Source organism: Cryptomeria japonica, chromosome 8 (assembly GCF_030272615.1).
Source record: "Cryptomeria japonica chromosome 8, Sugi_1.0, whole genome shotgun sequence".
Taxonomy (NCBI): domain Eukaryota; kingdom Viridiplantae; phylum Streptophyta; class Pinopsida; order Cupressales; family Cupressaceae; genus Cryptomeria; species Cryptomeria japonica.
In genome coordinates, this window is record NC_081412.1 from 107601742 (window position 1) to 107673830 (window position 72089).

At 34.6% G+C, this 72089-nt stretch overlaps 2 protein-coding genes across 2 annotated transcripts; both read right to left on the reverse strand.

Moving 5' to 3' along the window:
• Positions 1 to 12900: 12900 nt before the first annotated feature.
• On the reverse strand, positions 12901 to 23298 carry LOC131062446 (RNA-binding protein CP31B, chloroplastic). The gene is made up of 4 exons (XM_057996112.1): positions 22730 to 23298; positions 22526 to 22627; positions 13500 to 13805; positions 12901 to 13342 (listed from the first exon to the last, which is right to left on the reverse strand). Exons 1-4 carry the CDS (start codon positions 23165 to 23167, stop codon positions 13235 to 13237), a joined length of 954 nt encoding a protein of 317 aa, XP_057852095.1. The 5' UTR covers positions 23168 to 23298; the 3' UTR covers positions 12901 to 13234.
• Positions 23299 to 36776: 13478 nt separating this feature from the next.
• LOC131062432 (uncharacterized) lies at positions 36777 to 39545 on the reverse strand. Its single transcript, XM_057996093.2, has 4 exons — positions 39121 to 39545; positions 38398 to 38471; positions 37526 to 37728; positions 36777 to 37332 (listed from the first exon to the last, which is right to left on the reverse strand). The coding sequence occupies exons 1-4, from the start codon at positions 39195 to 39197 to the stop codon at positions 37177 to 37179; spliced, it is 510 nt and encodes a 169-aa protein (XP_057852076.1). The 5' UTR covers positions 39198 to 39545; the 3' UTR covers positions 36777 to 37176.
• Positions 39546 to 72089: the final 32544 nt, after the last annotated feature.

Here is a 72089-nt window from a genome sequence, read left to right on the forward strand (position 1 = left end):
CTGAAGTTCGCCCTGTTAGGAGCCTAGCCTATTAAATCTTTACAAAAAGTCCTGTTAAGAATTGATCCTGTTAGGAATCACCCGATTAAGGGATTGACTACAAATGCCTTGTTAGAAGCAATACCTTCTAAGGAGTAACCTCGGTAGAGGATTTGAAAATCCAATCTAATGGACCACCTTGTTAGAGGATTTGAATAGCACCAAGCTTGTTAGAGCTTACTTGGTTAGGGGATTTCAATTCTGTTGTAATTGTTAGAAAACAACAGGAGTTTGTTGATCTGTCTGAATAGCACTACACTTGCTTGATCAGATCCATTTCATGCTCCTATCTGCCTTTACTCAAACTACAGATACATCATCCGGTTCGGCAACCACACACTCAACTAAACTGTGTCTATCTCTTTGCCAACTCTATAAAACTAAACAACTTCATCGACCTTCAATACAAATCAATCAGGTCAGTAACACAACAAAAACCTAACTCTCATCGAGATTACAAACAAATTCGGTTCAAGTATGACCGTTGGATTACATAGCAATCTCTGCACATCAATCAAGAAAACCTTGATCGCTCCTTGATCACCGCTTCATTGAACTTAGTAACTCATCACGCGCTTTGCATTAGATGCAATACATTTTCTTATTCCCTAAACAAAAACTGTTACAAGAACTCGCCAAAATCTCTTGGAATTGTCTTCATACAATAATCATGCGCGTCATCATCATTATCGCTCATCATCATATCATAAACCAATATAACCAATTCACCAAACTTAATTGGGTAGGGTTTATCAAAAACAACGGGTAGCATTTACCGGTTACAACAATAGATAAGGTTTACACCGGTTATCGATTCACTCCACAAATTCTTCCTACCGGTTATAGTAATAATATTACAACAATATCAACAATATCATTACCGGTTTAATTGATATCAATGACAACATAACATATCATTAATGCAATCTTCATGCAAATGCCAACACCCACTTCTTCTATTATTTAAATAAATCTTTATTTATTTAATTAATTCATTAGCCTTTTCTACCCATGACACATGTCATTCATCTCTTAATTCCTACACTACCTACCCTCTCATCATTTTATTATTTTCTCTACCTACCCTTTAATCCTAGCTGAGCATCTATCTTTTACACCTCTTAATCTTATCCCTCCATTTCTTACAGTTTCTTCTATATAAGAGGATACTCACCTACGCATTCTAATCTCCTAAGCATTCTACGCTTTCAAACTTTATGAGGAAAGGCTTAGAAGAGGATAAATGAATTAATTAAATAAATAAAGATTTATTTAATTAATAGAAGAATTAGGCTTAAATTATTAAATAAATAAAAATATTTATTTAATTAGACAGGACAATTTTAGGTGTCTACACTTTCTATGATTCGATTTTGTCAGTCAGTATTCCGTGTCATTGGCACAATTTATGGATTCCATCTTTATCTTCTTCTTCAACATGCGATAGGAAGTGGGTCACAATTTTTTCATTCTACGCTTTCTTCTTTATGCCACACAAGATCCTCTTCCATTAGATCCAACTAATCAAGAGAAAAGCTACACATTTTTTAAACTAAGAAAAGCCAAAAACTTTCAACATTTTCTGTAATGGTGTGGAAAGATATATCTATTTCATATCTTCAAACTTTTGTAACACTGGTCGTCAAATGTATCTAAAATACAAGTGGGTCTTGATCTTCCTTCCCAGTTGTTCTCTGTCATTGATCTTTGCACTGAAATTTATGTGTTGTAAGAGCTGCTGAGCATTTACACTAAATTTGATTAGGTATTTGATTGACAACATTTTCTTGAAAAAGTTTCTCCACTTCTTGTCTTAGAGTGTGGTTTGGTTGAGATAAATGTTGTGGAACAATCACCTTTTATTGTTGCTTAACCTTAGTTAATTAGATGTCATTATATTAAATATTATATATATTGTTTTATACAGTGTAAATTCATTTTAAAATAATAGTATACTTGTATTTATTAATTATTTTATATTATATTTTACAATAGAACCTATTAGATATAAATATAGTATAATATATAATTAATATACAATATATTTTTTATATAGTAAAATCAAATTGTATCATGAATGCATATTATATAATTTAAATTAAAAAATTATATTTAAAATAATATTATAAGCCTGCTATTTTGATTGATTCAATATAACCCCTCTTGAGACTATTATGTTTTGTATGGAGATTTTAAACCCTACTTTCATCATTAGTCACCTTCAGACATAATAGGCCTTGTATCTATCCCTCTCTCCTCCCTCTCTTTCTCTCTTTAGTTCTCTATCTCCTCTCCCTCTCTTTTTGTCTCTCCCTCCTTCTATCTTTAATTCTCCATCTCCCTCTCCCTCTCTGTCCCTCCTTTATTCTCTCTCTATTTCTACCTCTCTCTTATATCTATCTTCTTACCCCCCTTGCAACTCTGTCTCTCTCTGCCTCTCTTTTCTACAAATATATCTTCTTACCTCCCATTGTGCCTCTCTTTATTCCTTCTCTATCTTTCCACTATATCCACCTCTCTATCTCTCCCTCTTTCTATCCCTCTCTCCCTATCACTCCCTATTTTTATATCTTTCTACTTCTCCTATATCCATGCTCTATTCATATACCTCCCTTCCTCCCTCCCTCCAACTCTCTCTATCTCTATCTCAATATCTCTCTCTTACACACACACACTCATTATTTCTCTCTATATGTCTATATCTATATCTCTCTTTCACTTACTCTCACTCTATGACTTATCTCCATCATCTCCTTTATCTCTAACTCTTTCCCATATATATATCCCCATATCTCCATCTCCCTCTCTATCACTCTCTCTCTTATTCACTCTTTCTCTTTGGGTCCATCTCTCCTACTCTCTCTCTATATCCCTCTCTACCTCTATATATCACTTTAGGTATATCTTTATCTTTCTATTTCTTTATCTACCCCCCCCATCTCTATTTTCCCACCTCCCTCTTCCTCTATCATTCCCTCTCTCCCCCACTCTCTACCACCCCCTCTATGTTTCCCTGGCTACATCTATCTCTCTATCTTCATTTCTATCCCTATCATTCCCTTTATCTTTATCTCTCTACTCTCTCCTCTCTATTTCTCTCCCACCATATCTATTTATGTACGTATATATCTATCCTCCTCTCTATATTTTCCTCATATCTCTCTCACTCATATGCACAGACACTCCTTAAATTTATTCCCCTCTCTCTCTCTCTCTCTCTCTCTCTCTCTCTCTCTCTCTCTCTCTCTCTCTCTCTCTCTCTCTCTCTCTCTCTCTCTCTCTCTCTCTCTCTCCATTTCTATTTTCATCTCTATCTTCCTCTCAATCTCTCCCCCACTATCTCTATTTTTCTATCTTTACTTGTATCTCTCTCTAGATATCTCTCACTCTTTCCATCCCTATCGATCCCTCTTTCTAGATCTCTCTAATTCTCTATCCTCTCGTTATTTCTCTACCTCCCTCTCTATCTATGTATATTTATCTTTGTCTCCCTCTCACAACAAGTTAAATAATCTCAAATAAATTAAGAAATATCTTCTTTATATTATCATTAAGCATTAGAAAATAATAACTCATTATGCAAAAATATCTAATATAAAAGGAAAAAAATATGGCAATATCTAATTTCAACATACTCTCAAGAATTATTTGAGAAAAATGGGGAAAGTTATTCACATGACTTAGTTTGTTTTAAGTGTTGACAAGAAATTCGATCATTATTTTTAGTGTGGTTTCAATTGTTTTGTTCAATTAAATTTATTCCTTCACATTTTTTTAATGTTTTTAATTTTTAAAATAAATCTCCATCTTCCTCTCTCTATCTATTCAACTCTCTTTCTCCCTCTCCCCCTCCCTCTCCCTCTATATTTGTATCTCTCTCTCTCTCTCTCTCTCTCTCTCTCTCTCTCTCTCTCTCTCTCCTATTTTCTTTTCTCTTTGATTGTAATTCAAATGCCTATTAGTTGTTATTCATTGAAGTATTCTATTTTTTTAGTTTGTCAGATAGAGTACTCATTACAAAGGAGCTTGTACTAAAAAGTGGCACCCATCTTCTTATTTCCATCCTTCTTTTGAATGTATATAATTTACTTTCATTTTGGTTTTTTTAATTGACATATGGGGACTATTATGGTGAAAATTACATACCTTGCATTGTTTTCCTTTATTTTTGGCTTATTCTAAGTTTATTATTCCTTATGCAACGAGTGTACAAATGACATGATTTATTTTTGTTGGAAGTATGTGCTGTTGTGGTTGTCATTCATGTCAAACTTGTTATTCCAGATTGGTTTGGAATGTCTGTGGTGTAGAGTTGTCTTGCTATGTTGATGTTGCCATTGTTCTATTGGTTGTTCCAAAAGTGTTCCAAGTCTAGAAAGTGTTGTTGATGTTGTTTATTATGGTTATCTTTGTTGGATATAGTTTTGGTATCATGGATATGATAGTTTTGGGGTCCGAAAATATCTTTGTGTTCTTTGGGTGTTGTGGCATTGTTCATTGCTGGTCGTGATATTCCATGTTAGACCTATTCTTAGGTTCAGATATGATTTGTGGGAGATTGTTTGATATGTTATGGGTCTCATCGTATCGTGTGGAGATCTAGATTTAAGTTATTTGCATTTGAGAGTTTGTTTTGACAGTTAATTGCTTATATGGATGAATAGTGTGTGGATATTTTGTTGGTTTGTTTCTGTGATTACAGATTGGTGAATTGATCTTTGGAAGATATTTTTTGGTCCCCTCTTTCTCCTAGAGTGGATCAGTGTGTGTGTTTTGGGTTTGGGAAATATATTTTGGCTTAGGCTGACTTGGTTCAAGCTTTGATGATCTATCTTGCATATACGGATGAGTGTGATTGAGTTAAGAGTGTGATGATGAGGTGTGGAGTGTAGATGTGTGATGCAAAGATAATCAGTGAGGTTTGATGAAAAGCAGTGAAGAAGAGTTGTGTTCGAATGATATGCAAGTTGTGTTGAGACTGTGATAGAGATTTGAGATAGAGTGTTGGTAGTTGAGGTCTGATTTGTGTGTGCTAATGTTGGTCACTTGACGTAGAGGTCAATGACAACTTCAGGATTAGGAGATCATTCTTTTCATATCATTTTTGTATCTTGCCCTATTGCAGTTAGCTTTAGGTTTGCAAGTTCTCTTTTGTATCGTGCCCCATGAGCAGTTAGCCTTGGTTTGCAAGTTCATAGCAGTGAGCTCTTTTTGTAATCTAATATACATAGTGGATATATTTTTGTGGGCAGGTACTCACCATGGTTTTTCCCTGTTTGGGTTTTCCACATAGAAAGTCTTGGTGTTCATGTGTTGAATGTGTGTTATTGTTTAATTGTTCATGTGCTATATTAATTTTTGCTTTGGACTGATTCACTCCCCCCCCCCCTCTCAGTCTTGTCTTGGGTTCAACACTTTTAAAAGATGGCACATAACTTGAGTCTTACTTTATCCCATTCATACTAATTCTTAGGCATCAATCTTAATACTCAATTGATCCATTCCTCATGTAGGTTCAAGCCACATAATTCAAATTGATGCATAGATTTTAAATCTACATTCATATGTCTAACTCTAATTCTAAGAATGACCCTATTCACATTTCATTATTATACTTCCAACACGTATATAAAATAATTACAAAATAATAGTTTAAAGTTGTAATCAAAATAATAAATATTGATGTATTAACCACTAAATTCAATTAAATAATTTATTTCAATTTTAAATCAAATTAATTGAATTATATTACTCATTATATTTCATGTCTAAAGTTATAGTAAAAATATTTATATTTAATTATTATTTTTTTAAGATTTTATAACAAATCTACATAATCATTTTAACTATTTTATATAGAAACGTAATCCTTAGATTAAAGCATCTTTTAATTGAAAAATTATTCTCTTAAAATCACTTACACATAATATTTTTGTTATTTTTTACTTGATCTTGTCTCTTATTTATTACACCTTAAAAAATTTAAGCCTCGATAAATAATTTTTGAAATGGTCTTTGGCTTATTTTGCACATTATTGACTTATCTAAATTTAAATCCACTAGAGACCGAAATTTTGATATGAAAGTAAAAGTGTAGATTTGGTCTCAATAAATTAATAGATTTGGTAAAGAGAAGCTATCAAAGCTTTGAATAAATTAATAGAATTAGGTAAAGGAATATGCTTATAAAACAAATAAAACCAAATAAGAATCTTCTTGCTACCTGCGGGCAAAGGAATATGTTTATTAAAAATATTGTAAAGAATTTTTCAGCTTATAGTTTTTTCATTTATGGAGTATGGTTCTACCTAACAATATAAGTGCATTTAGGTTTAGCTTTTAAGAATTTTAATTTGAGGGATGTTTTGGTAGGAAATTTAAGAAGAATTCATTTTAATAAAAGATTTATCTTTTTTATTTAAAGTAATAAGAAAGTTAATTAAATATCTATTTAAAGTGGAATAGGATCATATTTCTTGTGATAAAGTTTCACAAAACTTGACTTGATTGTTTTTTTATGAGATGGTGTATATGTCATCAAATGGAGAAATTGAGCAAGCTTGAGGAATGAATGAAAGGTTGAACAACCAAGGCATGTAATAGTGAACCCTTAGTGGGTGACGTTACAAAATACCATTAGGGCATATATTTGATATCAGGGCATCTTAGAACCCATGAACATCTCTTGCATGGGTCCTAAGATGCCCTATATTATGTATTAGGGTAATTTTTGCATATATTTGAAATTAGGGCATCTTAGGACCCATGAACATCTCTTGCATGGGAAGTTATCTTCATTATACATTACATCATTTTAATCATTAGAAGGTTTGGATCTTATCAAGTGGTATTAGAGTTACAATTGGGGCAAAGGTGGACAAAAACCCTAGTTTTTGAACGCTCAACTATATTCAACAATGTGATTTTTTCTACAATTTTTTTATAAAAGTTGGAGAATCCTATAAAGAAGCTAGAATCTGAAATTCAAGTTTTTATCAACAACATTTTGTAGATATTGCAATTTTATAAGTGTTTAAAGATTCACTTTTTAGGCTACAAATCTAGGATTTTTTATGATATTTTTATATTTATGAAAAATTTGTCAAAATCAATTAAGTGTCTATTAGTTTTGTTTTGATTTGAGGCCAACTATATTATGAATGGGCTTCATCAAATTTTGGTTCAACTAAATTTGGTAAAATGGTAATCCATTTGAAAGAATTTTTTCTTAAACCCTATTTTCAATGGAGGTTCCTACTTTTGATGAAAGTGGAGATGCATTAGATTGGTGGTACAAATATAAGATATCTTATGGTAACAATATTTCACAAATGGTAAATTTTGGTTTGCTTTTAAGAGGTGAAGCTAATCAATGGTATGTGCCACTGCATAAGGATATTTCTTCTTTGGATGAGCTAGGAAAAGCTTTCTTAGATAGATGGTTTCCAAAATATGATGACAAGAACATGAAGAAGAGGAGGATGAAGAGAGAACAAAAAAAGATGGAGAATGATAGAATTCAAAAGAAGAAAGGAAGGATACAAGTATATGAACTTAAGCTCCAATGAAGAAAGATTCAATTCTTCAATTTCATGGATGCATTAAAAAGGAAAAGGTTATTTCTTCCATAAATTGTAGCAACGGGCATAAATTCATCAACATGGAATTATCCAAGAAGTTGCATGTATAAGAAAAGAACATCAAGGAAAGTCAAATATCAAGTAATTCAAAGTTTTTTGTTGGTGTATTCTATAAAAGAGAGTCAAGCTATTTTTAGGTTAAGCTCACTTAGGGATTCTTTGAGCTAATTTCAATTCCCTAATTATAGATTGGGTTTTCATTTATTTTTTTGTAAAGCAAGATTTCTTCCCTTTTTTCAATCATTTTGTACTCTAAAAAATATAATAAATCTTTCCTTTGCAACTCTCATTTGTGGAATCTTTTCTTGTTTGATGTTTGATCTTGCAAGTGTTCTTGTGTTGCAAACTTCAACAAGGTATCAAATAATGGATTTGAAAGAACCCTTCTCAATCTCTGAGGGGTTTTTTTTCTCAAAAAGCAATATAGAATCATCAAATTTGGCATCTACATTTCTCTTTTTTATCGGATCTAGAGGTGAAAATTTCTTTAGTGCACTTTGGAGCAAAACAATTCTTGCCATTATGTTCATAGCAGCCAAAAACCTATAGATCAACTATGAGTTCATCAAAATCTAAGTCGATTTTTTGGGTATTCTAGTGAGGGCACAAGATTCAAGGTGACTCCGACCTTAAGTGAAAAATAATTGCATCCTAGAGAAAACATATGTTTGCCATAACATCCAAAGTGGTCAAAAACCTAAGAGTCAACTATCCATTCCTCAAAATCAGAGTAGTTGAGTTTTTTGACTTTTTTTGCAAGGTATATTTTACAAAAAACTTGTGTATGACAATATGGATCTATATCGATGCTGACACAGTCGCTTAGAAAATATTCTATCACCACCCAAAGAACTTTTCAGTGTCAGTTGCAAAGAGAATATTTGGTCTATCAAAATATTCTATCTAGGTTCCCTTTTTTGGCCCTTTTAACTTGTTTTTGTAAATCGACCATCACTTTTTCATACGTTGTTTAGGTTGTGTGAACAAAATACTATCAAAAAGTAGGTTCCAAGCCCAATCTAGTAGTGTATGAATTTATCTAGTATTTTGTTGTTAGCTTTTTATATTCTTAGTCAAAGTCAAATCTTCACATTTTGCTTTTGAACTCATAACTTTTCACCACAATTTCCTATTTTTTGTGATTCTGATCACTTTAGAAAGGTGATTTATAATGATTCAAGTATATTCATGCACTTTTTCTAGAATCTTCTCTAGGTACATTTTATTTCAACTTTTGTGTTTTCACATTCTAGTCATTTACTTGGATGTTTTGGCACTTGCAAAGGATTTGTTTGCATGAGATGTCATCATTTGATTTGATTTAAATGCATGAAGGTGATTGCGGTTTTGATTTTCTGGTTGTTGCTCACCCTTAAGTTGTCATCCTAGAAAAGGGTAATTATGAGTCTTGGTGAAAGTGTATCTAACACATCTCTGGTGGCTTGATTTTTTGCCTATCTATATGGACTCATACCTAAACCAACCAAATTGAGAAGATTAACTTGGAGAAACATCAATGACCATATTGTGGGATTTATTTATTCTCATGTTGATCTTTACACTATGTGCGATGTATCAAACATTGATTATCTCCACACACTTTGGACTTGTCAATGGTTGACCTATGGAGACCCTCATATCTCTCCATTTCTAGAGGATCTTACAATAGATTGTCTCACTCCCCTTGCACATACAGATTGTATACCCTATGATAACGGTACCTTCAATATGCTTGATTATATCGCATCTTTAATATTTTGATGGATCAAAGGCCTATCTCTTATTCCTCACTCCTCACATTTAGTACCAATAAATGTTTCTATTAGGTTGACTTTCAAGTTTATAAGAGATTTTTCTTCAATGGAAATTGATATACGCTCTAACATTAAAGTTAGATTCACGTAAATATGATCTTATGCATATTTGAATAACATATAAAAAATGGATTTGTTGAAAAGGCTTTAAAAAGTTTCAAGTGAATGCAATTGGTAGGTGTAAAACCAAATTCCACAACCTTTGTTAGCATCCTCCCTACATGTGCCATAACAGAAGCTTTGGCACAAGGAGGGTACACACATCTATAAAAGCATAATTGAAGGGGGAATTTTGTCAGATGTTATAGTTGGAAATGCTCTGGTAGACATGTATGCAAAATGCGGAATCATAGACAAAGTTGTTGGGATAAGGTGTCTCAACCTTAGAGTCTTGACATTGGTTATTTAATAATTGATTTAGTATAATTTTGTTAATTTCCTAAGTTGCCATTCACTTTGTGGCTCCTCTTGGTGAGGTGGGATCCTACATGGCAATGATGAGATGGCATAATCCTTTTTAAAAAAATTGGTGTGCACTTGAAAGATTGTACATTTTGGTAAGGTGTTATATATTTCCAATTTGGAGTGGAAGTTGATTTGACAATTTCCAAAGTTGACTAAAAAGTCTTGGTTTGCATTTTCTATTATGGATTGGAGTTGTATTTGAGCAGCTAATATTTGTGGTGGAGTTCACTTTTGACAAGTGGTGTGAGGTAAGGAAAGAACATATTCTTGGTTGTGGGAGTTCTATGTTGAACTTGCATTGCATTTGGCAAGATAACCGTTTTGGATGAGATAGGTGTTAGTGCTTTGGAAAGTTGCTATGTGCAACATGTCATGACAATGGTAATTATATTATTTATGACAACTTACTTCTTAAGCTTTGAAGTTGGTTTTGGAAACCATGGGAGCCTTCCTCTTTGTGTTGAGCTCTATAAATATGTGGTGCCTTGGCTTATTTTATACGAGGGTTCAAGATTTTGAGATTGTATTGTAACTATTTTTGTTGTTGATTAATACAATTGAGCTAAGTGTTTGGAGTGAATTTTTTTTCGAAAGGGTTTTCCCATTTTTTATGTTGTGTTGAGTTTATTCTATTTTGAATATCTATTTTTTATTCAAAAGCAATGTTGATTAGGGCGCCGACCCTTTAACATAGTTATAGACTATCTAAAACAAAGTCTGCTGGCAATACAACACAACGACATATGGGAGAAAGCCCCAAACAAACAACTATCAAACCTTCAACAATCCAAACCCAACTCAAGGGGGGGAATGGACGCCTGAGCCTTGACAAGGAGGGGTTTCGAGTGGTGGGGAGGACTTCCCCTTCCGCCTATGACAAACAACTGTCTAGGTGATACTATCATTGGGACCATCAAAAGAGTGATCAAGCGGTGATGATCCCGCTTGGAAACCATCAATAGAGCCAATATTATGCTACTACAGGACAACGACCTGCCATAGCGAAGCAACAGGGGGTTGTAGTGGAACAACAACAGGTTGCTGTAAAGGAATGGCACCAGGAGCAAAACCAGTAGGTGAAGAGCGGAGTTGCAAGTTAGTGGCGATGATAGGTGAGTCCACGAGGGCGGAGACAGTGGAATCAACCGCAACATCGACAGTAGTAAGAAGCACCTCAACCTCTCGGGAGAAGTCATCCAAATAAGATCAACAACATAGACAATCAAATGACCAACAACAGCGTCTTTCCACCAAGTAGCAACACCTTCGTGGCGTGAAATGGAGCAGTCTGAAGCAAGGTGACCCATAGAGAAACATTTTTGATAGAGAAAGGGGAGGCCCTCAGCCTCTAGCGATTGAGTCCAAGGTCAATCCCCTACCATGAGAACCACATCTCCTCGAAAAGGTGAGGAGATGTCAATATCAACTGAGATGTGAGCAAAGATAGTGTGGTCCATTGAAGACATAGCATCATCAACCTTTAAGAAATGACCAATAAAGTTGCTAATAGCCTCATAGCAAGAATGTTCCCAAAAATGAAGAGGGAGATGAACTCAAACTAGATGCACATTGAGCAATTCAGTGAGAGGGTTGAACGAAGTTGTCCAAGGCTTGCAAAAGAGGGAATGCACTCCCCAAGCCCACAACTTGCCCAAAACCAAATCTCGATCATCCGGTGATGTAAAAGAAGCAATGAAAAAACCTCTAGCACAAGGAAAAAACTCAATATTGTGAGCCACCAATGGCTTCCAAGAGTCACTTACCCAACAGTGGAGGTTCGGTAGTGAAGGCCAAAGCTTAAAGAATTTGCACACTAAAGAACAACATTAGTAGAACCCAATGTTGTCCACCACATCCTGTCCACAAACCACCATAAGGGAGGATTTGGCACTAAGAAGGGGACAAACCCCCTTAGAAGATTGGGCAGTAGATTTGGCAACACAAGCAAAGTTACGCCCACCAACAACAGAAGGTTTGGGCGGAGAGTCAACACCAGCAAGACCCCCTTGAAGGGAGTCCATAGGCGAGGGAGGGCACGAACCAACCACAACCCCCACAGCAATTGAGTGCACACAAGCGGGGGGGAACCATCAGCAAGCGTCAAGGGCACAAGCGAACCAGCACCAACCAGATCTCTAACAAACCCCACACAATAAGGAAGAGGGAGGAAATTGGTTGAAGAGGGCACGCCAGGTAGGAAGGAAGAATGTACAGAGCCTTTGGCAGCTGCAACAACACCGCACATCACCACGACAAAGGCAAACTGCAAAGAGGATGCGGAAGGGTTTGCACCATGGCCGCCACTAGTGCACACCTCCACCCTAGATGTCGCTGGCAAAAGGCGCAATGGCAGAGGGTGAGAAGCAGCGACAATAGTCGAGTTGCGGCAAGCAAGAGACCATTTTCAAATTTGTATTAATGTTTATTTAGATGTGCATCTAAATCTGTAATTGTAAAAGGGTTTAGAAATTTTTGCATTCACTCTCCTGATAGTTCAATGTAGGAAGTTGTATTCCACTACCTGGTTTCCATTCAAAGGCACATGAATTGTTTAATAGAATGCCTCAAAGAGATGTCATCTCATGGAATGCGATAATCACAAGATATGTACAAACAGATTTTGCAAGGATGCTCTCAAAATCTTTAAACTGATGAAACAATTGGGAACACATCCTAACATTGTAAGCTTAGCTTGGTTCCAGAATATCTCGTCTTTGGTTTCACTTGATCTCAATAACTCTGCTTTCAGTGATTCCATCCCTTCCAATTTTCTACAGGAGTTTATGCATGGAGTAAATAAAATTATACCTTCAAATATTTTACAATTCAGGTGGGTATATAAAAATATATCCTACAATCTATTATGTATATGCAATTATATATCCTACAAAATATGACTGTCTCTAACACGTCTCTATATCTATACGATTGGTTCTTCCATGCCATTTTAACAAAATCTATTAAAAACTGCATATGGGATACATTGGCTCATGTTGAAATCTTTGAACTTTTAATGGAAGCTAGCCTTTCTCTCACTATTTACAGGCCATATGGATAATCATTTTTCTGAAATGGGGCATTTTAGACAATAAATATTGTCAATACAAATGAGAGCTTGACTTTATTCTCATCCTTGTCATTTGACTTAGTGGCAGCTAGAAAGCTTTAATGGTAATCTCTAATTCTATCAGCCGTGTGCCATCAGCTTCACCCAAGTCTAGTAAGAAATTCATTAAACTATTAAAATGCCAATCTTCTTATCAGTATAGTGGTGGACTAAGGATTTGCAGGGTTATCTCCATTTGAAAGTTCGCCATTGGAAGTCTTCTTGGTTGCAGCCCACTTTCTAACCATTCTTACTTGAACAGGTCGGCCCTCCAAATCCTACATAATAAACAAATTAGGCAATAAAAAGGTGAAAAATTGCCAGTAATGTTTCTGTTCTTAATCATGGTAATACCCAAATTATTTTCTTTCAAGAACGAAGAAAGAACTAGAATTCACACCGAAATTGTCTTTTAGGGTTACTGTAATAGATTACCTTTCCATTCAACGAAGCTATGGCAACATCTGCATCATTCTTAGAAAGAAATGAAACAAAACCATATCCATGTGACTTTCCACTTTGTGGTTCATATATAACTTTTGCACCCAACACATTTGAACAAGACTCGAAAAATTTTCCAAGACTTCGAGAGTTCACTGTCCATGCAAGATTACCCACATAAACTCTGTGGGGACTATCTACATAGGTCCTTTGTTTCCAATCCCTCGAACGTCTATTGGGAAACAACCTTCTTGATTGAATCTTTTGGAAGTTTACTGTAATAGAACGTGCACCCATTTCCTGCATAAACAAAGCTAATTTATGTCAAAAATGCCAACTCGGCTTATCCAGTATCATTCAACAAATAATGTTGATTGCCAGAGCCTTCAAAAATCTAAAATCTAATTTTGTTAACCAAAACATGAACAGACATAATGCATATGAAGATCAGCACAGATGAGTGTTTTGATGGGTTAAGATCTTGATCAGCTATTTCTGGAATGATTGTGTGTAAATTTTTTGCATCATAATTGTTATCAGAATTGATGGGTTCAGATCTGTTTTAATCAATACAAAGGGTACTTAACTACTATCACTCAAGAGTGTACGAGAATGTCTTGTGATCATATATTGTGGTTTCACAAATATGCAAGCGCATTGGGTTGTGAGAGCTTCATATTAATTTCTAGTTCATTTTTTATGTCCAAACTCATCCACCTGTTGTTTTCTGGCTCATTGCCATAGTCATCATGATCCCATTTCTCAATTCTGGTAACACATTCTTTGGTGTAAAATTCATTAAATGAGCTTCATACAGATTGCTAGATTCCACAAGTAGAATGACAACTCTGTGAGATTTTCTTTTTCTTTTTTTGCTTGAAGCTCAGTTCAAAATTAAAATTCAATGTATCTGGTATCACAGTCAAGCCATGTGCATGCACTGAGACTCTGAGTCTCTGGCTTTGCTGCTACGATGCAAAAGGTTGTTGTTGTGTTTTAAAAGAGTCAAACTTTCGACCTCCACCACACAAATTTAATGTCTCAAAAACCTGTTTTACTGCTAGGCAAGGTAGAGCTAGAAATAAATTTCCTATAAAACCTAGTTTTAATGACCAAACAACAAGGTAATTTTCTTCCTTCATCAAACAGTAGAAGAGACAATAAAGTCTTTTCCCATTTATCACATAAATGTTAGGCATTATTTTTCAGTATCGAGAGCTCTTCCACTCTTCCCATCCATAGAATTTCTAACATGCTTCAGTAGCACTAGTGATCAGAAGCAAATTTGAAATATTGAAAAAAAACATTTTCATATTTTTTTTTCTAGTTTTTCTACATGTTAGTAATTGGCGTTTTTGAAGGCTAATGTTAGGCATTATTTTTCAGTATCGAGAGCTCTTCCACTCTTCCCATCCATAGAATTTCTAACATGCTTCAGTAGCACTAGTGATCAGAAGCAAATTTGAAACATTGAAAAAAAACATTTTCATATTTTTTTTTCTAGTTTTTCTACATGTTAGTAATTGGCGTTTTTGAAGGCCTTCAGGGCATTTTCAGCCCTTGAAACTTTGGCCTGTCCTTTAGAACGTTGCTGTAGGCAAGTTCTTTCAGGACTTTGCCTCCACCTCTTGGAGACCTTTCCAACAAGTTAAACGGCTCGCAATTTTGAATCTTGAGTAGAAAGTTATGTCTAGTTAAAGTTAGGATAAAATTTCATATAGTTTTTTGAAAATTTTGTAGTTTTAGATTTTATTATGTAAATAAACAAATATGACTGTTGGGTTTCGATTCTCAAGGGGTTTTGGTGACCCTTGGAATCTCATGAACTGTTATATGTTGGATTTTCAAATTGAATGGGTTACTTTTTGGCTTGCTTCAATTTTGTGTTAACCTTGTTCATGTGAACAAATCCACAATACCGCAGGTTCTCACTCAGGTGTTGTCATCCGAATCCATAATTCGGATCAGTGGTATCAGAGCAAGTTCACTCCTGTATGTCATATCACACGTGATCAACATATCAAAGATTGGGGTTGAAAACAAGAAATCCTTCAAACTACCTTCCTTTGAGATGCACACGATCACAGATGGCTAAGTTGGAGACCAACGATGACATTAAAGCATTGGTTGCAGATGCATTAACAAAACAATGTGAAGAAATGATGGAGCAGTTCAAGCAAATGCTGGAAAGTCATGGGTCACAAGCAAACCCACCATTCATAGGGTATACACTATTCAAGGTGCAAGTGAATTTCGATATACCCACGTTTCAAGGAAAGATTGATGAAGATGTTGTTGATGATTGGGTTTCAAAACTGGAAAGGTATTTCTTTGTCAACCAGTTCTCAGATGAAGAAAAAATAACTTTCGCTCTTCTCAAAGCTGAAATCATGTGAAAGATTCGTGGGAAGCAAAGTTAGCATCCAAGGCAGCAAAAACTAGCAGTACTTTTATTTTTTATCAAAAACCCACATGGGGAGAATTCATGGAGTACATAAAGGAAGAATATTTTCCTGTAGATACATATGAACAGAAATATATGCAATGGCAATTGCTTCGACAGAAAAAGGACCAAACTGTTCAGGAACATACTAATACATTTCATGCTTTAGCAGCAAAGCTTGGCATCAAAGATTGTGAGAAGCACCGAGTTTTGAAATATCAAAGTGGGCTCCATAGGTATATCCAAACCGAAATGGAATTCCTGAACATAGAGACTTTACCTAGTGCATATAAATTTGCTGCAAAAATTGAGGAGGAATTCAAACAGAAAGGAAGGAGGGATAACTTCGCAAACAACAAATGGAAGGGTGAAGGTGGCAAAACTGCATGGAAACAAACCTCCAAGGAATCTTCTCCCAATTCACCACCAAAAAAGGCATGGGGTATGAAGAAGGTACAAGAGAACAGTATGTGGTATGAATTCCATAAGAGTCCCTCACATAACACAAAAGATTGCAAAACCATAAAAAGTTTAATGATGGAAACGCATGAGGACAAGGCAAAACCTAAGGTGGCAAAATCTTGCACAGAAGAAAGTCATGAACAGGTCATTGAAGCTGATCCCTATGCAACAGTAGCTACTACAAAGATATTGCCTCAGGAGGATGAGGAAAGATTGTTCCACTCACAGATGTGGGTCGAAGGAAAAGCCCTGCACTTTATTGTTGATAGTGGAAGTCAAAAGAACCTAATATCAGCAGAGACTGTGAAGAGATTGAATCTAAAAACAACAGCACACTCGCAACCCTATTCAATGGGATGGGTAAGTCAAGGGAGAGATATTCAAGTGCACCAGCAGTATCGCCTTTCATACTCTATAAAGCCTTTCAAAGATGACGTAATCTGTGATGTAGCTCCTTTAGATGATTGTGATGTTCTGCTGGGACAACCATATATGTAACAGCACCATGGTGTTTATAAGTCCAGACCTCGCAGTGTGACAATTTGAATAGGTGAGAAAAAATACCGAATACCAAAGGTAAGCCCTGCATACTCTTTGATTAGTGCTAAGCAATGTAGGAGGTTGGTTGCCAAAACGGGAACATTCATATTACTGATGATCCGTTTTGAAGAAGAAAGGAAATCAATATATAATTCCCGTGCCATCACAAACACCACAACACTGCAGAAAAGATCAATGGATCAGATTTTGATAAAATATGAGAATCTGTTTAAGTTACCAACTGGGGTACCTACACACTGCCAAGTGAAACACACTATTGATTTGATACCGGGAACTCCATTGCCTAATGAACCAGTCTACCGTAGATCAGAGTTAGAAAATAATGAAATTAAGAGGCAAATACAAGAATTGATTGAGAAGGGACATATTCGTCCAAGTGCATCACCCTGTGGCAGTCCCATTGTTCTGGCAAAGAAAAAGGATGGAACTTGGAAACTTTGTATTGACTATAGGGCCTTGAACAAAATTTCAGTCAAAAATAGGTATCCACTTCCCTGGATAGATGACCTTTTGGACCAACTTAGAGGGGCCCGATTCTTCACAAAAATTGATTTGAAATCGGGATACCATCAAGTACTAAATGACTCAACTGATGTGTGGAAGATAGCTTTCAAATATAAAGAGGGATTGTTTGAATGGCTAGTGATGCCTTTCGGGCTAACAAATGCTCCAACGACATTCATGAGAATGATGTATGATGTACTCAGACCATTCACTGATTCCTTTGTGGTGGTATATTTGGATGACATACTCATCTTCAGCAAAACTTGGGAGGAACAATTGCAACATGTGGAAAAAATTCTTTCAACTTTACAAGATCATGGGCTTTTTGCAAACAAAGAAAAGTGCTCCTTTGGTATGCAAAGTATTAGATACTTCGGGTATGTTATTGACAGTGAGGGTGTCCATGTTGATCCTGAGAAGATACAAGTGATTAAGGACTGGCCATCTCCTAGAAATCTCACAGAGTTACGAAGTTTCCTCGGGTTGGCAAACTTTTATCGTAGATTTGTGTTGGGGTTTTCCCATTTGTCTTGGCCTTTAAATCAATCATTGCAAGGGGGAACACAAGCAAAGTCCAAATGGACAGGTGCTCAACAAGAAGCATTCGAGGAGCTAAAACGAAGGTTATGTTCTGCACCAGTTTTATCTCTTCCTGATCTACAACAATCATTTGAAATACAAATTGATGCATCAGAATATGCCCTGGGAGCAGTCCTCATGCAGCATGGTCACCCAGTTGCATATCATAGTGAGACTTTTTCTGATATAGTGCGTCAGTATGCTACTTACGACAAGGAACTGCATGCTATTGTTCAAGCCTGTAAGCAATGGAAACATTATATTTTGGGCAAGGAGACTGTCATCCACACAGACCACAAACCTCTTCAATTTTTGCAAACACAAGGGAAGTTGTAGAATGATCGACATCAACGATGGTCAGCCTATCTTCAACAATTTCATCTCAATATTCGCCACAAGAAGAGAAGCACTAACAAAGTAGCAGATTGTTTGAGCATGCCTCCGATTACAGCCATAAGTATGGCATTAGACTCATGTGGTCATCAAACCGAAGCCTGGGCTTGCTTGTATAAGAATGATGTTGAGTTTGCAGATGTTTATAATCAATTGGTAAAGGGAAAGCAAGTGAATGACTTCTATTTGCGGGATGGAATGCTTTGTCACCTTGGCCAAATCTGTGTGCCCAATGCAGAACGCAAAAAGCTGATATGGGAAGCTCACTATAGTAAGGTTGCTGGTCATTTTGGCATAGGTAAGACTACTGCTATACTTCAAAGGTATTTTTATTGGCCAAAGTTGAGGAATGATGTCATCATATATTCAAGCTTGTACTGCATGTGCTATTGCTAAGCCTACCAATCGTAAACTTGGGCTATATTCACCACTTCCTGTCCCTGAAAAACCTTGGCATTCAGTTTCTATGGACTTTATGTTTGGTCTTCCTGCCACCAAAAGAGGTCACGATTGTGTGTATGTTGTGGTAGATAGGTTCTCAAAAATGGCAATAATAGTGGCTTGTAAAAAGACAATCTCTGCAGAGGACACTGCAAAGCTTTTCTTTGAAAACATTTGGGTTCATTTTGGTCTACCGAATACCATTATTTCAGATAGGGACAGCAGGTTTCTTAGCAAGTTCTGGTCTACATTATGGGAGAAGATGGACACAAAATTAACAAAGTCTACTGCTTTCCATCCTCAAACAAATGGCCAAACAGAGGTAGTGAATCGGATGATCATTCGCATCCTAGGCATGTATCACTCAAAACATCCCTACACATGGGATGAAAGTCTTCCATATGTTCAGCATAGCTACAACTGGGCAATTCACAGTTCGACTGGTCACAGCCCATTTGAGGTTTGTCTTGGTTATCAACCACTTGCACCCATGGATGTTGCCATGCCACTTATTCAACCCGATCTGGTTCCACGTGTTGGTAAGGAGGAAGATAAGGCAGCACAGTTCATTGATAGAATTCATCATCTGCAACAACAAGTTCATGAAATCTTGGAGCATACCAATAAAAAGTATAAGGAGAGACATGATGAGCATCGTACTCCTCTTAATTTTCAAGTCGGGGACAAGGTGTGGTTGCATATCCCAAAGGAACGATTGCAGGGTGCCAATAGGAAGCTTCATCCTTTGCGTTATGGGCCATACACAATCATCAAGCAATTTGGTGACAATGCTTTTGAGCTCAATTTACCTCCATTTCTGGGTCTTCATCCGGTCTTCAATGTGGAACTCTTGAAACCATATTTTCCTCCACTATTAGATGTTGCAGATGTGGAAGAAACAATTTCCACTATAGAATTGAATCCAGATGCAGCTTCTCCATTCCTATGTGATCGAATCGTGGACACCATGGTGAAAACACTCAAACAACAGCAGATCTATCTGTACAAAGTGGTTCGAGAAGGGCAAATTGCTCAACAAGGAAAGTGGCTTACAAGGGAGCAGCTTCAGCTCTGTTTTCCTCATCTCATTCAGAGTATTGATGCAATGGGGCCCATTGCTTTTCAAGGGGGAAGTAATGATCAGAAGTAAATTTGAAATATTGAAAAAAAACATTTTCATATTTTTTTTTCTAGTTTTTCTACATGTTAGTAATTGGCATTTTTGAAGGCCTTCGGGGCATTTTCAGCCCTTGAAACTTTGGCCTATCCTTTAGAACGTTGCCATAGGCAAGTTCTTTTAGGACTTCGCCTCCAACTCTTGGAGAACCTTCCAACAAGTTAAACGGCTCGTGATTTCGAGTCCTGAGTAGAAAGTTATGTCTAGTTGAAGTTAGGATAAAATTTCATATAGTTTTTTGAAAATTTCGTAGTATTGGATTTTATTATGTAAATAAACAAATATGACTGTTGGGTTTCGATTCTCAAGGGATTTTGGTGACCCTTGGAATCTCATGAACTGTTATATGTTGGATTTTCAAATTGAATGGATTACTTTTTGGCTTGCTTCAATTCTGTGTTTACCTTGTTCATGTGAACAAATCCACAATACCGCAGGTTCTCACTCAGGTGTTGTCGTCCGAATCCATAATTCGGATCAACTAGTAAATACTAGCGTGAAAACAATATGAAATAGTTTGCTGGCATTCCTTGCTTGAGGTTTGTAAGTTTGCAGCTTTACATAATTGGAGGACAAAAATTCTCAGTTAAGCTGGAAAGTTATGCTGTTTTGCATAACAATAGTTACTGTTGAACTGAATCATTGTCATTGATGCACAAAATCCCTCCTTTATACTGCACTTCTGCAATCACTCTTTGTGGTAGTAACTGCACAAAGAAGACAGTAGAATGGACTAGGTGGGGAAGGGAAACAAGTAACAATATATGTAATTGCCAGCAGCAAAACTAATCCACAGAATACCAAATGTCAAGAGAATTTCTTCAATCTTTGCTAATCTCAGCAGAATAAAATTGATACTTTCTTTATTCAGTGGAAAACAACGTCCACTACAGCAACTCCTCCATTCCTATTTCTATCCAAACTATTGTGCAACTTACTTCTATTTTTAGTAGGACAAGATCCTTAATTCTGTCAGTAGATTCCTGCATCCTAGCTGCCAGAAAGGACACTTTCTTAATTTGCTTTCTCCTTATCACAACATCCACAGCTGGCAAGATCTCATTCATGAATCAGCAACGCATTACTCAGAGGTCAAACCCTGACTAGAGCTTATTAAGAAGATTGCTTGAGTTTGTGCTTGCTAAACAGAAATTCCTGGGCAGACGGATCACCTGATGCAGGTGACCCCAATGACCCAGAGATCTCATTCAAGATTCAGGAACGCATCACTCAGAGGTCAAACCCTGACCCATACTTATAAACAAGATGCTTGAGTTTGAGCTTGGCTAAATAAATCCTTGGGCAGAGGATATGTACAGATCAACTGATGCAGGCAATGCCACTGATCCAGAGATCACACTTAGTTGCAAGAGGATACACCCGATCCCTGCAAACAGTTAAAATTAAGTAGTTTCACCTCTGCCTACGCATAAAGAGGGTTTGCCCTACCTAACAGGATTTACGGTCACAAGTCTAATAGTCTTACCTCTGCATACTTTGCAAGAATATTTGGGCTACACAGTTAAGCACTGGGTGTGTATGACCCAATTGGGCATAGGTTTAAAAGTCCAGCATTGTAACATCTGCTCACTCTACAAGAAGTTTTACTTTACAGAGTACACAATTGGGCATTTGGTTTGTCCTATGCAATTGAACAAACCCTACCTAATGGGGCATTTGACAAACCCTACCCAATTGGGCATTGGGTTAAAAGTCTAAGTCATACCTCTGCCTCTGCAAGGATGTTTTTTCTACCCAATACACAATTAGGCATAGGGGTTAAGAGTCTTAGTCATAACTCTGCCTCCTCTTTAAGGATGCTTTCCTTACCCAATTGGTCCTAGGAATTAGCCTACCCAATTGAATATAGGTTTAAATGTATAGTAACGTTACCTCTGCCTATCCTGCAAGAGTATTTGCCATAACCAATTGGGCGCTGGATTTGCCCTACCCAATTAGGCATAAAGTTGAATTGTCTTATCTCTGACTGCTCCACATGAGGTCTCAGCTTACCCAATTTGCTATGGTTTGACCATACCCAACTGGTAATAAGCTCCCTAGAATTGAAACTGTTAACTGATGCCAAAAGTATTGGTTCTTCTCTACCCATTTTTTTTATGCTTATGACCCAAGAGGTTAGATTTCCTGGGCAGTTGTAGCTTATGAAAAACTTGGCCCAGTGTTAAGCCCAGACCTAATGTGGCAATTTTAACTCGTTGCATGTTTGAGCCGTGCAGTTGCTGCAGCAGAGTAAAAGGTATACATGATATCCTCTAAGCATTACGGGGCTTATACTTGATTTCCCTTTTTATAATATTTCTGCTTTTGGAGATGATTAATTATTATTAATTTATTTCTACTATTGAAAAGACCGCAAAGCAGGATTCACCTCCAATTATTTCATATTTCTTAAACAATTACAAGGCAAAGCAAACACGAAACGAGAGAAAGAATACTTACAAATTCTTCAAACTTTTCGATGGCTTTGCTGGCTTCTTCAACAGTGTTCATTGTAACAAAGGCATACCCTTTGCTTCTGCCAGTTTTCTTGTCCACAATAAGCTGTTCATGGTCATTTGCACCATTAAAACAATATTACAAATTCAATTGAACTTGAAGATAAGCAAACTGTTGTTTACAAGTCAACAAAGTAATATAAAATACCTCCGCCGAAACTACAGTTCCACATTGCTGAAACATCTCAGTAATTTCTTTCACGTCACAGCTGAAAGGAAGGTTTCCCACATAGATCTTGGTGCTAGGTTCAGGAGGCGGAGTAGATTCTTGATTTGGGCTATCATTACCATCATTTTTTTCTTCTTTCTCTTTTAAGTTTTTGTGCTTATCATTTTCTTCTTCTTTTTCTTGTGATGGCAATACTGCTGATTCTTGGAGGACTGAAAATAATTTGGATTGGCTTGCGGTCAGATGAGAAGCGGCTTTAAAATTGGTGGCTCTCAATCGGAGGAATGACAATGTAGGCACCCTATACAATGTTGAAGACTGTTTCAGACAAACAGAAGCAGTTGGGTTTATCAAAGAATGGACCTTCGTAGCATCGAACAGATAAAATACTGCTGGTGCAACAGTTGTGGCTGCCATGATTATGATTTCAAACCAAGCATATGCTCGGTATATTTCTTTGCATTACGCCAGAGAAGATGAAGCGGATAGGGTTTGCAGGAACACCGCATAAAACAAAGGGTCACCGACAGAAAAACTGATAAATGCCCTTGCATCTAATTATCTTATATTTATATAATATTGTTATATTTAAAATATTTGTTTTGAAATACAATATTATAATTTAATTTCGGAAATTTTTATATAGATTAGGGGAGAAGGCCCAGTAGGTGCACACCCTACCTTGGGAGGTATACATGGACTTAGAATAATTATATAATATTGTTATATTCAAAATATTTGTTTTGAAATACAATATTATAATTTAACTTAATTTTTTTTTAATAAAAAAATAAATTAGTTGCAATTAAGTTCAACCAACCTAAGCATAGGAATTAGGGGAGAAGGCTTGGTAGGTGCACCCTACTTTCAGAGGTACACATGGAGTGCCACATGGACCTAGAATTTAAAAAAAAAAAAACTAGTGTTTGAATTTAAAAATTCTTTTTTTAATTTTTGACGCATTATCACATGTAATCACTTGATTTGTCCAACGTGTCAAAAAGTTGTCCATTTGGATGGTTGAGGTCAACATGGCATGGGTCCACCACCACATGTTACGTGGCACGCCAATGGTATTAGACCTCCATGTCGTGTGGCAAGTGAGTAGTTCACCACCCTTTGTGTCCACTTGGTCGCATTTGTCGCCCATCACCATCTCATTTCCTTCTAGTCAACAACATTAACTATGCATCCCTTGCCATTTACTCAACTAGAGGGCACATAAATTTCAAGCATTTGTTCATTGAATGCGCATGCTACCTCACACATTACGCTCACTTTCACCCCATTCCTTTAAGCCTCTTCTAGATTCTTCCTTGGGTTAGACACCCAAATATGTTTGACTCAACTATCTAAAACTTGTATCTCGCCAATGTCTGGCTCCATTCGCACTTTCCCATTTAACTCGATGATGCTTTGATGTTGGTTCTTCCTCACCATTCCAAGGTTCCCTCTTTGGTAGGTAAACACTACCATGCACTCATTTTTGGTTTGAGGTACCTACAAACTTTTTCTAGTCTTTCGTCGTTCATTGCATTGTTATATGCTTCCACCGCTAACATGCTTACAACTTTGGTTGGGAAGCTTGGATAGTTGGCCAACAGTTGCAACCCTAGTACTTGGACAACACTTGTTTGAACCAGGTGAGGTTTTCTAGCCACATTAAGGTAACACCAATCAATCATCTTTATGTGCTTCTTTTAATTACACATTTTTGTATGCTTTTGCTTTCGTTTGTTCTATAATCTATAACTAGAAGGTTCTATTATTTTGTGGGTGTATGTCTAATGAATTTTTATATGATTTATCTAGTTCTAAAAAAAATCTTGAAAATTTTGATGCTTTGAGGGTAAAGGCTATGTATTGACCTTGTATTATAGGGTGTTAATGAACACTACAAAAATCGTGTTCATAAACACACTATATTTAACTAGAAAATCAAATCTCTTGTTCAAGCATCATTGCCACTTACTAGTGGATTTACAGTTTCTAGTCTCATTTTGTTTTGAGATGGATTTACTCCATTATAGAATTTTACAAGTTTACTAATTCTAGTTGTAATTTATGACACATTAAAGTAAATGTGTTTTTTTGTTGGAACCCTTTGTTTAAATTAGTAGCCATACTTTGGGGTTTTAAAAAAAGGTACGAGGGTTTTCTTGAATTGGAGTTTAATTTAAAGCTTACAGGGTGGTTACAGTTTGTTCTACATTTCAGCCATACAAATATTGTTAACATGTTCTACTTGAGGGTTACTCGATTATTGTCTTGTTTTATATATATATACATATATGTGAGATATGTAAAGTGACACTAGCTTATTTTGTTTCATCCTATTGTTTTTTATTTATTTCTTCCTTTTATTTTAGTGAATATGGTTGTTGCTTTGTTTGGTCTCATAGCTAGCCATATTTTGTCTTGTTTTGAACAATTTTCAAGTCATTTAAGAAATGTACTTAACTCTAACCTATTTTAATTCATCCCTTTGTTTTAATTTTCTCTTCATTTCAATCATAGGTTATCATTATCAATCTATTTGATCTCATAGTTAGCCAAATTCTATCTTATTTCTATATTCAAGTCATATATGTATATATCTCATAGATGTAGTTATTATGCCTTATTTTACTTCATTGCTTTCTTTTAATTTTTTCTTCATTTACCTTATAAAAATAGTGTTGGTTTGTTTGGTCTCATAGATAGTCAAACTCTCTCTTGTTTCAATTTTCAAGTCATAAAAGAGTTGTACTAAACTTTGACTTATTGTATTTCATCCCTTAGTTTTAGTTTTTTTCTTCATTTTAGGTTAACACTCTTGGTTTGTTTGGTCCCATACTTATCCAAATTAATGTGGTTTCATTTTTCTATTCCTTTTGTTCTTCATTTCGATCAAATAAATATTATTGGTTGGTTTGGTCTCATAGTTAGCCATATCATGTCTTGTTTCAATTTTCAAGTCAGCTATGAGATTTAGTAAACTCTAATTTACTGTACTTTATCCTTTTGCTTTAATTTGTTCTTCATTTGAGTTATAGGTTAACACTCTTGCTTTGTTTGGCCCCAAAGTTACCCAAATCATGTCCTATTTCAATTTTCAAGTCATATGTATATGTATATGTATATGTGTGGATATGTATGTGTATGTGTATGTGTATGTGTATGTGTATGTGTATGTGTATGTGTATGTGTATGTGTATGTGTATGTGTAAAGAAGATTTACATATAAACAATAAGACAAAACAACAAATACATAACACACAAGTTGACCATTAAGCCAAGACAATCAACAAGAAGTTCACACAAGAAACAAACAATCGAGAGGTAGCAATCGAAAAACCATAACAAAAAAAAAGCACACAAACCAAGAATTAGAGACGGGAATCTCAATAAGTCCTCATTATTTTAAGTTTTTCATTTCAATTAGTTGCTCATAAATTAATACATTATGTATTTAACAATTTAATAACAAACCATTTTTAAAATTTTTTTTTAAGAAAATTCCATTTTACAGAATTATGGAACATTATTTTGAAAATCTTATGTGAGTGGATACAATAATTTCTATGTTATTCACTTCAAGAGGGTATCCTTGAAAAAATGAGCTTTGAATTTTTGAATATTAAAAGTGTATCAAACTTTTCACCATGAAAATAGTAATTTGTAAGTTTTTTGTGCGACTCTTAAAACATGAGATTTTAAATTATTATTTTTTTGTTGCAATATATTTTGTGGCATTGATATTCTCACATGAAAATGGGAACAATTACCTTATGGTCATAAGCATCCTATGGAAAGACCTCATTTTCCATGTCATGCCCATACTGATTTTTTTTCTTTCTATAAGGCCTTAAGAGTGAGAATTATATGATTGGATGGAGTGCTCTCATACTCATCCATTTGTAATGAAAACTATATGATGTGGCAATTGAAAGGTTGAAAAGATAGTAATAACTAAAATGAATTGTGTTACACATTCAAAACATTAACAAGGTTAATCTAGGTTTTCACTTTTGTAGGCGTATATAGGTATGATATATCCATTAAGGAAATTAATCTAATCCATAAATATCAATGTAAATGTAATTGATTATCCTCATTGGATGAAAGAATGCTCCTCATCTTTGTGAGGTTTTGAAAATCTTAAGATGACACTCCATCTTGGCAGCCTATGATACTCTCTTCCTTATTTTGTGTGCTAGATTGTGAGTCCAATATATGCTCGTGACTATATGTATGTATGTAATTGGTGTGTTGTTTCATTAATATATTATTTTAAAACCTTGTATAATATGTATTGGTGTTTTGTTTACATATGATTAAATTGGTCATGTGTTGTACCTATTATGTTTGGTATGTGTGTGCCTACCCATTGGCTCCTATTGTAGAGGGGTGGGCCTAAGTGTTTCAAATGGTTCATGGTGTTGATCACTATTGGGGTTTGTAGGACTTTTGTAGATTCTTAGAGAGAATGTAATGATTTATTGACCTTGTTGAAGTAGTATAATTTTATTATGTATCTTTAGATCATAATACACAAATTGGGACAATTAAGTCCTTGTAAACAAGTTTGTATTCAAAATTGAGAAGCACTCTTGTGATGGTTTATATCTAACGCACATACGCAATGTGACTTCTATTTTGTATCTTGTTCTTGATCAAGGATGGTGTCAAGATGGTATCGTGTTTTGGAAGTTATTTCTCCCATTTGGTTAATATCTAGAGCATGATGTGAAAGCATACTTTAGTTTTTATTTTGAAATAGAAAAATTTATGTATTCTAGATGTAGTATTTTAATATTATGTGTAAGGAAATAACAATAGTATAGTGTTTAAAGTATAAAATTATTTCTAGGAGTTTATTACCTTAGCATGTTTGTCACATTTTGCTTGTGTAAAATTAATGCTAATTAGTGATGCAAAACAAGGATGGGGGGTTTTATCAAGCCACCCATTTAGGAAGCCATAACCTTCATATATTCTCATTTCACAAAATTTCGAGCAACAAAAAATTAATTTATTAAAATAAATTGATTTGCAACAATCTTGTAGGCAACTCAGCTAACTTTATCTCAACAAAATATGATTTTTTCAAATCCTTCAATTCAACAATATCTTGCAAGAACTCCAAGAACTTCTTGCAAGAAATATGAATAATTTTTTTAAATATAACTCAAACAAAAGCATTTTTGAATAAGCAAAAAGTTTCAAGCAACATTAATCCAAAAATTATTTCTTCAATCCAATCATTGTCTACCAAGATTTAACAACAAGAAGAACTCCATGACAAATCTAAGCATAAATCTATCAAATCAACAACACACATCCAATCTAATACATTTTTCTTTGTTGGAATATCTCAACCTGAGTATTGGAATTTTTCATCCCAATCCTCTTTGAAAATTCTCAACATTCAACCATCTCCAACTACCTATAGATCACCTCCTTTGGCCCATGGATTTCTCTTCTTGAATCTTATTTTCTTAGATCATTTCCCCCTTTATCTAGGCATTTGAAACCATTTGAAAAGCCCCTTTTGCAATTTGGCACACTCAAAAATGTAACTCCATAGCGAGAATTAAATTTTGTAACTCCTCATTCTCCTACAACCACTAAGTACCTAGAATAATGTAATCCAATTTGGGGAATTGAAATTATATGTATGGAGTCCAAATCAGTAACAAAATATCCAATCCCATGCGTAGGCATTGGATTTCTCCTTCCTCACATTCAAGGTCATAACATTAATTAGATATGTAATAAAATCATTCATCCTCAAAACATTGGTGCCATAAATTTGATAGTTAAATATTTAATTTTCTATTCTCTTGATGTATTTATTAGAAGCCTAAGAGCATCATCTACAAGGACAAAACAAAAATCACAAAAAAAGGAATTAAAGAAAGAAGCAATTTTTTTTGGCTTTGCAAGATTGCATGTGAACTCGAATGCTCCTACATTAGATAACCCGAGTAAGAAGAAATGTTTCATGAGCTAGAGGCTCGTGAACATTTAAAAATATTGTTCTTCCTTTGATCCAACTTTCTTCCTTATCTTCTTGTCTTCTCTTCTTCTTCACTTTGCCCTGAATTCTTCTTTCTCTTCTCTATTTCTCCTTCTCATAAAATTCAACTCATTATAGTGTGAACTTCACCAAGGTTCATCTTCCCACTCGATTTCATCATGTTCAACTTGTGCATACAAATCAACATTAATAATGTCATGGAAATCAAAAGTCTCCATTTTCTTTACCTTATTTGTTACTCATTCACTCTCTTCTTTTTGCATTTCAAAAATATCAATAAAATTATGTTGCAACTCAAGTTGTAGCCTCTTATTGCTGCATCTTCCATTTTTCTTTCTTCACATTCTTTTCCAATTTCATTTAAATAAAAATAAGCTTTAACATCTTAATTAATAAAATTAAAAAAAAAAAACAATTATCTCTATAATATCCCTTTTTTCCTATAACATCCTTTTCAAGCTCCTCATATTCTTTCACTTTAACCTCGACATTTGTAGCAAATTAACACCATCAAAGAATTCACAAATTTCAAATTTTACCTCTTCATTTTCTATCACAACTTTTGATCCATCTCACATCAATGTAAGCCATTCATTTTCAACTACAACTTGCATTAGTATGTCATCATCTTCTTTATTATTTGTTGACCCTTCACCCTTTTAATTTTTCATATTTTTATGCACTTATCTTCACACTATTGTCCCAAATTTTTAGCTATTTTCACACCCTTAATAAGACCAAATTCTGTAGCAACTTGATTATTATTCGTCTCTTTAACTTTAATACTATTATTTGCCATAACAATAGTACTCTTTTCACTCTTTTTCACATCCACAATTTCATTTATTATTTTTGCATGTAATTTGACATCAAATTCACTTTTACAAATATTAGGAAAATAACCTATTACTTGTGCAATCTTTTTCTTCTTTGCTACTGTCCCAACCTTTTCTTCAAGAAAATTTGCTTCTACATTTTTTTATACTTTTATTTTCTTCCTCTATTTGTTTTTGCAAACTCGGCTTTTACCTCCTTCAAGCCCTGAAAAATTTGATGCTACAACTACAAATTCTCTCTTCTCGTCACTTTCTCCTTTATCCTCTTGCATAAGGATCTCTTCTTCTTTAGTGTCGCATGCATGATACTCTATTACATCTTCTCCTCTATTTGCATTCAAAGCAATATTAGCACATAAAACGCGAGATTCATCTTTTCCCAACTTCATTTCCCCTATCACCTCTCCTTCAAATAACTTTTCTATCTTCTTTGCCTCCTCTTTCATTCTCCATTCTTTCTTTATGATTCTCTTATTTTCTTTCTTTCTTTCAACTTCAATGGCGTGAGATTCTCACACATGTTCTCCCTTCCATAACCTCCCCATCATAGGGCTGTAGTAATGCACCTTATCATCTTTCTTCTCAATCCCCTCTTTACTTAGTCTCTCTATTTCATGAGAGATATCTTGTTCTTCTCCCTCTTCTAAATATCATTCCACACTTTCATCGTACCTTTCAATATTACACATTTTGTTCACCACCATACCATTTTCACATAATTTATTTTCATGTTTTCTTTTAGCCATTTCATTTTCTTTGGTTTGTTCAATCCCTATCACATCTAATCTAGCCTCAATATTTTTAAATTCTTAAATAATAATTTTTTAAACCTCTTGCCTTATCATTATTGCCATAGAAAAATATTCAAAGGTCTTCTCATGGCCTGTCTTGTCCTCTTCTTTGAAGACATCTTTAAAGACTTAGAAGTCCCTTTATAGTTGCAAGTCCTCCTTGTTACAACACCTCTCAATTTAAGATATCAACCCTCTACAATTATAGGTATATCTCTCATAACTAAAACAAAATTCATAGTCAACAATTATCCTCTATCCAACAATGATTCTAGAAGATGTAATCTCAAAACCCCATCTATTTACTTTGAATTGTGGAGGAAGATACACACCTTCTAGCTAGCTTTATCTTTGTTGGAAGACAACCTTCAAATTTGAAACGCTTCTCCTCACACACATTCCACCATCAAACTTTCTCTATTATCTTTTGATGCTAAACAAGGATGAGATGTTTTATCAAACCACCAATCTAGGAACCATTAACCATTCATATATGCTCATTTCACAATCTTCTAGGCAACAAAAAAATTAATTTGCAACAATCTTGCAAGAAACTCAATGTTAACTTTATCTCAATAAAATATGACTTAATCCCCACATTCAACAATATCTTGCAAGGAATTCAAGAACTTCACTTAGGAAACATGAATAATTTTATTAAATATAATTCAAAAACAAAATCTTTTAAAAATAAGCAAAAAGTTGCTAGCAACATTGATCCAAAAGTTGTTGGCAACATTAATCCAAAAGTTGTTGGTAAGGGTAAGAATGTGCAGAAGCATTTGGTTGTTTCTTCTTCGTTTGCCTTGGCTGGTAAAGATTCCCTCGTGTCTAGTGGTAATAAGGCTAATTTTGAGGGCTCTGCGGGTGGTAGTAGGGCTTGAATGAAGCTTGACAACCAGAACCTTGAGAAGCCCCCTTCGCCGCCTCAACAAAATACCATCAAGGACCTTCATGCGAAGAGTGTGGAGTTGAGTGATAAGAGGGGTGACTATGACAATGTTCTAGGTATAGCCATGGACCATGTTAGAATTCATGATTGTTGAATTCCCACAAGTCTAGATAATCATCTGCAAGAATACCTGTTACATACAAAGGAGAAATTGCACAACAAACGAGAATATTGAAGACAATAACAATAACTAAATACTTGATTGAATATTGCTTGTATTGCTTGATTTACAATGAAGGATATGACATCCTTATAAAGATCTAATTCTAAAGATAGAAACCCTAAAAATCAATTAATAATTAATAATTAATTAATTATTAATATACCCAAGGGATGCATGCATATTAAATGATTATTAAATGCTTAAAAAAGGTTTCTAAATTTAGCTTAAGTGAAAAAAGAAAAAGGTGACTTAATTAATTATTCAATATGATTAAATTAATTAAGTAAATAAAACCTTTTACTCTAACACCCCTCCTTAGGATGAACTTAGGGAGTAGCTAAAAAGCTAAGTGCATGAATGCAACTACACGCAAAAAAGGCAACTACATGCAAATTTGGGTCCTGACAACAAGGTTTGATGAGGTACCCAATCACAACATGCAAATATCTGTAAAATGGAGAAAAGGAGAAAACCCAATGGGAACAAAACTCCTCTCCATAAAGAGACAAAGGAAGACCATGAAGCCCTCCAAAAGTGTAGAATCTTCTGTAAATGTTCCTCCATAGGAAGAATGAGAACTAATGTTGCACCAAGAAATGTCAAAGTGTGACAAAACCAAGTACCAATGACGATGACGATAAATCACTTACTGCAGATGATAAAGATCAGGCACACAGACTAGGTATGAGAACCATCGGTTACAAAAACATATTGACATGCTCAATAGAGGAGACAGGTCAAAGGTCTGATATCGAATTCCTAATCTACAATACAAAAGGATTGCATCATATGTGTCATCAAAAGACGAAGGACAAAGAGGTGTGGCACTTTATGATAGTACGTGTACAACATAGCTCAAAGAAGAAGATCCAACATGAAATGCAAGTGTGCAAAACTGGAAAACATGTAGACGAGGCTACCACCAAATGATGCCTTGAAGAAATCTGTGCAGATGATATGCTCTCTGGTTGGAATGTAGCCAAGGGTGAAATGACACTGCATACATGTTCCCAATTTTGCTTATTAGGGCAAAATTAGTTTTTTTATTAAAAAAAACACAAAAAAAATACCCCCTAAAAAAACATTTTTGAAAAAACAAAAAAAATAATTTGTTTTTTATTTTAAAAAGCATGCAAAAAAAAATTGATTAAAAACCCAAAAAAGCACATGCAATTTTTTTTTTTGAAAAAGGAAAAAAAACAATTTGTTGTTTTATTAAAAAAACGCATGCATAAAAAAAATGATTTAAAAAATCAAAAAATACATGCAATCAAAGAAGGTTTTTTTTGTTAAAAAAACTAATAAAAAACATCCAAACATTTTATTTTAAAAAAAAAGAAATGAAACTTTTTAATAAAAAAATATTTCTTTTGATGAAAACATTTTATTTAAAAAAAATAAAATTCATGAAAAGTTTTTATAAAAAAAACTAATAAAAAAGAATTGAAAAAAAAAAAAAAAATCTGATTAAAAAAAATAAAAAATACCTGTACTGTACATGCGTTTGTACGACTAGCTAAGGAGGGGAAATTTTCTCTTCGAAGCAAACGGTGTCCGATCTGAGCGAATGAACAGGCGGTCTTGGGGTTTTTGGACGTTTTGAGTCCAATGGCGATGTTGGTTTGAGCCCCAAGTGCTTTGATTGTTGAAAGTCATGAATATCTCCTAAAAAGGCAAATAGGGTTTTCAGATCTGAGCTCCGATACCATGTTAGAATTCATGATTGTTGAATTCCCGCAAGCCCAAATAATCATCTACAAGAATACCTATTACATACAAAAGAGAAATTGTACAACAAATGAGAATATTGAAGACAATAAAAAGAATTGAATGCTTGATTGAATATTGCTTGTATTGCTTGATTTGCAATGAAGGATATGACATCCTTATAAAGAAATCTAATTCTAAAGATAGAAACCCTAAAAAGCAATTAATAATTAATAATGAATTAATTATCAATATACCTAAGGGATGCATGCATATTAAATGATTGTTAAATGCCTAAAAAAGCTTCCTAAATTTAGTTTAAGTGAAAAAAGAAAAAGGTGACTTAATTAATTAATCAATATGATTAAATTAATTAAGTAAATAAAACCTTTTACTCTAACAAACCACGCCATTGATACTTTCAACATGTTTAAGTGGCTCTTTCATGAGCTTAAAGAGGTCAAATTCAACTAAAGGGCCTTGGGTAGCAAAATGGAAGCTATTCCTGTGGTCACTGCTCAGGATAATCAGAAAGGTAACGGGCAATGGACGAAAGATGAAAAGAAATATGTGGTGGACTGCATCAACAGAGCAATTGAGGGCATTGATCAAATGCAAAAAAGATTTGAGGATAGGCTCACCCATGTGGAAGAGAACTATAAGAGAATTCAAGCCACTCTCATCACAATTATGACCAACAGTCACAAGATTGTCAAACAGACGACGGATGTCATGAAAGCAATGGTGAATAATCTTGACAATGTGCAACAAGAGAAAGTTTTGATCAATATTGGTGATGATAACGAGAAGACTCGGGCTAATCAAGGCCCTTGTAAGCGGACCCGGGGCAACATGAAGAAAAAAGTTGTGATTCAGAGCATGGATTACACAGAGATGGGGATGGCTACTGACAATATGAGCTTGCTGGAGGCTGAGGTCGTTGAGACCCTTAAGAGCCTCATGTAATTGTGTTGTCTTTTTTATGTTTATGTGTTTCTATGTTTTGTGTTCTGGTTTTTTGTATGCTCGTTTGAGTGTTTGTTGGTTTCTTGGTTGCTCTATGTATTGTCCTATCTTTTGCAACTTGTTTTGTTTTGGATCTTCTAATGCTTTGGTTTTAAACCTTTTAAAATCTTCTATGTAAAGGGTTTTAGGGCCCCTTCAAAACCTATTTTTGCCTTAATCCAAAACATTAATCCAGAAATTGTTTCTTCAAGCCAATTGTTGTCTACCAAGATCTAACAACAATAAGAAATTCATAAAAAATATGAGCATAAATCTATCAAATTAGAAACATACACCCAACTTGATGTATTTTTTTATGTTGGAATCTCTCAACTTGGGTGTTGAAATTTTTCATCCTCATCCTCTCTAATTTTTTTCAAAATTCAACCATTTTTAGATCTACTTGTAGCTCACCTCCTCTAGGCCTTGGATTTTTCTTCTTAAATCTTTTTTTTTCTCGTTCATTTTGCTCTCTATCTAGGCATTTGAAATCATCTAGAAAACCCCTTTTTCAATCTGGCACTCTTGAAAATGTAACTCCCAACAAGAATTAAATTTTGTAACTCCTCATTCTCTTGCAACCACTAGGCACTCAGTATAATGCAATCTAATTTGGGGTGTTGAAATTCTATGTATGGATTCCAAATCAATAACAAAATATCTAATCCAATACTTGGGCATTGGATTTCTTCTTCCTCACATTTGAAGGCATAACATTAATTAGATGTGCAACAAAATTAGTCATCCTCAAAACATTGGTGACACAAATTTAATAAAGTTAAACATTTAATTTTCAATGTCTTGATGTATTTTCGAAAGATGAGAACCTCATTTACAAGGACAAAACAAAAAGGAAGTAAAGAATGAAGCAATTATTTTTGGTTATGCAAGATGGCTCGTGCACGAATGCTTATGCATCGATTAGTGTAGAGCATTTTATTAAACATGTTAATGCGAATTTTGCAGATGTTATGCATAGAAAATAAAATATTTTTCATGTTTTATTCCTTGGTTCAAGTCATTTCTTAACAACATATGAAACAATAAAGATATGCAATATTTTAATAGGTCAATGTTATAGGCTTTCCTAGGTTTAACCCTTTAGTGTTCTTGGGTTTTTGTACCTCATTTATTTTTTTATTATGTTGGAAGTTAATTTTGAGAGTGCAATATATTTGTAGGATTTTAGGGAACCCTTTTTCCATGCTTGAAAATCCATTTCCAGGTCTCCAAGAAGCCAATTATCCATCTCCAGCCTTTTCATAGGTTGCAGGTCACCTATTTTACTAGGGGCAACCTACCCTTGTTTTAGAGGTGATTTGAGGGTCACCTATTTTAGTAGAGATGACCTTAGACAATCCATATGTGAAATCAAAAAGCATAAGGGTGACCTAGATGATAAGTAGAGGAAATTGGGTACTAAAAGGGGAAATTATAGAAGGTTAGTGCAATTGTCACCATTTTCCCTATAACTTCTTAGCTATTGTGAATTTAAATGAATGATTATTTTGTGGATAATTACTCTCTTTCTAATGCATATAAGTTATAAAAATGATATGTTTTGAGGGAGTCATGACCATTTTACTCTAAATTATATTTGTGCAATTAAATGGTAAAAATCAATATTGGGAAGGACTTATCTATTTTGTTGGAAAGACATTGATTCCCTCTACCATTATATTAAAGCATGTGCTGTTTTTTTGTATTCTATAATTTTGTAAATGATTTGTGAAACCTATTCATTCTTGCCATATACCTAGCAGATTGAATATTAACACTTCTCCTTTTTGGGGAGATAGTTTCCCATTCACTTATATTTTGATGGAAATGTAATGATGTCCTTTACCGTTATATTAAAGAATGTACTATTTTTTGTGTTCTATAATTTAATAAATGATTTGTGAAAGCTACCCATTCTTACCCTATATCTAGCGGATTGAATGTTGATACTTTCCCTATGTGGGGAGACAAATTCCCATTCACTTATATATTTGACTTATGCCAGAGTTGATGATATTGGTCTTATACCTTATTATTGTGGATAGAGACAACTTTACCATCTCATATGCTCATTATGACTATGACGTATATGTTTTTTGCTTATGTCATCATGCTTACTATATTGGTATTGCATGCTTTGAGTGTCATTGTGTTGTGTCACACCATCTCAAGTGTGTAGTTGTGTAATTGAGAGAACATTATCTTTTAAATTGCATTAAAAAAAAAATTCATCTATCATTTAACCTTTAATATCTTTGGTAAAATCTTGGTGCATCACAAGGGTGGGTAGAGCAGAGGGCGACAAAAGGAAGAGAACATTATCTTTTCTACATGTGTTTAAATATTTTGATATATGATTTTTGTTTCTATTATTCTTTAATTTACTTATGTTCCCAACACATGCACATTATTTTCAACATGTTTTCTTCCATATATACTTCATTCTAATCACTTTATTAAAAAATATTAATTTTATAAAAGAACAAAAGCTATTACAAATTTGATAAAATAATTTTTTTCAATCCTCGTGACAATATATTGTACATTGGGTTCTCCCAAATTTAAATTATATGCTTTATTATCATCACAAATTTCAACATGCTTGTCATTTCATTGGGAAAGCAACACATGGTCATTCTTCTGAACCTGTTGTCTTCCATATGTTGGTGTTGGAAATAAGCTACAATCGGACCGACGATGAACTAGTCCAAGAGGGGCCAGTAGCTCAGTGGTAGAGCACTCCAGCAGTGTATGGAAGGTCCTAGGTTTGAGTCCTAGCCATTTTAATCTTATAAATGAATAAAATCTATTACAAATTTGATAAAATAAATATTGTCAATCTTCATGATATTGTACACTAGGTTCTCCCAGATTTAAATTTTTATGTTTAATATCATCACAATTTTGAACATCCTCCCCATTTCATAGGGATATCCAAGAATAATTTATTTTACAATTTAGAATTTGTTTTCTCTTTTTGTGAATTGTCTTTCCCAGCATTGTCTCCATTCCCTTTATCATGGGTTGAGTTAGGATCAATAAATCTCTTTAATGCTTCCAATGCAGTTTGAATGCTTGTCTCCACAATCTTCTCAGTGGATGTCATCTGAGTTAATCAATACTAGAGAATATCAGTTACATGTGCCTTAAAAAAAATCTATATTCTAAGCTAAACCAGTGGAAACTAATTTAATAGTGCTGTTGAATCATTGAAAAAAACTCTACATTACATATGTGAATTTAGGATCTATCTGTTGATTGGAAAACATAATGTCTGAAATGGAACAAATTTACCTTACCTGTTCAATGAATTTTCTGGTATTTTGAGCATCTTTAATGGCTTCTTCTGACAAATGCTCAACAACATGTGCAGCTTTATTAACAGCCCCATCCTCAGGAAAATTCTGCTCTACATCTTTAGAAATCTCCTCTGTGAAACTGGCTACATTCTCCACTGCCTCTGCTACATCTTCAACTATTTCTACTGCTTTCTCCACATCCCCTGCTTTCCAATTAAAAAAAAAAACATCATTCAATCTGCTTCAATGATATTAGTTTCAGTTGCATAATTTTTACGAAAATCAAATAAAATTTTGAGAATATTTGAATCTATCGGGAATCAAGTCTTGTTGAATGTAAGGCTTTGACATCATAAAGGATGAGATCAGGATTGTGCCTCAGATGAATTTGGTGGAATGTATACTCCCGATCTTTGGTTCTTAATCGAAGAGATTTGAACCTAAAACTTGTGCTTCAATGTCAGATAGCTAAAATGACTCTAGAGATGTAAAATCCACCAAAAAGTTAAAAACAAAAAATAAAATTCTAAGAATATTTTTGCAGTGGAATAGTGTTGGAGAACAATTTAGCCCTAATCAAAGGAATTTATGTGCAGGTAACCCATGTTTACAAATTTTCAGAATGTTTATCAGAAGCTATAAAATCTGAGGTAGGGTACCTTCAATTCTTAAATAAAATCATGGGCAGGTAATCCATGTTTACAAATCTTAAGAAAATTTTCAGAATGTTGAGCAGAAGTTATTAAATTTTCAATCTTTTCTTGTGCTTTCTAACATCTCCATGATGGATCACAGAATGTGATATTAAACATCGATGTAAAAGAAATTCATACAATCTAAACCAGAAGCAACAACAATTAAATCTGAAATACCTTCAATTCTCAATAAATTTGATTTATATGCTCCCCACATAGTTATTATGGAACCAAAGAGCCATCCTCCATGCCTGCACAAACCATAACAAATCAAAACATATATACAAACACAGTAAAACATCCATATAAAAAAAATTCTTATCTTTGGAATCATGAAATTTTCAGTCTATAATGTTCTAGTTGAATTTTTTTTTATTTGACTATATAGACTTTTGGTGCCAAAGTTTTGGATCAAATTCTATGATCCATTATCAAGGAAAGAAAGTATGGGAAGAGAGAATTTTTTTGAATTTGACTGCATAGATTTTTGGTGCCAACATTTTGGATCAAACTCTATGATCCATCATCAGGAAAAGAAAGTATGAGAAAAGAGAGAGAATTTTTCTGAATTTGACTCGGTAAATTTTTGGTGCCAACATTTGGGATAAATTTCTATGATCCATCATCAGGGAAAGAAAGTATGAGAAGAGAGAATTTTTCTGAATTTGACGGTAGATTTTTTGATGCCAACATTTCAGATCAAACTCTATGATCCACCACGGGTGAAAAAAAGTGAAGAGATTTTTTCTGAAATTAACTATGTAGATTTTTGGTACCAACGTTTCAATCAAACTCTATGATCCATCATCATCATCAGAAAAAAAAAGCGCATAAAGATACAGACATAAAGAAAAAACTCAAAAACAGGGGGGTGAACAGGGGGTGAATGACAATCCTTACCATTTGGAGGGTGAGCGATTGGCAGAAGGAGAATCCCTTGCTCGCACAAATACTCTTAATATATCAAAAATTCTCATCCAATCTGATAACCAAAACCAAAATATGATGAAAAGCAATTGACTGCAAAATCTCTGTGACAGTAGAATTAGGTTTTTGCATATTGTTCATCTTCATCAGATTTGTTGATATAAAAGAATTGATTAACAGGGGTTATGTTGGGTGTGGGCAACACTTTGAGTGTGGGATTAGAAAACACAGACGTATTCCAAAGACCTGGCGTATACTTTTAAAATTAAACCAGTTTCTTATAAGTTAAGTTTTGGAAAATGCTCAAGTATATTTATTATTATGTTATATAACAGTTTGAATTATTCTGTTTGAAAACTATGGCGCATCCCTTATCTCACTCGTTTGCCTTGGCTTTGGCAGAGAAGCAATACAAACAGTTGTCTTACGTATGAAGAAGAAGAAGAAGAAAACTCCCAAGTATTTTAGGTTTTAAGAATTTTGACTGAATGGATAAGCTTTTATCTTTTGTTAGATGTTTCATTTGGCAATATTTGTATTTAGTTATATAAAAAATTGTTAATATTAGGTAATGGAGTGTATGGGGAATAAGGTTTCTACATATATTCGGAATTATTTGTTTTACATTCTAATAAGAAGTGTAGATGTGATACTTTTTTCTTTCATTTTATATCATTTTTTTAGGTGCTTTAGATTTGATTGATTTGTCATCGTTGTTGACCATAGATTTAGATCGATACTAAAAATATTATCTTATTCTTGTTCAAAGAGTTTATTGATATAGAATCACATTTTTTTTCTTAGGTTCAAATATATGGGTGCAAATTTGACTGAGGTCAATTTTGCAACTATAGATGTGACCCATTTCTTTAAAATTCAAATTTCATACTGTTATTCATAATTTCACATGTAAAAATATTCAAAGTGTACTACTAAGACATGTATAAAATAATACCTCCCCCAAGTCATTTATATCAATAAAACATCAAAGAGATCAATCAATCATTAGATAATTTTTCCATCATTAGAACATCCCCATCACATTTATTTATCACAAGAGATTAATCCATCTTCTTTATTCAACTTTTTGCATTAGCCACATACACCCTAAATAGATTTAAAGGGATTATATATAGAAGCAATATATGGATAATAGAGGTTAATATGTGCAGAGTATAAATGGACAAAGAACACGGAGAGGATAATTGACAACATATATGGAATCATAAAGTCGAGTTATGTTATACTAAGCATTATATAATATCTATGAGAATTAATGTGTGATGTCTATATCTCTATCTTTTCTTGCTTGTCTAACTTTAAATAATGGATATAATGATTAGACAATTGCTAAAGTTGGGTTAGGACTTACAATTTGGTACATGGGTACTAAATAGGATTAGGCACTTGCTCAAAAAGTCATAAAGGCTATTGAGAAATACTTAATATTATGATGTGAGATGGTGAACTAGATCTTTCTAGATCAATCACCCTTGACGAGAAATGATTACCATTACTGCAATTGTTGTAAAAGATGTGGAAAAATTTGTTAACTTGCACTTTTATAATCCATTTCCTTATGGACACATTTGACCTTCTTTGATGATCTAAAAGAGGGAGATCTCTTTTTGACTTGTTCATTTGACCTTTGCATCATTTGATTTGTTATTTGACGTATCATAAGTGAAAGGTAACAATGCAAGATATTTTTATCAAAAAATGGATGTAACCTAAGGTAAGAAGGTATATTAAGCTTGAATATATTATCCTTGCTTTCATGGTGATGGTGTACAACTAGTACTAAAGTGGATGAAACTTGGAGTGAGATATTATCACTCCTTCCTTTTTTAAGTGAAGCTAGACTTGATTACTAACCTAAAAGGTGTGTAGCATCTTATGCTTATCATAACACTAATTTAGCATTGGCTTACTATAAAATAGTATACACTTGTCAAATATGCTCAATGCATTGAATATATTTGTTAACTTCTTTTGAGTTGGAGTTATTGCTATTCATGGTGGCATAAGATAAGCTATGATAATTTGGTGCTAGAGCTTGGAAAGTCAATAATACTTGAAAATAGTTGTTTTTCATATAACTATTCAAATCTCTACTATAGTTGTGTTGGAATCATTTGTCGTTGCACCAAAAGCTCGAACTATCAATGCTCGATACAAATGCCAGATTTAACATGACCCACGGGAGGCAGTTAAGCCATGTCACAAGTCCCCAAGGAGGTGCTAACCACCAATTCAATAATCTACCCATTTGTACCGACTGAGCCTTCAACACCCACTAAAGGGAGACTCGAACCTATGACCCAAGGCTCTAATACCAATTGTTGGAATCGTTTGTCGTTGTGCCAAAATCTCAAACTATCAACACTTGATACAAATGCTAGATTTAACATGACCCATGAGAGGCGGTTAAGCCATGTCATGAGTCCTCAAGGAGGTGTTGACCACCAAGTTAACAAGTTGTGCTAAATGAAAGATTGGATTTCATCCCAAGTTTATTTATTTTTTGAATTATACACCTTGAAAATATGCACTATCATTCTATTTAAAACTTCCATCTACAAATAGAATCTGACATATTTGTTCAACTTTGTGTTTAGCATTGGTCAAAGTACTTTACAAAAATCACCAAAGATCCTTGAATCTCTATTATATTAGACAGCTTATAGTATTTCAAAGTGGATCTAGATATAGTAAAGTATATTTGAGTTGTTTTCAGATATAATATTGCATTGTTACAAGGTATCAAAATTATTTTCTTTGAGAATCTATAAACTAATACAAAATGAAATCATTACCATGCTTCGTGAAGGATATCCTAAGAGGAAGTATATGGAAATAAATTCTCAAGAGCTATTAGAGGTTTGTACAAACCTTGATTCTTTTTTGACCAATTTGGAATTTACACATGCAACCCAAGAACTTACATATTTGACACAATATCTAACCTAAGGTGTTGCCAAAAGTACTTTTCTAACATTACAAAGGTATTTTCAACTCCAAAGTGTCTCACAACCTTGTTAAAATGAGCCTCCAATAATATTTTATATCTCTATACCTCACGTAAAACATATAAGTACCAACATATTCCATTGGAGTTCATTGTCTGAGTAGAAATCTAGATTTGAAGAGCCACAAATACATTTTTGATAGATATTTATAAAATTCATGCCAAATGTATACAATTTTGACCATTTTCTAAAATTATGTCTACATGTAAAAAAAATAGAAAGGAGAGCTTGAACCAATAGATATAAAATATAACCTATTACTAGATTGGCACTTTTCTTCACATGCTTAATGGTCAAATGCATTGCTCTCAATATCAAGGAGTTGTTGAAGATGCATAACATAAATATATACTTTTATTTTGGAGATGGTGGTGTCATTAAATTTCTAATTAGGAATATATGGTTTCATAACTATATATCATCATATTTTTTATATCATGAATCTTACTTATGTCATTTCAAAACTTCCTAAATTAAAGAATTAGTTAAGTAATTCCACATCTATATCTATTCATTTAGTAACAAAGATATTGTTATAGAAAAAAATCTACATTTTAGTTATATTTAAATGCTTTATATTATGTGGTTGACTAGATGAACTTTACTTTAGTTCCACCTTTGTTAACTTGCTTCAAAGGCTAAGTCAAATGAGTAAAACCATACAAATCTCTTCTTGAATTTGCTAATCCTAGAAAAGTTGTAGAGATTTGCAACATTATCCTATTGTTGATATTATCGCATCACTTGAATCCTAGTTGTATCTGTTGAGCAAAGGTTATCATTGATGTCAAGGTGTTGGTCAATTTTTTCATTAATTTCAAGGAATTCAGAAGAGTATAATTATTGTCATGTCATATAAGAGAACTTGGGTTTCAAAAAGATAAAGTCATATGTGTATCTTAAAGATATCATTGTGCTCTAGGTGTAGTAGTTTCTGATTGTCTATTTTACATGCTAGCATTAGGAAGTATCTGTGGCATGTTTCCAAGGTCAGTTTCTTAGAAATAGGAGGTGCACTTAGTTGTAGTGTTATGGTGTTTGGCTATGCATTCTTGTAAGGAAGTTAAGGCTGTAGAGCAACTTCCTACACTAAACTTGAGAGGAGGGTAATGCAAAAAAAATTCAGATCTTTACAACAGTTAAACATAAATTTTAACAAGAATGACACAACAATATTCATACTATAAAATAGTGATTTATGTGGGGAAAACCCTTTTGGGAGAAAAACCCCACACTCCAAAAGCCACCCAATATATTATTTAGAAATAAATAACAGATTACAATATACTTGTAGAGAAAGATTCTTATAGGATTATCACCAACCAAATATTTGGAGGTAACTCAATAGCTAAAAGGCTCTTACACAAAACCTCCATCTCATGTACCTCATATATAGGAAATACAATACATGAAACTGTCAAATAGTATTACAAAACCATGGGCTAAAACCACCCAATAAAGTGGCACCTATCTTATCTCAAATGCAAGATTCTCCATGATGTGTCAAAACACACATAAACATGTGTACCTCCCTTTTATAGCTCATTCATGTGTCCAACATGTTTTTACATTTTCCATTTTGGGAGACCCAACTTTTGGAGGTGTGATGTAGGAATTAGGTAAAGTAAATCATAACATATAAATTAGCCAACCACAAAGCTAAATGCTATGAAATGTAATCCTGACACATTCAACAAAGGCATGAAGACAAGATTCTAAAATTGAAATGCAAACCAAAATGTTGGAATCTCCTTCATTGCTCCTCCATTGTTCTTCTTTCTCCTTCAAATTGTTGTAGATCTCACCTACAAAGAAAGTGTATTGAAAGCAGTTTTGACAACATAAGGATACTAGAAGCGTGGTTGTTGAAAATGAGCACTGAGAGCTCAATTTATAGGAAAATTGAGGATTAATTGAATGACTAAGATTGATTCGAGACTGAAAATAATGAACGGACAAGATTGAGTGCACATCATAGTTGCCATTCGAGAAAGGATGAAGATAGAAGAAAGCAAATGAAAAGATATTATAAAAATAAATAATAAAATCTTTAATTATCTTCTCATAAATACCAAATTAGTAGGTTGAAGAGATAAGGGAGATCAAAATTAGAAAGTGGAAGAGATAAGTGGGGTCATAAATAAATAAAATTTATTTATAGGACCCACACATGGTAATTAATTGGAGAAAGGGATTAAATAATTATTTAATCATGGAAGAATAAAATAGCTTAGAATAAAAGGATTAAATAATTAAGTGAATTATTTAATCAAAGTGTAATAGTTATGATTAATTGATTAGAAAGAGATAGTGATCAATATTAATTAAATAATGAAGATTATTTAATTAATAGTTTAGAAGAACAATAATTAAATAATTAAGAATTATTTAATCATAGGAAATTAGAAGAAGAATATTAGTACTAATTAAATAATTAACATTATTGAATTAGTTTATAAAAAGGTTTAGTGAAAAGTGTTGTCGAAGACTTAGGACAATTTTCAGTGTCTACATTTTGCCCCTCTTTGAGACAATGTGATTATGAGCATTGTTTCAAAGAATAATTAAAAAGATCAATGCCTCAGCAGACCACAAGATGAAGGTAGGATACCCCCTCGAGAGATTGTTTATGTATGAAAGAAATGAATGATCTCTCGAAAGAAGAGAAGAATGTTAGATGAAAGAGGAAAAAAATGAGAAAGAGAAAAATGGTTAGTAAGAAATGAAGAATGTTAATTGATTTTAGAAAAATGGTTGATTGATATCAAATGAAGAAATTCTTGATTGATCAAGTAGAATAGATAGTAGGATAATGATTGATTTGATGAATAGATAGAATGATTGATGGGATCTAAGAAAAGTTAGCTGGAAGAAATGCAACTGAGAAATGAAGAATGATTAGTGTGATGAAATATTGTTTTCACAAATGCTAATAGTAGGTGAGAACCTTTATTTGATATGGCAAAATGGATGCGGTGCACCATGGCATTGAAAACCAAGGCGACAATGCAATCCCTTTGCATAAAACAAACATGTTGCAAACAAGGAATGCTCCAACCATCCTAAGACATACTTGCCCCAGAATGTTATGAAACACCCCGCAAATAGAAAATGAAAAACAAGAAAGACCATGAGCCATCCTGACCACTCTAAATCACTCAATGACATCATCGAGCAACATAGGAACATTGTCGAAGATAAATCAGTAAAAGATAAGACTCACAATTCAAACAAGTCAAACAACCATTATGATCTTGTTGTCAAAAGTGATAATGTTTGTTTGATGGTAGGATGATCATGTTGCCTAGTTTTAGGGAATGCAGTACCCTGGCTAAGACAGGACATAGTTTGGTTTCGAGTATACTACACCCTGTATAAGACCCATGATAATGTTGAAAAAGACCAATGACATTGATGTTGATTGATTGATAAGACAAGTTGACCAGTTTGAATGCTTGGTTGGTTGAACAGTTCATTTTTTAATGTGTGATTTGTTAAGCGCAATGTTTATCATGTTATATGTTTGACGTCCACTCATATGTTTGTCTATGTACAAAAGAACCAATTTATTGACGAAATGAAAATCATTGTTTTTGGATTTTGATGTTTTCCAATTTTTAGGGTTTTTTGAGCTTTTTAATTTTTTTGTGTTCTGTTCAAGACTTTTTACAATGTTTTTGGATTATTTCAGGACGTTTTTACAATTTTTTTGGATTATTTCAGGATGTTTTTTGATGTTTTTGGATTATTTTATGACTTTTTTTTAATGTTTTTGTATTAGTTCAAGATGTTTTTTGAATGTTTTTATTGATTTTTATGATTTTTCCCCCAGTGTCTAGCAAGGCAAGGAATATAATGAATGAATGAATAGGCTTGTTGAAATGTTGGTGGATAGAAGGCAGACATAGACCATTTGTTAGGGAGACAAACCAGATTCAATTTCGAAGGGCTATCACCCGATGGGATAAGGGACTAGATATGACAATGTAAAACAATGGAATGGCATGAGGGACATGTCAAGAGGTTTTTGAAACCATGTTTTGCATTATACATACTCAAGATCAAGGGACAAAAAGGAGTGTATGGACGGTGCTAGGATATGGATAGGATAGGAAAGATAAAAAAATGGATAAGGGGCATGAATAGGATAAGGGATGTGATAGGCTAAGGGATAGTGACAAGAGGTTGCAATAAGACAATGAGCATGGATGAAAGGATGTAATAAGCTAATGGATAAAGACCAAAAGTTGTGATAGACTAAAATTTATGAACAGGATGTAGGTAAGTGCACCAAGATGGTGTGCAAAAATGGGGGTATACGTGGACACTTTCTTTTTTTTAAATCAGGTAAACCTAATCTTGGAGGAGAAAGCTGAGAGTCATTCACTCAAGATATGAAGATACTCAAGGAACAAAGATTGTAGTACTCTGAATCTAGTTTCCAAACTACTATTTTTTTTCAAAATTGGATAAGATTAAGGGGGTCAAATCCTTCGCGCATGAAAAATAGATCCTGATTTTAAAAAAAACATAACATAGTGTCTGACGTGCACATAAAAAAAGTCATAGTTAGATTTAGTATTTTGACAAATCCTTTGGTAGAAAGATAGTTAAGAGTGAGCACTAGAAGTTGTGTTTTTTTTTCTAATTTTTTGTTGAGTATTTTTTTTTAATGATTTTTCGAATAAAACACATCCTGAAAATTAGGTACCAATTCGTGTGTTACATGTGGTGGTGGTTTGCAACATGTGGTGGTTTCTTGTGCTACATGTGGTGGTTTCTTGTGTTTCATGTGGTGGATTCTTGTGCTACATGTGGTGGTTTGCAACATTTACCAAGATGTCTACATTTGGATAGCACACATGAAATTGGTAAGAAAGTAGTTTCTTTTGGAAAGTACAAGATAGTGACATATGGGGTTAAAGATGGAAAAGAATTGAAGAGATGTGAGTTAATGAAAAATGATATATGTGTAGATAAATTTATGAGAACTTTTCAAGAGAAAATAGTTAATGAGTACATAATGCATATACATAGAGCTTGGTGGCTAGATGAGCAATTCAGGTTATGTAAGGACACATTTCCTCTTGGTACCATTGTATATATAGTTGATTTTGCTGAAAATTATACACTACAACCTCAAAATGAAGTGCAATATATGTATTACCATTCTATACAAGTTTTTATTTTTTACTAATTAATATCTAGGTGCCTAATTTAAACAAATGCACAATATTTGGTTGAATCAGCTAGGCAACCTGCAAAACCACTTGATTAGTAGTTTGAAAAATAGAATCTTCAAAAAACATCCTACAAAACAACTTGATTAGTAGTTTGAAAAATAGAGTCTTCAAAAAGCGTCCTACAAAACAACTTGATTAGTAGTTTGAAAAATAGAGTCTTCAACAAGCGTCTTGCAAAAGGCAACAAAATGACAAAAATATTAATTTTTTTTTAATTTTTTGGGAATGAATAAAAAAACACGAATAAAAACTTTTTTACTAATGACAAATGTGGATTTGAAGGAAGTTTTGATGGGTAAATGGGGTTTGACTAGGTTTTTGTCACTTTCCAAGGGATAGGCAAGCATAAAATGAGGATTTGGAGGAAAGATGAAGGAATGGGAAAATTTGTCCAAGAGGGACAAAGAAGCAAAAGTTGGAGATGGATAATATGAAAAAAATTTGGAGGTGATTGGATAAAAGGGGAAAAAGTTATGGAAAACCCTAAAAATAGAGGAATATGGGATTTTGGGCTTCAAAAAGTGGATTTTTGAGATAAGACCCCCAAGGAAGAAAATGTGGAAAATGGCAATGTGGAGAATCTGGTGAAGTTTGGAGGAAAATGGAGTCAAGATAAAGAAGATATGGCGAAAAAACAGAAATTTTTTTACCAACCCTAGATTTAACGGAACAGAAACCCTAAATTTAACATAATAGAAACCCTAAATTTAACAAAACAGAAACCCTAGATTTAACAGAGCAGACAAAAACCCTAGATTTAACAGAGCAAACAGTCGCACTAAACAAAATAAAATAAAAATGTCAGGTCCGGATTTAACGGAACAGAAACCCTAAATTTAACAGAACAAAAACCCTAAATTTAACAAAACAGAAACCCTAGATTTAACAGAGTAGACATAAACCCTAGATTTAACAGAGCAAACAATCGCACTAAATAGAATAAAATAAAAATGTCAAAGGTCTAGATTTAACGGAACAGAAACCCTAAATTTAACAGAACAGAAACCCTAAATTTAACAAAACAAAAACCCTAGATTTAACAAAGTAGACAAAAACCCTAGATTTAACAAAGCAAACAGTCGCACTAAACAGAATAAAATAAAAATGTCAAAGGTCCAGATTTCTGACCATCTAGATAGACAAGAGTATACTCTCCTACTTTCACACTTTCCTGCGGGTGGACAGATTATATTTAAATAGAGCAGATAACAGGAAATAAATAAATTAAATGCAGACTACAGTTAGCGCCTAAAATTTTCAGACAGATTAACAAAGCAGACAGTAGCACCACACAGATAGAAAAGTGTCAAAGGTCTGGATTTCTGATTGTCTAGATAGACAAGAGCATACTCTCCTATTTTCACACTTTCCTACGGTCAGAGCATACAGTCGTGCTAAACAGAATAGAAAAATGAAAGGTCTGGATTTCTGATTATCTATATAGACAAGAGCATACTCTCCTACTTTCACACAGATTATACTAAAACAGAGCAGACAACAAATCAAATAACAAATCAGATAACAGAGCTGTCGTGTTGTAACAGAAACAAAAACAGAAACATAAAAAAAAAACAGAAACAGGACAGAATAAGGAGGAGCTGTCGCACAAAAATGCAGAGCCGCGATTCTGGAACCTGCGAAAAAGATATATATATATATATATATATATATATATATATATATATATATATATATATATATATATATATATATATATATATATATATATATATATATATATATATATATATTTTTTAATTTTTTTCTGCAATCGCACTATTCTGGAACTTGCGTCTCACAACTCACAAAAACCTAAAAACACAACAACATTAGTTCTTAGGGACGTGGGTACCACCGGGCGTGCCAAAATGAAGAGGGGAAAACATATTTGAAATGGTAAATTGATCAAAACATAACGAAATAAACATGCAGAATGCTAAAATATCATTAAAAGACCATTTCACCTTGCTATTTTACCTTCTCCTTCGGATTGAGCTTGATGAAGTGAAGGCTCCCCTTGATAATGCTCCACTTGATGTGCTCATTTGATTGCTGGATGTGGATGACTCTCCAATATTGTGCACAAATGATAAGGATGAGATGATCAAGTTGCCAAGATGATTTCCTGGGCTCAAAAGGGCAGCATAAGCTTACTGGGTTTCAAGATGTTAAGAATGAAGGGATGGAGCCTTAATTTTATAGGAAGAGGAGAGGAAAACAGATGGCTAGGATGAGTTCAAGATGAAGGGCTAAGATTTACTTGTGAGCTCACACAAGGTCCAAGAGAGGCTGTGGAGACCAAGAAATATGCCTTAAAGGCATTTTGTATCTCCACACTCTACAAGATGCATTGGAGGAATTAAAAATTCTCCAAAAATGGATATTATGGAGATTAGAAGAATAAAAAAGAATTAAAAATTCCTTGGGAGAGAGAAATGCCTAGAGGAGTGTGAGATTTTGAAAATCTTACATTTATCTTAAAAAAAAGCATTTAAAGCTAGTGGCTGGATGAAAGGACAAAGAGTTGACTTTGTGGCTAATCATGATGATTAGCTATTAACGACTCATTAGGAGGGGGATTAGAGGAAATGTTAGGTGGGATTTATATTTGTAGGAGAATTTGACTAGGAGAGAGAATGAGTGGAGGGAATAAAAAATTAGAAGAATAATGTTAAGTGAGTTTAGGGAGTTTCTAGAAGAATTTATTAGGTTAATGATGAATTAAGAAGATGATTTGTAGGAATCATGTAGGTTAACTAATTAATTGAAATTAATTAGCTAAGAGGAAGATTTGTGAGGATTTGATTTTTTAGAAGAATAAAGAAAGGGATTGATTTATTAAATAAATCAATCATATGCTATAGTGACAATATTAATTATATTTAATTAATATTGAGAAGAATTTTAATTAACATACTTAATTAATTAATTATGTGAGGAATTAAAAATAATTAAAATAATTATTTTAAAGTGTCTACACATGCATACAGATGATAGCATAGAGGAGGATCGAAATGTTTTAAGAGAGTATCACTTCTACATAAGTGAAGATTGTACACATTCGTCAGAGTTTGTGCAAGGATGCTTTAAAGTTTTCTATGATAATTTAAGGGAAAGGAACATACAATACAACCAACACATAATATGGTTAGATAATTGCACCTCACAATTCAAGAATGCAAGGATGTTCTATTGGTTGACTAGGATGCATATGACAAGCGGTGTACAACATTTTTGGAATTTCACTGAGGTTGGACATGTAAAGGGAGAGCACAATGGTGCAGGAGCATGCGTAAAAAGAGCCCTAGCTAGAGAAGAATTGAATTACGAAGGTGATGTTGAGTTGACAGATGCAACAACAATTGTGTGATGGTGTAACTCTACAATGGGACCAGGTAATGCAGGTACACCAACAGTTCATAGATATTTTTGGTTGATCACTGAATTTGACATTGAAAACTATCAAGATTGTTGTACAGTTGCAGGATCAAGTTACATGCACTCATTTAGAAGTTCAAATGCAAGTTCACTAGTAATTTGTACTAGACATATTGTATGTTTTTGCTCTTCATGTATGTATTTTTTGTGAGAAGAATGTGAATCACAAGAGTGGGTTAACAAATAGTCTTGTAGACCATTGATTCCTATTGATACCTATCAAATTCCCAAAGCACTGCGATTGAACCAGATGGAAGCATCAGTTGATTTTGACCATGTATCTGACCTAGTGGAACCAGGTGATTTTTTTGGTTAATTTTATTGCAGGATTTGTTTTTGCTCATTTTGTTACATCAAACATTATTTTTGGTATTAATTATCATTCTATAAAATGCAGGTCATGTGTAGGCAGTTGTTGTAGAAGAGAATAATGAAGAAGGAACAAATTACTTTTTGTGTCGTTTTATCGAGCCTAAGAGAAAATTGAGAAGCATAATAATTGATGGAGAGGGTATTGAGTACCCACTAGGGTCTGTTGTCATGACATGCACATGGTTTACGAGTACCCTATCGAGAATTTTGATGTTTGGTTGTTCTAGGACTTTGAAACACACAGACATATTCTTCATTTCTCCAACCTTGTTGTTGCAACAAATATGCAATTGATTAAGTATCGTGGTAGGCCTCATAACAAGAATTTATGGAAAGTTCGTGAATTTGACCACGAGGCAATACTTGACACAATACGGGTTAGAGTCAATCCAGAAGGCTCACTTGATTGATTCTATGGTTCAGGGTAGAATGATTTTGATAATTTTGTATATATCATCGGTGAATTGTTGTATATTCATTTTTTGTATAAATAAATGACCATGAGCTGATTTGTACATATTCAGAGGCAAAATTTTGTATATTTAAATGGCCATGAGCTAATTTGTACATATTTAGATGCCAAATTTTGTATATTTAAATGGTGATGAGTTGATTCGCACATATTTAAATGCCAAATTGTGTATATCTAAATGGCCATGTGCTAGTTCATACATATTTAAATGCCAAATTTTGTATAAAAGCACATGAGCTAATTTGTAAAACATTCTTTTGTATATTTAAATAGCCAAGAGCTGATTTGTCCATATTTAGAGGAAAATTTTTGAATATAGGAGGTTGGAAAAGGTTTTGGAATGATATTATAATAAATTTTATTTCCAATGAATCCATTCTTGTGCGTTTTCATGTTGTACTTTGCAAGTTATGGCCATTTTATTAAGTGCAACTTCCAGATTGCACCGATAGGGTATTGCTCTCAACATTCCAACTTGTTGGGAGGCACAACATGAGAATGCCTAGTGTAAAAATTCCCACCAGGATGTGCTCGTGATGCTAGTTTGTGCCCATGATGAATGAAATCAAATCTAGCCTATCGTGCAACTTTGCATTGCATGCAAGTGACAATTTTTGCACCAAGTGAAAAAATGCTACCATTTGAAAATGGCTCTGAGTCATCAAAACCTGAGATAGGTCATTGTAGATGAGCCTCATGTGACCCTACAAGTTCAAACAGATAAATCACATGCATCCTGGATTGCGAGAAATAGTTTGTCAAAGTTTGACAATTTTTTGGACTCAGGGCACTGAGAGACCACGTCGGTGGGTTATGGCTTTCGACATTTTGACTCGTTGGGAGGCACAATAGGAGCATTCCTAGCATAAAAATGCCCACTTGGATGCGCTCATGATGTTTATTTATGCCCACGATGAACAAAATCAAATCTAGCCCATCGTGCAAATTTGCATTTCATGCAATTGATGGTTTTTGCACCAAGTGAAAAAATGCCACCATTTGAAAATGGCTCTGAGTCGTAAAAAACTAAGATGGGTCATTATAGATGAGCCTCACGTGACCCCATAGGTTCAAGTAGATAAATAATATGCATCCTGGATTGCGAGAAATAGTTCATCAAAATTTGATAATTTTTTGGACTCAGGGCACTTGAGAGATCGCACCAGTAGGGTATGGCTCTCGACGTTCTAGCTCATTGGGAGGCACAAAAGGAGCATATCTAGCATAAAACTACCCACCTAGATGTGCTCGTGATGTTGGTTTGTGCCCATGACAAATGGAATAAAATATAGCCTATCATGCAACTTTGCATTGCATGCAACTGATAGTTTTTGTACCAAGTGAAAAAAAGATACCATTTGAAAATGACCCCGAGTCATCAAAAACCTAGATAGGTCATTATAGATGAGCCTCACGTGACCCTATAAGTTCAAATGGATAAATCATATGTGTCCTAGATTGTGAGAAACAATCCGTCAAAGTTTGACATTTTTTTGGACTCAGGGCACTTGAGAGATCGTGCTAGTAGGGTATGGCTCTCGACATTTTGACTCATTGGGGGGAACAATATGAGAATTCCTAGTATAAAACTACCCACCCGAACGTGCTTGTGATGTTGGTTTGTGCCCATGATGAACAAAATCATATCTAGCCTATCTTGCAGCTTTGACAACTTTGACAACAACTGAGCAACTTTTACATCTTTTATCCAAGTGACCCCAAAATTTCACAAATGACTCTAAATGATCATTAATGGTCCCAAATCACCTTATTTAGATGAAACAATGTAAAACAAGACAAAACCCAAATTTGACCAATACAAGCATGAGGGTGCTCTCGCACCACTCACATTGACAAATATAAAGGAAAATAATCAAAAGCATCTAGTGATCATTACCATGGATCAAATATGACCATTACCATTGAATTTAATTTTGATTGAGGAAAGGAGTTTTGTATGGTTAATTCAATATTTTAGAAATCTTATCAAATCATATTCCACAATTGCAATGCTCTATATCATAGATTTTTGTTGTTTATATTCATATTGTTGATTACATAGACAAATATTCATTTAACTTTATAAAAGGCCAACCACCAAATACACCAAATAGTTTGAGAAAAAATTAACCGTATCAATTATAAATCAATGTTTATATATGTCAAAATGCAAAATAATGAACACAATGAACAAATTATGTATGTATCAAATGTGCCTATCAATATCAACAAAATGCACAATAATGAATGCAATACACATTTATTGGATCGAATATCAACATTTATATATATCAAAATGCACAATGATTGTGTATGTATACAAAAAAGGCATATATGCAAAGTCAATACAAGTTTTACAAAAATGTGACATATGCCATGTCCAAATAGATATACAATAAAAATGTAGAATATATCTAGATGTATTAGTCATTCAATGACCACAACTAACACTATATGATCTTATACTTGTGGTGGATCATCAAAATTGAGCCTCTTTGATGCAATATACAACTCTGTAGATGGTTGCACAACCACAATTCAAAAGCCAAGTTAGAATCCCTTTGTAGAAAATAATTCACAATTATCAACATAACTATGCATTTAACTATAATTTCTTTGCAATTGAATTGTAGATTACCTCATCTGCTGATCTGGGATCTACTGTCTTCTTTCTCTTTTCCTTGTCAGACTTAGGAGTTTTCTTAAAATGGAACTTCAAAGGATCCAAGTTATGGCCGAACCATGAAGGGGCCTATTGTAGATTAAATACAATTAATACAAGGTACTAACATATATAGATCAAAAACACTAAAAATCTAAAATATATAGAATAAAAGTGTATCAGAGCATGAGATGCTTCTCCAGTAGACTTAGGAGGGCTCGTCATTGATGAAGCAATTGTGGCTATTTCCTGTATGAAAAATGATTAAGATTAAATACAATTAATATAATGACAAGTATTGTAGGTTAAATACAACTAATACAAGGTAATAATATATATAGATCAAAAACACTAAAAATCTACAATATATAGAACAAAAGTGTATCAGAGCCTGAGATGCTTCTCCAGTAGACTTAGGAGGGCTCGCCATTGATGAAGCAACTATGGGTATTTCCTATATGAAAAATGATAAGATTATAATTTATCTAAAGTTCACGCGTACACGTGCATATATGTTAGACAGTTCAGATAAATGAAAGACAACTGAGAGGGGGGGTGGGTGAATCAGTTGTCATAGATTACCAGAAGCTTTAGAAATTTAAAACAACAATACCGGAACCCAAAATAATAATACTGGAATAGCAGTTAATCCAATTAAGCATAAACAATAATCACAAAATAAAATCCATCCACACAACACCAAGATTTGTACGTGGAAAAACCGATAAAGGGAAAGACCACGGTGGGAAGCCTACCCACAGTCAGATAATACTTGTGCAGTAAGTATATGAATTTACAATGAAGGGGCATGCATATGTAGGAAGGCCAACAACCTAGATCACACTTCTCATCACAAAAGGAGTCTCACTAACTACATAAAAATCCAGATTACAATTCGAAGAAGTGTTGAACTGCAAAAGATAGCATCTCCTATGCTTGAGTATAGTTCTGGTTAACCTCAATACCGGAGGACTAAATCCTCTTGTAGACCCAATTAGATCTCCAATGATCGACCAACTCCTCTGCCTGGATGATATTACATTATTTGCACATTACATTCCTTGACCATGACCTCTTACAATAACCATGATAATCTACAATGAGATCTTACATCTTATTTATACAAACCCTCGACCATAAACAATCAGGTCAGCCACCAAACAATAAACCAATTACATAATTACAAACCATGTCAGCCTTAGACCAAAACAAATAATATCCAACACATAAGATATCCCAAAAATACAACAATAGGTCCTATCCACACATTACATTAATGCTGATCCATAACCTAGATCAACCGAGACCAAGTATAGGTCCACACGCTTCAACAATGATCTCCAAACACCAAGTCTTGAACATGATCACCAATAGAACCCTGAAACTCCATCAGAAGTTGTACCAACACCAATTATGCAATGCATCAAAGATCTCCACCAAAAGCTCTGCCGGTGAAACCCTCGCCAGAACTAGAAACCAATCTTCATAGCAAGCAGTATAGCATCCAATCACCAAACCAAATCCAACCGACCAAATATGAGTATAAGAATTATGAACAAGTCAATTCCATCACCAAATTATACTAGAGTCAACTGGATCATGTCGGATCCAAGTTAACCAAAAACTACTCAACCTACCAAGACCAGAAGGGTGCCGGTAAAGCATCCAAACAACTAGTATTGACATCAATGACAAAACATCAATGCAACACATAATCAATTCCACCAAATGGCCAACAATCTCCCCCTTTGACATTGATGACAACATTAGATGTGAAAAACATCTAAGTACCAACAAATCCCAAACAAGTCTCCCCTGTGGAAGACAACCAACAATCTCCTGCATATATCTCTAAATATCGATGTCTCTCTCCCTCTGAATAATATCTTTGTAAAGTTCTGAATTTCTTTTTCACATCACTATCTCTCCCCCTTTGACATCAATGCCATAAATCAAACAGAAATATCAAAGCAAAAACATAAGCCTTTGAATCTCAAAGCTAACTACTCCCCCTGAGCAGTAGCATCCCACATTAGTGCCAGAATGAATAGTATCTCTGATAATGCATACCGGACTAATGCCAAACTGCATCAATCAAGTCTCTGTCGGAGGGGCAGAAACCCCCAATCTGTCTCTCAGGTACTCAAATGATTCCTTGGATAGAGGTTTAGTGAAAACATCTACAATATGTTATTTAGTGTTCACATAAACTAGTTTAACTTCATTTTCTTCCACCTTCTCCTTCAAAAAATTATACTTGATAGATATGTGCTTTGTCAAAGAGTGAAATATTGGATTCTTTGATATATCAATAGCATTAGAGTTATCAGAGTGAATAACTATCGGTGTATCACAATCCACCTTTATATCCTTCAACATTTGCTTCATCCATAAATCTTGTGTACAATTAGTAGCAGTAGTAACATACTCAACTTCAGCAATAGATAAATAAGTACATGATTGTTTCTTGTTGATCCATGAAACCAACTTCTTTCCAAGAAAGAAAGCTCCACCAGAAGTACTTTTCCAGTCATCAACATCTCTAGCCCAATCAACATCTGTATATGCACATAAAGTAAATTTATCATCCTTTTGATACCACAAACCATATTCTGATGTAAGTTGCAAGTATCTAAAATCCTTTTCACCGCCATCTCATAATTTTCTCTAGGATCACTCTGAAATCTTGAAACAATACAAACAACATTCATAATGTCAGGCCTAGTCCGAGTCAAATAGAGTAGATCTCCAATCATAGATTTGTATCTTGTAGGATTTATCGGTGCAGAAACATCTTTCCTTGTTAATTTCTCACTTGTAACCATAGGTGTACTTACCGGTTTAGAATCTCCCATACCAAATTTATTCAACAATTCCTTAGCATAATTAGTTTGACAGATAAAAATACCTTTGTTAGTCTGAGTAATCTGCAAACCTAAGAAAAATTTCATATCACCAATCTTAGACATCTCAAATTCTTTCTCCATATTTTTAGAAAATTCTATGCATAATTTATCTTCACCTCCAAAACTAATGTCATCAACAAATACTTCAACAATCAGTATATCATCATCAATGATTTTATAATATAAATTACTGTGAGCACTGCCCTTAGTAAAACCAAGCTTGAAAAGATATTTATCCAACCTTGCATACCAACCTCTAGGTGCTTGTTTCAATCCATATAAAGCTTTCATTAACCCGCAAACCATATCAGTATCATCTGATAGTGAAAAAACATCAGGTTGCTCAATATAAACTTCCTCATCAAGATCCCCATTCAAGAATGCACATTTAACATCCATCTGACAAACCTTGTAGTTTTTATAAGCAACATAGGCAAAAAATAATCTTACAACTTCAATCCTAGCTACCGGTGCATAAGTTTCTCCATAATCATTTCCTTCCTTCTGATAATATCCTTTAAAAACCAATATAGCCTTATTCCTTATAACTTTACCATCCTCATTCAATTTATTCCTAAAAACCCATTTAGTTCCAATAACATTTTTATTTTTAGGTCGGGGAACCAAAGTCCATGTGTTATTTTTCTCAGTCTGATCTAATTTTTCTTCCATAGCTTTTAACCAAAATTCATCTTTACATGCCTCAATTACTAATACCAGTTCAACTTGTGAAATTAAACATACCTCATTAGTTGCCAGTCTTCTTCTTGTCATCACTCCATTGTTTTTATCCCCAATGATTTGATCTTCAGAATGATTCAATCTCACATACCTAGGAGTCTTGTGACTCTCTGTTCCTCTTCCCTGTTCTTCAGTTACTGTAGAATTCTCTGATGTTGCCGAAGTAACTAGTTCAACTCTTTATTCTAGTAAAGGTGCTTCTGGTTCAGATATAATCATTTCCACTGTCAGTTCCTTCTCATAAATTCTGATTTGACTTTTGCTCAGCTCATCTACTTTGACATTAGCACTCTCCACTATTTTCTCCAATCTCTTGTTATAACATCTATATGCTTTTCTTTGATTAGAATAACCAAGAAAAATGTCTTCATCACTTCTAAGATCAAATTTTCCAATAGTATCATCTCTTCTGATATAACATTTACTACCAAAAATTGTGAAATACTTAACTGTAGGTGTATTGCCAAACCATAATTCATAAGGTGTCTTACCGGTTTCTCCTTTGATATGTACTCTGTTGAATGTATAAACCATTGTACTAACTATTTTTATTCGGTAGATATGAGGTAGATTAGCTTCCATCATCATTGTTCTAGAAGCATCCAAGATAGTTCTGTTTTTCCTTTCCACAACTCCATTCTACTGAGGTGTCCGGGGAGCAGAAAATTGTCTTCTAATACCATGCTTGTCACAAATGTTATTAAAATCACCGGATATGAATTCTCCATCATGATCTAATCTCAAACATTTAATCTTCAATCCTATCTCAGTTTCCACTTTAGCCTTAAAGATTTTAAACTTTTCAAATGCTTCAGATTTTTCTCTCAAAAAAGTAACCCACATCATTCTAGAATAATCAATGATTAGCATGAAATATCTATCACCATGAAACTTTTAACTCTAGTAGGGCCGCATAAATCAGTATGAATAAGATCAAGAACACCATTTGATTTATCTTGTATACTCCTAAAAGAGGTTTTGATCTATTTACCCATTTGACATTCTTTACATACCAGATTATAGGGCTTCATAATCTTAGGTATATCTCTAACAACCTTAGTTGAACTGATCTTCACAATGTAATCAAAATTCACATGACACAACCTTGTATGTCATAACCAAATCTCATCAATCTGTGTAATCAAACATGTCTTCTCACCAGAGTTCAAATGAAATATGTTACCTTTTGTCTGTGTACTGGTTGCAATCTCCAAGCCAGATCTGTTAATGATTTTGCATTTTCCATCCTTGAATTGTAATTGAAATCCCCTATCTAGCAATTGTCCTACACTCAAAATATTATGCTTCAAACCTTCAACATAATAAACATTTTCAGTATTGTTCTTACCATCCAATGATATATATACTTTTCCCTTGATCATACATGCCTTGTCATCTCCAAATCTAACTAGTCCACCATCAAATTATTGCAAAGACAAAAACTTCCCTTTATCTCCAGTCATATGATGTGAACAACCACTGTCAATTACCCATTCATCCTTATCCTCAATTTTAGCAACAAGTACCTTCTCCTTAGGTACATTCTCTTCCAGTGCCATATCATCTTCCTTGATAGACAAGAATACCCATTCCTTCCCATTGCCAGATCCACTAGCAGAGTCTTCTGCCGGTTCATCATCTGAATCAGTAATGACTTCCTCATCCACTATGTAGCATGATTTGTCTCTGTTTTTCTTGAATATATACTTGTTCTGATATCCAGGGTTAGGTTTAAATGATCTTTTAACTCTTTCTTCAAATCTTGAATTTCTTTCAGGGCATCTAGATGCAAAATGACCAATCTTATTACATGCAAAACATTTAAAAGGTGCTTTTCCTTCACACTTACTTCCTACCGGTCCTTTTGGTACTCTTCTAGAAAATAGTGCTTCAAGTTGCTTAAACTCATCATCTTCTCTCTTCATATCTTCTAATTATTTTTCATATAAAGCTTTCTAGTCTTGCTTACCGATTGTAGATGTAGATGCATGAAAAACAGGTTCAGTCTTCACAGCTCCAGAAGGTCCAAATTCCTCAATCTCAAAAGCAGATAGTTTCCCAACCAAAGTATCTTGGTTGATAGATATATTAGCCATTGTTCTCAACTCATTGATAGTAGTAGCCTTCATTTTGTAAGTCGGTGGTAGGGCTCTCAAGACTTTAGAAACAATTTCATCTTCACTCAGAGTTCCACCACAACATTGAATTCCCATAACAATCTCATTTACCCTTTCCATGAATGGAGTAATCCTTACATATTCTTCCATCTTCAGGTTTTCATATCTCACCCGGTAACCATCAAGTTTAGCAATCTTTACTGTAGGGTCACCTTAATTAAGAGTATGCAACTTATCCCATAATTTGCTGATCAAAAAGTGCATACAAGAGGGATTCTCTTGCTCTACAATCATTCTCAAGCTCCTTGTCCAGGTTTTCTGGAGGAGGATTGCCAGATCCTGGATTAAAGGGTGTGACACTATTCTGTGTGATCTCCCAAATCTCCTTGCCAAGACATCTCAGATGAGTCTCCATCCGAATCTTCCATACTATATAATTTGTTCCTTCAAGCCTCGATATATCCCTTCGAAAGATATCTCCAGAAGAACTGGATGAACTTGAACTGTTAGTCACCATAAGATCTTCCTCAAGTGGTTAAGCTTTCTGTAGAGAGGACCAAAGATCTGATACCAATTGTTAGATAGTTCAGATAATCAGAAGAAAACTGAGAGAGGGAGGGGGGGTGAATCAGTTGTGATAGGTTACCGGAAGCTTTAGCAATTTAAAACAACAATATCAGAACCCAAAATAATAATACCGGAATAGCAGTTAATCCAATTAAGCATAAACAATAATCACAGAATAAAATCCATCCACACAACAACAAGATTTGTACGTGGAAAACCCAGTAAAGGGAAAAACCACGGTAGGAAGCCTACCCACAGTCAGATAATACTTTTGCAGTAAGTATGTGAATTTACAATGAAGGGGCCTGCACATGCAAGAAGGCCAACAACCTAGAGCACACTGCTCATCACAAAAGGAGTCTCACTAACTACATACAAATCCAAACTACAATCCGAAGAAGTGTTAAATTTCAAAAGATAGCATCTCCTATGCCTGAGTATAGTTTCGGTTAAGCTCAATACCAGAGGATTAAATCCTCTTACAAACCTAATTTGATCTCCAATGATCGACCAAATCCTCTGCCTGAATGATATTACATTATTCGCACATTGCATTCCTTGATCATGACCTCTTACAATAACCATGATGATCTACAATGAGATATTACATCTTATTTATACAAACCTTCGACCATAAACAATTAGGTCGACCACCAAACAATAAACCAATTACATAATTACAAACCATGTTGGCCTTAGAACAAAACAAATAATATCCAACACATAAGATATCTCAGAAATACAATAATAGGTCCTATCCACACGTTACATTAATGTTGGTCCATAACCTAGATCAACTGGGACCAAGTATAGGTCCACACGCTTCAGCAATGATCTCCAAATGCCAAGTCTCGAACATGACCACCAACAGAACCCTGAAACTCCATCAAAAGCTGTACCAACACCAATTATGCAATTCATCAAAGATCTCCACCAAATGCTCTGCCGGTGAAACCCTCACCGGAACCAGAAACCAATCTTCATAGAAAGCAGGATAGCATCGATTCACTAGACCAAAACCAACTGACCAAATATGAGTATAAGAATTATGAACAAGTCAATTCCATCACCATATTATACCGGAGTCAATTGGATCCAAGTTAACCAAAAACTATTCAACCTACCGAGACTAGATGGGTGTCGGTAAAGCATCCAAATAGCTAGTGTTGACATCAATGACAAAATATCAATGCAACACATAATCAATTCCACCAAATGGACAACAATATAATCATCAAATCAAGAAAATAAAGCAGAGATACATACCTCTTCCCTCTCTCGATCCTCTGGTGTATCAGGTGCATTCAACAATTCTACAAATCCCAATTGTTGATGTATATAAAACACACAAAAAACACTAATCAATCTACAAGTTCCAATTAAGACAATTCCAACCTTTACAAATAATTATGTCAATTAAAAATGTGTTCAATTACCTTTTGACATTTAGGCATCCTCAAGGATTTCTTTCACCCAGGAGGAGTCCTAGACACGCGTGGGGTACCCTAAAACAAATAGAATTAACACAAAAGATATTAGTAGACAATATTAAACATAATTTAACAAATCTAAAATCAAATGACTTGCATATTCAATCAAAATAATACATAAAATAAGTTGTGCAAAATATGATACCACATAGCTTTTTAGGCCAAAATTGATCGCCGAGATCATGACATTATCAATCTGGGACATTTGGTCCCCTGACAATGCCTACAAAATATAAAATAAATATGCATTAAAGAGAGTTAGTATATCTAATAATTTTTTTTGGACTTCAAATTACTATTCTGTTTTAACATGGTACAAAGTTTATACCTCAAGCATCAAAGTTGTAGCTACAAAAACTGTGGGAGGAATATCAGATGGTGTATTAACACCCACTGTTGCATCTTGAAATTATATTGTTTGTATCAATTTAAATTGATCTATAAATGAAAATTCATTTACAATTATAAATTTTAAGTGATTGATAAATAAAATGTTATCAATTCAAATCAACACACCTATGTCTGCATCTGACCACCAAACACCATATCCATGAAATCATCGGTCAATGCCACATCCTCTGTAGTGCTAGTGTAACATCTTCTCCCACAAATCATACACAGATGGGATGTGGAACTATTTTCACTAGCCTCTACATCCATCCTAGAGCATATACCTGAACAACTGGGACACACATGTTGAATGGGCTGACCAAGGCCAAGTGGCTCAACTAATGGATCATTGTTTAGGCCAAGAGGGTGTGATAACTATGTCCCATGCTAAACGATGACATCAATCAATGATGTGGCCTCCTAAAGAGTCTGTAGCTCCATCGACTCTTTCAGGGCTATTGGGATCGTCACATGCACCATGGGTTTGGGTGCTAGGGGATGCGACTTTGCAGGTCTAGTACCCTCCAGGATCCAAGTCTATCTTGGGCAGAGCCACCACTTCTACCATGGAACTCTCTCATATCAAAATAGTTTGGATTGAGGATAAAATCACAATATAGTTTCATTAAAAAATATAATAGAACCTCATGATTATTACAAGGTGTTTGGTCAAATACCATCCACCACCTATCACAAAAAGCAGGTTTCAGTGGAAAATGACAACACCACTATATAGGAAACCTCTTTGTATTAAGAGGTAAGGTCTCATCCATTTTAGGATCAACAAAAAGAGAACATATTTTTGCTTTACTTATGTTTTTCTTTTTCACATTATTATATGACAACCCATCAGCATAAAAAGCATGACATTTATCCTTATAGCTTCCCCATTTTGTAATTTGACTGGAAACTGCATTGGCACTACTAGCCAATGTTTCTAGGGTAGTGACAAGGGATTCATGATGCTCATGCTTGGATGTTTTCAGTCTATTCACTAGTCTAGCTATTTTGGCAGTGTTTTGGGCTAACTGGTTTATCAAATCCTCCTGTGTGTAAGGAAAGCACAGTGCGGAAAACGCTCTCCTATCATCAATTCTAAGGGGAATCAAGCAAGTATGTCTTTAAATTCTTTTGCAGAATATTAAGATACACATATACTAATGAAAAACTAATCACATAGAAAACACAACAGAGAGTAAACACTAGATTTACGTGGGAAAACCATTATGTGTAAAAAACCCACCACTAAAGAGAGATCACTTTACTCATAATTAACAAAAGGTTATAATAAAGTTACAGATCCTCTTCATAGGCATTTTCTCTCGAAATCTATGTTCGGATCACAGTCATCACCTATGCAGAACACTCAGGCTTCCAACATGACTCCACACCATACATCACACAGTAACCTCACTCACTACACTCGGTTACATCTCTGGCAACATATATATCAACCATCGATTACAACATATTGGTTAAGAATAACCGTTATGGAGTCCAATGATCTGTCATTTAGTAACATCCATCCACCTAACCAAAATGGCATTTTGGTTTCCTCTGGCTACTCTGATTACATCTTTCATGTCGACCGTTCAACTATCAGTTTGCACCAATCGGTTAGACATCTAACTGTCTGCGTCGGTCTGTATTTATGAGAAAACAATTATCCCACATGCACCCAGGAATCACACCAGTTCGTATTCAAATACACCGACAGGAACTTATAATGTGACCATGAGCTCATCTTTTGGACTTTGGTTCGAAGCGAGCATCCGCGATCGGTCTCTACTCCATCAGCTCATCGGGAAAACCACAAAAGCATTGCTTTGATCTCTTGATGAACCAACGACTCCACTAATGCGGCTCCAAAATAGATTGGCTCCATCGGCTTATCAGGATAACCTTCAATAGGTAGACTCTATCTTTGATATCAACCCGATCGCCGAAGGTGACCTCATCGGGTATCGATGTAGCAAACAACCTGTTATCCCGATCTGATAATACCCCGATCGCCGAAGGCAGTTCTATCGGATTATCGACAAAATAACCAAACAGCTATTTTGATCGTCTGATCTTCCTTGATCTCTTTCTGCACTCCGCCACATGGCACCCCCAGATTGGCTCCAGGGTCCCTTTTCTGACACCTTGGCACGAACTCACTAACCACCTAGAATGAAGCTCTTCTTTATTGCTGGGTCGCGATGGAAAGTCTAATGAGCAATTTCCCATCGCGACCTAGCGACCACTGTCAGATCTTTTGTGATCGCCATCCGATCATCTACGATCCGCTCAGCCTTTAAATCACCTTAGCTGCTCACTTCCGTCACGTGTCACTTCCCGATTGGCTCCGGAGTCCCTGCCCTGCCACCTTAGCACTGCCTCACTAAATCGCTGGAATGAAGCTCTTCTTTGTCGCTGGGTCATGATGGATATTCTAACGAGTCGTTTCCCATCGTGACCTAGAGACCACCGTTGGATCAACCTTGATCTGCTTGACCATTATCTCACTTGAGCTGCTCTCTTGCCGGGCCCCACCATTTGGTCGCCAAGCCACGGGGAATAACTTTCAATCATCTTCCCATCGCAGTATAGCAACAGCCGCTGGATCTTTTCGCCCGACCGTTAGATCTACTCAACTTGCTCACCCGATAGTCGATCATAAGAAGAAGGTTCTATTAGCCCATCGACAAGAGTCACACCAACAACTGTTCCATCGGGGTAGGTTATTCCGATCAACCCGAACACTGGTCAGGAGAATTCGAGGCATGTTTCCAACACTGTGTAGCTTGTGAATGGTCTACAGGAGGAGCTGGAGGTGTATCTTGAGGGTTTGGTTGTGGGTTCTCCTATGGGTTTTGCCCTAAGTTTTTCAGGTGTGTCTTGCTAGGGGGCAAGATTTTTTGGAATTTGATATTCGTAGCAAAAAAATAAAAAAACTAATCAAAACCAATGAATTTAAAGTCAAAATGCAAATAAAATTCATCAAATGCATAAAATAAATAAATAAAATATATTACTTACCTCTTTCCATGGAATTTTTGTGTGAATTTGGTGAGCTCATGCGTGCTTTTGCATATTACAAGCCCTACTTCACTCTTGCGGCCACGGGTTAAAATGACTCAGTCGGTAGCAGTGAATTTTTTTTTATTGATAGAGAAGCGTGTACACGGTTTAGAAACTAAAACCGCGTATGAGGTTTTAGTTTCTAAACCGCATATGGGGTTTTAAAAACTAAACCGCATACACGGTTAGTATACTATAAACCCCGTACGTGGTTTAGCTTCATTTAGGCTCGACAAAACAAGCCTAAACGCGTACGAGGTTTTTTAAATTTGAAATACCTCATATGCATTTGTTGTTTTTTCAAGTTTTTTTTGGGGTGTGTCCACTTTTTTGCACACCATCTTGGTGCACACACCCATGCATGACGTTCATAAAGGTCCTCAACCTTGTCAAGATCAAAGGTGGAAAAGAGGATATGGAAATGAGGGACAATAGGATAATGGAATGCAATAGGATATGATAAGATAATAGGATAATGAAACCTGCCCCCAAGTATGGTATGCAAGAAGTTCATAGCGTACACATGATGCCTATTTTCCAGGTTTTCACTAGTGGATGAATTATTTTTCTTCTTTTTTATCATTTTTCCCCATTTTTTTTCTTTTTTTCTTTTTGACTTTTTCAATAGAAAATAGACACACGATAGGGGATGTAAGAAAGAGTCAAGATTCTTGTTGTTTATATAGTTGCCTTGAAATTTATGTTGCAATGAACCATGGCTATTGAAGGTATGCTCAAATACTTTGGTAGGATAATGACATGGAAATGAGATGGGACTAAGGTAAGGATTTATGAAAAAGATTGGATAGGATGGATGAAAGGATATAAAATATGCATTGGATAATGGATAGGGTATTGGAAGAATTGTTCTTGAGTGGATGGAAATGTTGGCAAGATCCACATTGACACACACCTTGAGGGGTGATGGATTGATGGAGGAAAAATGGATTTCAGATTTTGAGATTTTGATGGAGGAAAGGATGGGGATTTTGGGACATAACGACCCAAAATGGATGATGGAGGTGATGGAGGAATAGCAATTTTGGATGCCACTTTGGATTTTTCTTTAGACTGTTGTGCTGCAAGGATTTGCTTGGGAATCCACATGGTTTTTTATTTTTCATGCTTTTGAGTTTCCTTGGAATGCATTGCTTGCACAAGGGATTTAGGAACCCATATATATTTTGACTTTTATTTTTTATCAATGGGCCTTTGTGTCCTTTTGAATATTTATTTTCCTTTTTGGATCATATTTTTATTTGTTTTGACATGTCGATTAGATGGGACATGTTGATCCTTGACTGCATGTAGATTTTTGGACTTATGACTTTTATGCTTGGCATCCAAATTTCTTGGAGAAGGAAAGGAATGTATGGATGGATAAGAATGATATGAAGGTATTCTGGATAGGTGGAAGGTTCTCGAAGATGTGTGCCTTTGTTGATCCTACATAAGGGATGAAGGGATATAAGAACTTAAAATGGATGGAAGGGATGAAGGGGAAGGCATATGTTTGGATTCAGGTTTGGTAGGGTTACCAAAATCTTGAGGAATGCCACTAAGGCCATGACCATTAGTATTTTCTTTAATATGGAGGGGTTCCTACTTATGAAGGTCTACCCCTTTTCCTTTATGACTCCTAGGATACTCTTTTCTTTGGGAAGAAGATGTGAGTCTACCCCTTTGCCTTTATGATCCCTAGGATACTCTTTTCTTTGGGAAGAAGACGTGAGTCCATTATGAGGTGGATATGATATGATGGAAATAATGAGATCATGAAGTGGATTAGACTGGCCCAAAGAGGATTCATGAACACCTTGTGTCAACATGTTAGACTCATGAGGGGGATCATGATCAATGATAGGATCTTCATGAGATGGAAGAGAAGGCATAATGGGATTATCAAAAGAAATGAGATCTTGGAGTGTATATGGAGGATCGGGAAATGAAGATGGAGGAACAAGGGCTTCTTGTGGAGGACATGAAGCCAAAAGAATACTTTGATCTTGACAAGGAGGAAGATCATTGAATTCCTAATTAAAGGTGCTCTGCACTCTTGACTTTCAATGGGATCATCTGAAATGATGGAAGGGATATCTTGATCTTTATTAGGAAGTCAAATGTCAATGGAATTTAAAAGGACATTGTGTTCATGATGTGGAAGGGGATAATTTGGGATAGGATGGACTAGGACATCTTGATCTTGCTCAGGGAACAAAGTGTCAATACGAATTTGGATAGGATGGACAAGAACAGGGGAACCATCATGAGTGTCTGGGAAGATGGGATCCTGGTCAACAATTGGATGGAATGGTAAAGTTTTAGGATCTTGAGCTTCATGCTTTGAATCATCCACTTGACATAGGGTTGGACTCTAAATATGCGTGTGGGATTCTGGCAAGGAATCAGTACTTTGACATGGGGGAGATGGACGTTGAATGAGACTCTCTAAAAGAGAAGCATCCAGTGGCATTAAATATTACATTTCCAAATAGTACAAGGGATTTGTATAAAGACATACATTAGCTTGTATTTATGTTGTAGACAACCCTTGGGAAGATGCATTTTTTGATGTATCATTTGGAGGCAATGGTGGAAATTTCTCTTGTGAAGATTTAAGAGATAATATGGCAGGTTCTTGTGAATCTTTAAAAGGTGTAGGAATAAAGGCCACTGGAAAGTCAATTTGTTCATGCGGGGATGAGTCATTGCTAGACATAGGTGCATGATTTTGATCTTTCTTAGAAAGATCACTTAGGACTCTCTTTAAGAGATTCGTAATATAGCTACCTTTCTTTGGAGAAGAATTTGAATTCTTACGAGGTTTTGACATGGTTAGGTTTGGATTTTGGATTTTTTTGAATGGGATTTGGTTTTGGTTTGATATTACGTTTTGATTTTGAATTGGGTTCTGGTTGAATTGGTTTGACATGTTTGAAATTTGGCTTGGTCTGTGTTGCAACTTTTGTTTTTGAATTGCTGGTTGTAGTTTCTTATATTGGGCTTGTTGTCGATACTTGACAATTGGTTGAAACAATTGTTGACATTGTATATTTGGTTGAGCATATTGTTGAAATTGAACCATTGATTGTGTTGATTGGATATTTTGGATCATTGGTTGTTGTTTCAAGATTTGATTGAATGAGGTTTGATCAAATGAACTCTAATTTGGGACTTGGTTGAAATTTATGTTTTTTTGTTTCATCATCTCTATTTGAGAGATGAGAGCTAGTATGTTTGATCGTTCGATAAGAGATTTTACATCAATTGGCTCAATATTTGGATTTGGACCTAGAAATTTTTGAAACATTTTGGACATTTGTGATCTATTCTTCTCAATGTTTTTCACTATTTGTTCGAAGATCTTTGTTTCTCGAGCTATTTTCTCCTCTAGTTTTTTGTATTTGGATAATTGTTTCATCATAAAATGTTTGACCGATATAGCCTTGTTGTTGGCTTGGATAGAATTGTGATTGCTTTGAATTAAAATTTGATTGCATTGTGTTATTCATTGGTACAATCATCGGTTGATATGTCAAACTTTGTTGCATAATAGGTGCTTGGAACTTTGTTTCAATAGGCATGTCACTGTGCAATGTTCTTGGGATTTTTTATTTTAAGGATGATGTATGAAACTAATGCAACCTAGGTGATTGACAATGCAACTAAATGTTTTTGGACCTTTTGAGTTTTTGGAATGACAGTGAACTGCAACTAAGTGCAACATATATGGTTGATAAGGCAACTTATGTTTTTTGTTGTTTTTCAAGATTTGGTCAAACTTTTGGAATACAAATCTAAAGACACAACCTTGGGAATTTAAAATGAAGTCAAGACTTTAAAAGGGAAAAGGGAAAAGGACCAAATGATAATAGGACAATTGACAATGTCTCACCTATATGCTTGAATACTAAGCTAGGTTTGACAAAATGATATTGATGACAAAAGGACAAATGTTGGAGAAGGTCAAGACTCCCTAATAAGAACTTAGGGTTTAATCTAAAGTTTTGATTTGGCAAGTTTGAAAAATCTAATTTTGAGACTAATATGCAAGAGGAAAATGATAATGAAAATGCCCTAAGGATATGATATGAATATGATCTCAAGTTATGATATGATCTAGGAATATGATATGATATGACAAAATGATATGAACCAAGGATATGAATGCAAATGTTTGACAATGTTAACCTAAAACAAGACCTAGGCTTTGGACTATGCAATGACAAAGCCAATGTGATAGGGATATGTGAGGACAAATGAATTTGGAAATGCAAAATGAAACCTAAGCCAAGACCTAATTTTGGAATGATGATAATCTAGTGAAGACTTATGAAAATGAAATGAGGATGCTTGCTATGAAATTGACTAAAATAAAGGGAAATGACAATATGTCCTATAACTTAAGTTTGAACTATGCAAACCTAACCCTAAGTGACATGAATTTTGAAACAAGGGTATCCAATGTTGTGACAAGTCATGTTCAAATGTTGGATGAATACTTGGACAAAATTTTGACTCTTGGTTTGAACTTGGTTGCGTATGAAACTTGTTTGAACTTTTGGAAACTTGTTTGCTTTTTGAAGACCAAGGTTGTTTATGACCACTTATGAGAATTGTTTTTTATTCACCTTTTGACACACTAAAGACAAAATGTTTGTTTGACCTTGACACAAGACAACCATGCACCTTGAACAATGAATCCTAAGGCTAGCAAGGACAATAGGTATTGGATCTCACTTGGGTTTCCCCAACTATGCTTGCTCAAAGAAGATAATTAGATGATTGACCCCACTGGCTCCACTCCATGATACTCACTTCTCTGGGGCAGCCAAGCATCAATCCCCATGAAAACTCCCCATGGCAAACTTTGTATATCTACTAAGGACTGTAAGGATGCGAGACGTCATCAAAGTCTGACCTCTTGTACCAATAACTAAAAGGTTTTTAGCTTCTAAAACAAATATTTTTTAGTCAAGGAATCCATTCAAGTGGCCATACATGCAAAGTTTCTCTCTGTTAAGGAGGCCTCCCAGCCTACATAGGTTACACTCTACAAGTTTTCATGTGCCACACAGACACTGAGGGAGACTTACGTCAGTATGACACATCGACACATGCCGCTTGAAACTTTCATCACAAACACATTTATTTATAGTGGTTCAAAAGAGCTTGGCCTTAGCCCATTACCACTTGGGTCATTCCCTCTCACCAATGCCTATGCAAAGTGCTAGGAAAATCAGGAGGTAGGCCCTCTAAAGGTAAAAGCACACAATCAAAATGAAAGAGGAAATGATAAATAGTGATTGCTTAACCTTTAGAAAATAAAAAGAGTTCATTGATCCATTTGCATCCTAATTAAGACTAGATGAGGTTAATTCCACCTTAATTTGAAAAGGATTTGATCAATTTAAACCATGATTAAATGCAATTTTTTGCTCATTTAAAACCCTTTGCATGCATGAAATGTGAAATTTGTTGTTCTTTGATCCAAAATCCTAATTAAGACTATGTGAGAATTGTAGGATTCATTCAAACCTCCTAATTAAACTATATGAAGAATTGTTCTTCATTAAAACCTCCTAATTAGGCTATGTGAAAAATTATTTTCCATTGCATGTTAAGAAATCCTGCATGAATCATTGTTTAGACTCCATAAAAGCCACATGTAACAAAATATCCTCATATAAAACCTGCATGCAACAACAAATTAGTTCAAAAAACTTGCATGCAATAATGGATTAGTGCAAAAAACCTGCATGCAAATAGATTCAAAGAATTATTAGACTTTACATGTTCACGTCAGGTTCACCAGAAAAATGTAACTAGGAATAAGGCAAAGTAAATCATAACATATAAGTTATCCAACCACAAAGCTAAATTCTATGAAATGTAATCCTAACACATTCAACAAAGGCATGAAGAAAAGATTCTAAAACTGAGATGCAAACCAAAATGATGGAATCTCCTTCATTGCTCCTCCATTGTTCTTCTTTCTCCTTCAAATTGTTGTAGATCTCACCTACAAAGCAAGTGTATTGAAAGCGATTTTGATAGCGTAAGGATATTAGAAGTGTGGTTGTTGAAAATGAAAAATGAGAGCTCAATTTATAGAAAAATTGAGGATTAATTGAATGACTAAGATTGATTTGAGACTGCAAATAATCAACGAACAAGATTGAGTGCACAACAAAGCTACCATTCAGGGAAGGATGAAGATAGAAGAAAGCAAATGAGAAGATATTATGAAAATAAATAATAAAACCTTTAATTAACTTCTCATAAATAACAAATTAGCAGGTTGAAGAGATAAGGGAGATAAAAATTAGAAAGTGGAAGAGATAAGTGGGGTCATAAATAAATAATTAAATTTATTTATTTCACCCACACATGGTAATTAAATAAATTAAAAATTTATTTAATTTGAATAATTGGAGAAAGAGATTAAATAA

Bases quoted from the DNA above. Each gene is read 5' to 3' on its own strand.
- LOC131062446 (XM_057996112.1), bottom strand. From the start codon at position 23,167: ATGGCAGCCACAACTGTTGCACCAGCAGTATTTTATCTGTTCGATGCT. The intron at 22,628-22,729 runs GTATTTTATATT...GACCATGAACAG, and splicing joins GAACTGTAGTTTCGGCGGAG to CTTATTGTGGACAAGAAAAC. The intron at 13,806-22,525 runs GTAAGTATTCTT...TTGTTTATGCAG, and splicing joins TCGAAAAGTTTGAAGAATTT to GAAATGGGTGCACGTTCTAT.
- LOC131062432 (XM_057996093.2), bottom strand. From the start codon at position 39,197: ATGAGAATTTTTGATATATTAAGAGTATTTGTGCGAGCAAGGGATTCT. The intron at 37,729-38,397 runs GTATTTCAGATT...ATTGGAAAGCAG, and splicing joins AAATTTATTGAGAATTGAAG to GGGATGTGGAGAAAGCAGTA. The intron at 37,333-37,525 runs GTAAGGTAAATT...TGATTAACTCAG, and splicing joins CCAGAAAATTCATTGAACAG to ATGACATCCACTGAGAAGAT.